Source organism: Ambystoma mexicanum, chromosome 8, assembly GCF_040938575.1.
Source record: "Ambystoma mexicanum isolate Mex_15411 chromosome 8, UKY_AmexF1_1, whole genome shotgun sequence".
Taxonomy (NCBI): domain Eukaryota; kingdom Metazoa; phylum Chordata; class Amphibia; order Caudata; family Ambystomatidae; genus Ambystoma; species Ambystoma mexicanum.
The window spans coordinates 772001410-772073498 of record NC_090929.1 but is presented as its reverse complement, the minus strand read 5'-3'; positions in this window follow the sequence as shown (position 1 = coordinate 772073498).

Below are 72089 nucleotides of genomic sequence, written 5' to 3'. Positions count from 1 at the left end.
CATTTACAAACTCTTGAACCTCACATGCATACTCAAATGCATTCAACCAATCCATAATGTAATTCTTCACATCATACACAGTGAGCAGATCCTTAGGAAACCTTGGATGAGAGGAGGACCCAGACCCATGTCCAGATCCCTTGTATCCAGTGGAAACCCAAAGCTTGGCAGGTTGCAACTGATGATCCCTGGCCTTCTCTTTTTCTGCCTGCTCTATCGTCATCTTAGCCTTGCGAAATGCAAGCTCCTTCTGCTTAAACAGCAGCTCTTGCTTCTTGAATTCCAACATGGCCTCAGCATCAGAGCTGGTAGAGAAAACATGGGACATTGCATCATCCCTGTCATCATGGGCACCATGGATGAGAGCAGTGACAGAACTGTCAATTCTGTGAGTGAGAGCAGCCCACCTCATTCTGCACTGTCATCAGATGCAATGGCTTCGAGTTGGGACTCTTGCCTTTGGATCATTTCCTTTGGATCATTTCAACCTTTGTGCCAAAGTAAACACTAACTCAAGGTTTCTTGGTAAAAGAATGTACATTTATTAACACAGTTATTGAGACAAAATTACACTAGCAAGAGCAGCTCAATATCACAACCTATGCTCCAATACACAACCAATAAGTTACTGAACAAGTTCAGCTCCCCTGAAGTGGGAGCAAAATGGCACTTCAGTTACTTTTAAAAGGGGTAAAAAGACAAGGTTAAACGAATCATAGCCCAAAACCTTGCAAAGGTAGGGCAAATAGTTTCAGTTCACTACAACCAGCAATTCAATTCAATAGGCCTGGGCCAAAGTCAATGGTTCAGATTCTTTTATAGGATAGCACAGTTCTGATAGTAAACGGTTAAGTCTTTGCCACGGTTTTTAGAAGAATTTGGTCAGACGAAAAGTTAGATGAAAATTTAGGGAAGGACAAGCCTTTGAAGAGGGGAAAGTTTCACAAACTTTCACAGCAGCCGAAAAGATTTCCTGACTACATTTGCACAGTACCTTTAAAGTGAAGAAGAGCTGTAGCTGAGGCAGTTGTTCCAGGCAGTTCGAGCAGATCTCACTGTTCCTGAGCTTCATTTATGGGGACAAGAAGGAGGACGTTGGGAGGTTCCTGCACTGCCCACGGAAGAGGCCACAAGCTCGGCAAAACGACGGTTTAAGGTGTGAGTGCCTTAAAGACCACAAACTGGTATCCTTCCCACTGGCTATCCGGTTTTCCACAGCACTCTGCAGAAAATTCGACCAGGATGGGGACGGTGTCCAGGCGGCTTACGAGTTGATTTGTTCCCACCATACTCAAGGGAAGAAGTTAACCTTGAAGGACTTCTCTGTCGATGGAGTTTCAGGCAATTCGGACCTGCAGCAGGGCTTCACCAGTCGGCCAGGAGTTGCAGCAGTCATCTTCCTTCAGCTCGTCTTCGATTCTTTCGTTCCAGTGGTGGACTCTGCTTTCCAAGTCCCAGAAGACTGCTTTTGAACAGTTTTCCTCCATTCATTCCAGCCTGGCTGTCTCTCACATAGCACAGTGGCTGTCCTTGCCGGACAGCCAGCCAGCCAATCACGCCAGAGTTCATTCAGGTCTCCTAGGAGACTAAGCACAGGGAGTTTTGGGCACATCCCTCACATCCTGTCCACCCAAGACACTCAGGCACCAACGGAGGGCTTCAGCACTGAAGCCCGCCAAAGGCCAATGAACAAAGGGACCAAACCTGGTTTGGCGTGTAGAGTTAAAACAGAAGAAGGACCTTTCCTAAAAGAAATGGCGAAAAAAGTAAACCAGAGTCTGTTTTTACAGATAGGTCTTGGGCGCCATATTGAAAAACATGGCTGTCCTGATTTTTAGCTACCGTTTTTCGCGGTCGGGAAAAATCATGGTAGTTTGATCTAAACCACTGCCACCAGCCATTTAAAGTAGGAAAGGGTAACATTTGACTTTTACATGAGTGTTTTGACTCAGCAGATGCTAGGCAACCCCGCCTCCAGCACTCTATAGGAAGATAGTGTGTGCTGGGTCTGTAAATCTAAAGAGACTAGTAAAGTCAATTTAACTTTACATGCTCTGGGAGACAGTAGTCAGTCCCAGAGAAGGTATTTAAACCTTGGGGAGTCTGAAAGACACCGCTGTGCCACTACACTAAAGGTGCTGTGTGACACACAAGAAAAAGATGATGCCTATGGAATTGTTTTAAAACCCCATTAACCAAAGATCACAAAAGTAAAATACACCAAAAATACATGAAGGAGTGGAAAAAAGGCTCACACTCTTTCCAGGTAACAATTAAAATCCTAGAAATCCAGCAAAATTGCTGGGGGTCTCAAAAGGTAAGGGAAATTAGCACATTCTTGAGAATGCTCCCTAACAGTCTTTGACAGATCTGCTCAGCTGTCAGCATGCACAGCCGAGACATCGCACTCACACAATCTATCTATAAACCTACAGTAAACAAATGACAGAACCCAGGTACCGTGAATAATGTATCAAGACACACGGTCACTTTTAGAATGTGCATTTATAATTGAATTTACCGATTGAAAAACAGCAACATTGGATAGCGACACAAATATTCACAGGAATACAATTCAGCAAAAATAAACAGCAAGAGAGAAATTTCAACATGAACTCAGCTCATTGACACATTGTAAGTTTCACCCACTTGGACCTTGGGTCGTGAATATTTGGCAAGAGCCACGTTTAGTATGAAATACAATTTCCCCAAATGACATTTGAAAGGTGCTGAAATCTTTTACATAAAAATAGCACTTTCCTGACTATCTCAGAATCCATTCGCACACGTGCGCCTCAATTATCACAAATATACCGACATCAAATATGAGCAAGGTTCTTTATTGTCCTGTCAGCATACAGCAGTGCTGCAACTCCCACACTCAGACAACTCAGATAGAAGGCCACGACCTCCCTCCGACCCGTCTTCTCAGTCTGCTGCCTGGCAGAATCTTGCTTCTCTGCACTGCATGGCTCTGCTCCCCAGCTGCTGACGGCCAGCCACCCTCCTGTTCTCCTCTGAACAGAAAGACCAACCCACCTCTTCTGCCTCCTAAATTTATAGGTTAGCTGTGTCACTCAAACTAATTCCTGCCCTTTCTCCTGAGGTCTACATATCATCATAGCTGATTTCTCTAGAAGCCTGGCTTCATAAAAATGATTGCAACAACACTTCCTCTGGGCAATGAGACTGTTCAGAGCACGTATCTCCTTTCATAATTTGTGCACTGAATCACAGGCAGCAAATTGCCTCACGTTAAAACAGCACATTATTTTGACATTTCATCGGCCGCATTTTGCACTGTTTGGTTAAGGGTAATTTATCAGTTACTGGGCAGTGTTAGTTGATTGTTAATTATGTTAATAGGTGTACACAGTGCAAGCTGGACAGATGATCTATTCACCCTGAAGTGAATCGTTTTAAACATGCTTAATGTGCATTCCCATTTGCTGTCTGCATTTTGCATTCAGTTTACTACCTCCACTGAAAGTAATGTCATGTTCCACTTACTTCCTTACATATATAGGGTCACTACATCTCTACTATCTCTCCCTACACATCTCATTCTACATCTCGCTCCTTTTTTATCATGCTGGGATCGCCTGAGATATCACTGCAGGAGAATCAAAACAACCTTTTCAGAATAGAACAAAAAAGAAAAATGTGTACTCCCAATTGAAGTGTCATACTTGAAATAAATGACATGTCCATATTTAAAATAAATACCATATGCAGTAAATGACAGGCTCATCACTTAGTACATATTCCAGCTTCATGGAACAAGCAACATTTCCAACCATATATTCATTAAGGATGTTTCAACACCAATAAATAGCATGCATTTTTCAACAATTTGTTTAAAAAAAAACCTAAAAAATCTCATAATCCTTTGTCAATAGTCCAATCTCCATTTTGGTAGAGCACAGCACCTCCATATGCAATAAATGGAAAATAAAAGTGAAGATTATGTCATTTCTAGTTCCTGGTACTCAGAATATACAGGACCATGTCTCCGGAATGTCCTGTCCATTCGTTTTTTCAATCGCAGTGCACACAATGCTGTCATCAGCAGAACCCCTCCAGTCCGGCACTCCATGGAATCTCCTCCACAGGCGTCATCTCTATGGCATTTCAGGCTCCTTGTCTTCACCCGCTTCTCTCGATCCGGGCCTTTCCTGGGGCCTCCAATCCTGTGGCATCCTCCAAGGTTCCAGCACCCCAAGGATCCAGCCCTGCGTGGACAAGAATTTAGTCATCTAAAGTAAAAGAAAAAAAACAAATTAAGTACCTATTATAACACTATTTCTATCCCTCGACTACTGCTACGTATGAACATGAAATTAGAATTATTATTATTTTTTTGTTGGTGGGCTGATAAAATCAACCTTTCAAATGTTTGATTCAATACAAAACAACACACTACATGTAAAAAATATATAACAAATATAAAATTACGACAACAAATTATATCAAGCTTTATTTTAAAATAAGTATTATATTCATGCAGGTCCTTTGATCATGTGGGCCGACAGAATTAGTCTTACAGGATGAATTTATTTCCATCTCAATCAATCTATCTATGGCATTATTTACATTCCATACTCTACATTTGTCCGCGGTAGAACCGAATCCAAAAATTGTAACAATGCAATTCTAACTACAACTTTTGTGCTTGAGAAAATAATATGCCATTTTTGATCAGAGTCTAACGGACAGTATGAAATAATTACATTTTTTAAATGTATTTCTCATCGCAGATTTAGGGCAGGACAATCAACAATTATGTGCTGTAGGGTCGCTTTTTGTAATCCATTTGAAGAGAATCGACAGAAATTCTGTTTATGAGTTATTGGTTGTCTCCTCGTCAGCACATCCTTGGTGTGCCACAAATTAAGCTTGAAGCGCAGATACTGGTTTCTAATGTATGGGAAAGGACACTTTACCAAGTAATTGGCCATTGTCTGATATGTCTTTGTACCCAAAAGATGTACATTAAAGTCTTTATAGGTGTTACATTTGGTTTGATTACAAATCCAATCATACTGAAAAAGTGGAATCTTTGCTTGCCCTGGTTTCTCTAGTAGAAGTTCAAGAGTAATAGATGCATCAGCCAATGCGTTTGTTATGAAGGTATGCCAATTACAGGGAAAAGAGTGATCAGAGCTAAGTAAATAATGGGCAACCACGCTTAGAATGTTATTTGCGTCAGTGCCCAATAAACATTTCCTCAGTAAAGAACACATTTTCCACAAAACTTGAGAATATAATGACAATAGGCCTAGTTCGTGGTGTACAATAGGCAAAGGTTTGCATATCGGAAGTTTCAGAACTTGTTTCCAAAATCTAGACTCTAATACATCCCAGCATTTTCGATTTCTCGGGAGCTTCGTTTCTGACCCATAGATCAAAATAGGGGTCACTTTTTGCTGATAAAACAACATAACATGACTGTAAGAAAATGTTCCATATTTATACACCAACATTTTTGCTTGTGATGTCAAAGTTTGCAATTTAGTGTTTAAAGTATGAATATAGATATCATCAGAGTTTGAATTATTAACAATCATGCCCAAGTATTTTTACTGTGATGCAGTCGTCAATTCAGCATTTCCTAGTTTGAACTTATTGCGCTGCACTTTGGATTTACCTGCTGTACTGCAGGCCATAATCTGCGTTTTTAACTAGATTGTGTTCATGTGCATATATCACCAGTTTGTTCAACAGATGCTGTAAACCAATTGGTGTTTTGGACAAAAGGACGAGATCGTCTGCGTATAATAGCCACATTAGTTTCTGGATGCCAAGATTTGGAGCATCTCTTATTGTATCCATAAATATCTCTCCCTTATCAAGTATAAACAAGTAAAAAAAACAAGTTAAAAAGAGTCGAGGGCAAAATACATTCCTGTTTTAAGCCTCGTTCTGTCGCAATGATAGTGGATTGTCAGCCTTCTAAAGACATCCTAACCTGCATAGTGGTATTTGTGTGCAAGTACATAATCAGAGAGAGTAGTGAGGGTGGACATTTATAATGCATTAGCTTTTTGTACAACAAGGTCCGATCTATCGAATCAAATGCCACCTGGAAATCCACAAAAGCCATGTATAGTGGTTGTTTCCAGGTGGCACAATGTGACTTAAACATGTTGAGCGCGATGATGTTAAGGGAAGTGCCAAGACCAGTAACAAAGCCTGATTGAAACGGATCTCGCATATGAGCCGCAAGTGTATATTCATTCAGGTCTCTGAGGATGATGCGGGTGAAGATCTTCCCAGGAGCGTCAAAGAGAGCGATTGGTCTGTAGCTAGATGCTTTTTCACGATTGCCCTTTTTGAACACTGGAAGTACAATGGAATGCTTCCACGACTGGAGTAGAGATTGAGTGAAGTTAATGTGAGTAAAAATGTTATACAATATGGTCACCCATTGCTCCGGATGTTGTTTGAAGGTCTGATTTGACAGGCCATCAGGGCCAGGAGCTCTGGATTGACTTATTTTATTTATGTAATATAAAATATCCTCTTTACTGAATCTGAGAAACAAATTCTTCTTAATTTCCAAATAGTTAATGGTAACTGGACTATTCGAGCTGAACAAAGCTATGTAAAATGAGCTACCCAGTTTTGCTCTGTGAAAGCATTAGATTGAATTGCAATTTGTGTGCCATTAATGACTTGATTTAAAATTGACCAAATTCTAGCCGTGTTTTTGTTCTGTACAACACTTAACATGGCAGCTCCATCTCTTTGGTAGATTAAAGATCTACGACATCTTAACCAATTTCTATACCTAGTTTTGATTTGAATTAAAGCGGGATATCTTGCTTCGAATGGTAATTTCGAAGCTTCTCGCTTCTGTGATCTAAACAGAGCTTTTCTTAGTCTGATGTCATGATCATAAACATGCAGCTTTACTTTCTTTTTGAGATGGGTACGACTATTAGTTTGGAATAGTTGCATTAGATCATAGTAGACTATGTCGCAATTTATGGCACCTAAGGTACATTTCTGTATTTTACTATCTAGGTACTTAATGAATAACTGTAGGGAGCTCTAAGACCATCATGGGCTGTTTTGACAGGGGTTAAGTACCACAAATCCTGAATCATGCTTAATTACTTCAGTCACCTGCAGTTTCTCAGTTACCCATTTCATTTTATGCATGTCATGATCATTGAAGTCAGTCCTCAGTATGCAAAATTGGGTTACAGATGAAGCAAAACCAATATCTACAGATATATAGTCAATTGTAGACTGACCAGATCCTCTACACCAAGTGGGCAGAGGAGGCATGTCATCTTTGTAAGCTTCATTTAACATTTGTAAATTGCAAAATTTGGTAAAATTATTCCATTTGAGTATTCTGCCCTTCGCTGAAAGACATCATTATGTAAACAATTGAGATTCAAATCTCCTGCAAGAATGACATTAGTAATGGCTTTACCAACAACAATAAGATCAAGATTGGGCGCGCACCCAAGCAAGTCCCCTCAAGTCCCGCTTCTCCGCAGACTCTACTGTGCAGCTCCTGGAGACACTGGGAAATTCGCTGGGAAATTCTCTTGGAAAGACGCTTTGGTGCTTTTTTGTGTGTTTGGACTTCATTATCCACAAGGCTTTGCATACGTGGAGGCGGACCCTATTTAACCTGGGACCCGCGCGCACCGCGCGCGCACCCAAGCAAGTCCCCTCAAGTCCCGCTTTGCCGCAGACTCTACTGTGCAGCTCCTGGAGACGCTGGGAATTTCGCTGGGAAATTCGCTTGGAAAGACGCTTTGGTGCTTTTTTGTGTGTTTGGACTTCATTATCCACAAGGTGAAACGTGAGCTGGAACATTAAGATAGTATTTTACTATCAAACTAATGTCTAAACATTGTTGTTTAATTTTTGTTTAGGCTTTGCATACGTGGAGGCGGACCCTATTTAACCTGGGACCCGCGCGCGCGCACCCAAGCAAGTCCCCTCAAGTCCTGCTTTGCCGCAGACTCTACTGTGCAGCTCCTGGAGACGCTGGGAAATTCGCTGGGAAATTCGCTTGGAAAGACGCTTTGGTGCTTTTTTGTGTGTTTGGACTTTATTATCCACAAGGTGAAACGTGAGCTGGAACATTAAGATAGTATTTTACTATCGAACTAATGTCTAAACATTGTTGTTTCATTTTTGTTTAGGCTTTGCATACGTGGAGGCGGACCCTATTTAACCTGGGACCCGCGCGCACCACGCGCGCGCACCCAAGCAAGTCCCCTCAAGTCCCGCTTTGCCGCTTAGCCGCGGAGCTGTGGTGCTGAGGTGAGAATTTTTTTTTTTTTAAATTTTTTTTTTAATTTTAATTTTAATTTTATTATATGGTTTTAGCATTGCTATCCTCAGACGGAGATTACACTTGAGGTGCTAAATTTTTTTCTTCTTCATTTTTATTAAGTCGAGTTACTAAGATGCTCATATAACTGTATTGGTTACTGTTATTTGTTATTTTATTTCTTATTAGTAAGAGTTACAAAGAAGGAAATAACAAGGAAGGGTCTTTTGTTGGAAGTCATGCAAACTTACACCCTTAAATCAAACATGCCGAACACAAATATGCAGGTAGGCACTCCACTACGCCCTCCTGTAAGTAAATCAAAAGACAAAACACCTAGGGTGTCTTCTGGTAAATTGACTTCCCCCACATCTCGGCCGAAAATTCGAGTGAAAACACCAGTATTGACTAAAGATATAAGGCAATTCTGTCCCCTTTTGGAAAACATGACAACAGATAGCACGGTCATGGACTTACGACCAAATGGCATTCCTCTTGCCATGATAGATCAGGAGGATGGCCGAGAACCATCAACTCTTCCGCATTAATGTTAGTTGCATCGAATGCGACCTTAATAAATCATGGAAATTCTGCAATACCAATAATTACAAAATCTCATGAGGGCCTGGTCGCTAGTTCAACTGAACCTTGTGCTTTTCAAAGCCTACCTGTAGCGCACGAGGATCTACAAAATAAAGAGGCTCTTCCTCTGTCTGATGACACAATGCTACAGGTAACTAAAATGACAGAAAAAGACAAAACTACTAAACAACAGTTGGACCAAATTGAAGAAATTTCAGACGATGAAGAAAATCAAGACGATAATCAAGAAGTCTTTTTAAAAACTTTGCTACATACAAGTAATCAAGAAATTAATGTATCTCTGCAGTCAATTTCACCTGACTATCTTAAAAGATGCTCAATGGATTCAACTGTCTCCTTGGCGGCTTCGTACATTTTACCAACTCCCCGACATCGAACTTCCTCTAGAGAGAAAACGATTACCTCCTCAAATCCAGGTCTAATTGAAATTACACTAGTGGCAGTAAATTCAACAATTCAAAGCTTACTTAAACTTTTCGAGTCACTTGAATCAAAAATCAATATACAGTCTGAAAAGATTGACCAGATCATGTTATGGATGAAATCTCATCCGCACCAGAAATTGTTATCCTTACGCCAAGAATTGGATGAAAGAGAAATTACTACAGTGGTACCGATTTCATCAGTATCCGCAGATTAATCTTCTAATACAACACAAGCCGTACCATTATTTGAACACATTATCCGCCCAATTGAAGCTGACTCACCAACATTAGCCTTTACTAATTCTTCGTGGATAAGTGTAGATAACTTCGATTCAGCTGGAAAGTGTCAAGTAAAAAAAGTGGCTGCAGATGCTGTAAATAAACGTTCTCGTGCTAAAGGTAAAGCATGACACCTCATGACCAAACCTTATGTAACAGCCAGAAAAACAACGAAAGCTGACTTCTTTGGACCATGTACTAATGCAATTGACTTAACTAAACTTGCTAAAGCTCCTGACAATCAAATTACAGTGGTTGACGAATTGCCTGAAGATCAACTCTTAATAACACAAACCCAAAACCCAGGCTGTCCACACATAAGTCACTCACCACTGACCCAACTTGTCATTGCTTTAGATGAGAATGCACAGTCTTCTTCGGCCCATCTAATTTCACAGGTCCCATGTGTGAAACCCTATTTGCCATCAAAATGTGCACCCCAACTGAAAGCTCCGCAACAGGCTCCAACTCTGAATGAATCTACTCAGAGAGACATCATTAAAGCAGCGGTTGATGCGTACCTTCTACAACGTTCCGATAAAGGTAACATGGTGGAACTTTTAAAGCATTCTGCCCCAAAGACAACAATTGAATCTAACCTGAACCCGAAAATCACTGTCACTCAGTCAAAACCGAATCAACAAGAAAATTTAGATCTAATGAGACAAGTGACCTTTGCTAATTTACCACCAGATTCTGTTAAAGAAATAAAGCAAGCTCTGGTAAGGAATGAGCAGAAGGAGAATATTAAATCAGCGGTGGAAGCATACTTCAAACAGTATGCGCTGGCACCAAACTGTAGCTCTCAATCACCAATCACAGAGCCAAGCTCTTTACATTCAAACAGTGATACCTTGATGAATGAATCGACACCATGGTATAAGATTCCTAAATCAGTAAAAAAAAATTCAATAAAAGATCAACAAACTACGGAGGGCTTAAAATCTCGATCACAAAAATCAGATATTAAAACAAAAAAAAATAGTTTTAACAACTATCATACGCTCATATTGAAATGTCGAGCCGAACCACACCCTCAATATGATCTTTCCAGAACCAGTGTGCTTAACATCTTTAATGATATTCCAGCACTAGAAGATCTAACATCGGCCGACATCGATCAGGTGGAATTCATTTGCGATGTGAACCTATCAATAGTGCGATTATGGATGAAGTCTGGCCTGGTTCTAAATACTCTATGGCGAGCAAAGATGATTTTTATTCGAAATGGGTTTTCTCTTGGCTCAAGATCCGGAAAGAAAGAACTTTGAAGCCTCCGTGTGAAACACAGATACCAAAAAACCTAAGTGAAAGTAAATGCAAATGCTCTTTCTGCTCTTTAGAACGGAAAATGTCCACCGAACGGCCCTCTCATGATCAAGCATAACCACCATTGCTATATGATCCTCCGAAAAAACATGCGAACTCTATCACACTTATAAGTTGGAATACGAGAGGTCATAGTCATTTGCAGCGAAACCAAAACAGCAAACTCTTGTTGGTGGATATTGTGATTTTGCAAGAAACTTGGATGACCACTCTACCAATATGGGACGATCATGAGATAGATTTTATTCCAGCAATTACGGCCCAAAAGGGTCGCCCAATGGCAGGTCTATTGGTAGCGGTTAAAGTGAGCTCAACCATCGAATTACATCAATGGGCTAGCCCCAATCCCTATATGCAATTAGTCAAAATGAAAATTGATGGCCAGACCTTAGCAGTAATCAACTTATATAGAAACCCGGTAGCAATAACAGATGGCCTATTTTACAGAGACCTGACGTCATTATTCGAATTGATTGCAAAATCGAATGAAAGCGCAGCGATTATTCTTACTGGAGATCTTAATCTTGACTGCATCAAAACAACTAAAGGGAGGAAAAGTGAAGAAGTAAACAAATGGAACGAGTATATGACCCACCTTGGCATGCGAATGGCCAATGGTTCACTGCCAGGTGATATTCCATCTCACTTCACCTGGCAGGGAGGTGCATCTACTAGCACAATCGATTATATCTATCTGTCAAATACACTTTTTATGCAAGCAACAAGCCTGGAAATAATAACACAATCAGTAAGCGATCATCATATGCTAATGCTTAGCTGGCCGAGAACTGATCTGGAAAACCAACGAAAACGCTCTTGGATGCAACAGGAGCTAAATATAAATAATGCCAAGACACGCTTCAGGTGGACTCCAAAGTCCTTAATGGCATACAATACGATATTGTGTGAACGACCGATATTATCCCAATCGCAATCATATGTAGACTCCTTGTCAATATTCAAGAAGTTTCAAATACCAACTAAGAAGAAACATAATCATGCATTTAACCAACAGATGCAACAGGCAAAAAAACTCTATCGCCAAGACCTCCGAGCTACCAATAGGTTACCCTTGATGGAGAAGATTAAAGCTCGTCAGACCATTAAATCTCGCTTTAGAACGTGGGCTAGATCGTTTAAAGGTAAACTTTACCAACAGGATGGAGAAGCGTTTTTGGTGGCTACATCAAATAAAAACTCAGCTCAAATTTGGCAATTATTGAACTTAAACACAACTGATAACCAACTTATCTCACAAGCAAATGGAGTATCTGAGATCAAGTGGACTGCCCATTTTACAGCCCTATATGCGGATAAGTCTTTCGACTCATTTAAATATGACATACAAGCTACCTCATCATGGAACTTGGAGTGCTCGGAGGAAATTATTGAAGAATTAATCTTGAAATCATCATCATCAAGAGCAGCAGGACCCGATGGGATTAACAACTATATGCTAAAACAGTATCCCAAATACTGGGCAGTCATCTTGAATAACATCTTTCAACGTATCCTTCTCACAAAGAAAATACCGGATTCTTGGCGCACATCGCTTATAGTACTAATTTTCAAAAAGGGGGATTGTGGTACACCATCGAATTATCGACCGATCGCCCTTTTGGATTGCCCGGGCAAAATTTTTAACCGTCTAGTCCTAAGAGATTTTAATAAATGGTCGCAACTGTTTAATCTACGCGATCGAAATCAAACAGGTTTTGTGCCAGGCCTTGGGACATCAGTCAACTTAATGATAATCAATGCCCTAAAAGAGCAAGCAAAGAATACAAATACTTCACTGTTCTTTGCGTTTATCGATCTAAATGCAGCTTTCGACTCTGTCTCAAGAGTTAAAATAATTGAGAAATTGACTAAAGCTTGTTGCCCCCAGGATCTGATAGACATCATCTACTCGTTACACTCCTCGACCTCCATACAAGTTCGGTTAACCTTCACGGGTCTACTGTCAGCTGTTATAAAAACTGCGAGAGGTCTGAAACAGGGCTGTATTTTGGCCGCGGCCCTATTTAACTTTTTTATTCATGATGCTAGAGATATTTTCAATGATATTTGTTCAGATTCACCAAAGTTAAACACCACCCCAATTCAGGCACTATGGTATGCAGATGATTTGGTCCTCATCTCTAAGACCCCTATAGGCCTACAAAAACTTTTATCGGCCATAACTACATATTTTGATGAAAATGAACTAACAATGAATGTCAAGAAATCACAAATTGTAGTATGTTCTAAAAGTCTGACTTGCAGAAATCGATTTGTTTGGAGAGTAAAGGACATTATTTTAGATGTTGTACCTTACTATAGATACTTAGGTCTACCCTCTAGAAAAAAATAATTCTGCACTAGTTCATACACAGATACTACAAGAGAAATTAACATCAGCTATATCGCAAACCAAACTAATATTATATAAGTATGGTAAATTCACTCCAGCAATTCTCTTCTGGCAACAAAAAGTGTCCCCTGTTCTATTGCATGGGTTAGAATCAAGACCAATAATGTCAACTAATGCCCTAGACAAACTAGAAGTCAAGTTTTGGAGAAAGATTCTTGGGGTACCTCAGTCAATGCCTGGGGCTTGTTTGCGATATGAGCTGGGCCTGATATCCTTGGGTGCTAAATACCATTGGCAACTATGTGCCCTATTTCGCAAATGCCTTGTCAACACTAATGCATTATCAATCCTTGCAATATTAGCATCCTATGTATTTACGTCAAATCATGCTTTTATTCAGAAATGGACTAAATGTGTGTATCAAGTATTGGCAATGGCAGATGTGGACCTGGAAACGCTAATAATGAATCCAGATAGAGCTAAACAGAAAATCTATCTTTACGATTGGATTCTCACGCGTTCACTATGCCTACAGTATAAACACTTTAAAGGTTATGTTGACAAGAGAATGGGAGCTGTTGCCCCGTATCTGATTAAATCTCCGTCACCACATATACGTATGGCTATGGTAAGAACGCGATTCAATTTGTGGCCTACTCACGTTGTTTTGGCCCAACGAAAACAAATCCCTGTGTCAGAAAGCTTTTGTAGATTCTGTGTTGATCGAATACAAAAGGAAACATTAGAACATCTAATAATTGAGTGCTCAGGGTTGATTTCCCTGAGAAACAAAATGTTTATGAAATATATGTTCCTTGTCGCTAATGTGCAGCCTGAACATAGATGGGCTTTTCTTCTCAATACTAACAATATGAGTCTGATTATAGCCTTGGCAAATTTCTTCAATGTACTATTTCAAGAAAATGATAGAGTAATATGTACATTGTAAGGTCTTGCTAAATCAACTTTGCTGATGATTTGATTTATAAGTGAGTAGACTTGCCCTTGGTTTTCTTTTTTCTTTTTTTACTGCTGTAAACGATAAAGATTTTGTAAAAGTTTTGTAAATTCTGTTAAAAAACTAAAATTTTTAAAAAAGTAGATTTATTTCTGCTAAATTTCAATAAAAAAAAAAGAAGTGAACATCAGATAACCCCAAATGGTTCCAATATAAATTGATCAAAGCACAAGCAAAGGATTGACTATACAGTTTAACCATCTGCATATAAGCAATTGATGAAGACCAAAATTCTGATTTAAGCCCCAAGGTTGTTTTAATGGCTATAATAAAGCCAGAGGAGGGTCTCCCACATGCAGCTTTAATTGCTGGATTCAAGTGGATATCATAATTATCCCAAATGGGAAGAGAAGTAAGCCATGTTTCTTGTAAAAGCAGCACGTCAAATTTTCTAATGTGATTTGCATTGTTCAGAAGATGTTTAAACTCTCTAGTATTCCAACTAAGTAAAGCTATTGCTGACCATGTCACTGGCAAAACTAGTTAGCTTTGGTTGGTATCACAGTTGCAGACACATTTAGAATTATTTTGGCCATGTTTCACATTTTGATTTAAAGAGCCAGCTTGATTTCTGGGGCTTAAATGAGAAATTGGTTGTACAAAGGATGGATCTGATGTTTTGGAGGACTCTGAAAAGAGTAACTAACTGAACTCATGTTTTTTTTCGTTGATGAATTCCAATAACTCAATATCTGTGGAATTGATGTCCTCCAAAATAGGAATGTCAGAGAAAATTGCCATTATTGAATGTCTATTTAAGTCATATTGAGTAAAAAGAGCCGGTCTGCAGGCTATTATTAAAGAGAACGAAGCTGCTCACTTTTTCAAAAGGTTGATTGATTTTTTGTATCAAGAAAATGAACCGGATTCTTTGCAGGTTTAAATCGGCGTCTTTTGGGACTTCAGTGATTTTTAAGGCCGTTCCCAAAAGCCACAATAACTCAGGTGCAATCGAATTTATCGAGGCATCATTAGCTGGCATAATGGTGTTTAATTCAGAGGATGCTGTGGGCAGTTTGGGATCGAAATCCACTGCACTTGAGGATGTTGTTCTTGGCATAGCATGCAATTCTGTAAGTAGGTTGTTATGATTTGCCAAAGAAAGATTGCTTGATTGGTGTGGCTGATTTTGATCTAACGCTTGATTTTTGTTCTGGTTAGTTCTATTTAAATGTGAGGGCTTCAGGTTCATTGGGCGAGATTCAAAAGATTTTTGCGTTGGATGAGCAGACATATAAGCATCCACGGCTTTCCTGATTTCTTTACGGTATACGTCAACGGAATACTGCTCCTCAGTTGTCACAGATTTTATGGCTTCCTGAGACTTTCTTTTTTAATACTTACTTTGGGATCAGTCTTAACTGATTTCAAAGATGTGACTGCTTCAACTAATTTGTCGAGAGGGGCATAAGGAGGCACTTTGTCTGTTTTATTGGTATTTGTACATGTTTTTCCTGCTTGTGTCTGCACTAGATATTTTTTGACACTGCATTTGATGTTAATATTGTACTCTTTTTTGGTTGAGTAATAGACTTACAGCCGATTCATGGAATTAATGTGCGCTGAAAATTCCCACGCAAGCGTGCGAAACCGTGCGAATCGCAGTCCAAGTGCGAAAATCGCAGTGCAAGTGCAAAAATCGCAGCAAAACCCGCGCACATCGATTCATGGAAGTCCGTGCGCGAGTAAAATCTGGGATGTGCGCTGAAAATCTGCGTGGCGCACGCCGGCGCACAGGTCATCTAACGGCGTGCGCTACGGCCACAGCGAAAGTGCACATAGCACGGCTCACATAACAAAAGTAGGCGTAACACGGGGCGTGACACGCGGAATGGGGAACAACGTGTGAAAATGTGGGGGTCACAGGGGAAGTACAGGAGGCAAGTGCGCGGAATGCCCACAAGCTCGCCTACAACACGTATTCATGGAGTCGAATAGGGCAAACCAGTGCACGGGCGAAGACGCGCACAGGCCTAAACACGTCCGCCACACGAAGGCAGGCGGTAGCGTCCCTGCGCATGAAGAAAATGTGTGCCAAAATGTGCGCTAACAAAAAGCAAGTATATACAGCTCTGATGAATGTCCCATACTGTGGTCCTCTAGGACAAATGACGTGCAAAGGGGTACGCGACAAACACGGACACCCGCTGTGTCAAAAACAGTGTGTGCGTGTATTTCGGGGGTGCGCAGGAAGTTTCACACATGATTGGCCTTGGGCGAGCGGGGTACGTGTAAATCTGGGGTTCGCGGGAAGTTTCACACGTGATAGGCCCTATGCGAGTGGGGTGCGTGTATTCCTGGGGTTTGCGTGAAGTTTCACACGCGATTTCAGCAAGGTACGTGTATTTCGGGGGTGCCGTGGAGTCCTACACGTCAATTGGCAGTGTGGCTCCTCCCAGGTGTTCCCTCTCCACCCTCCACGGCCCCTGCAGGCAACCCATACCACAGGGGACTACCCTGCACCCTGGTCATGTCCCGCAGGAAGCCCATCCACCATGGGCATGCCCCCCAGGCAAGCCACATGTCAGCTTGCACTACTGATCACCAACGCATGACCCCATCCACCCCCACCTCCCCAGCACTGAGGGGCACCTGCCAGCAGGCCCCCACTCATGTCCCCCAGCACCACTACCCCCAGCACTGAGGGGCACCTGCCAGCAGGCTCCCACTCATGTCCCACTCATGTCCCCTTGCACCCCCACCCCCCAGCAGTGCAGGGCACCTGCCAGCAGGCCTCCACTCATGTCCCCCAGCACCCCCAGCACTAAGGGGCACCTGCCAGCAGGACCCCACTCATGTCCCCCAGCACCCCCACCCCCAGCAGTACAGGGCACCTGCCAGCAGGCCCCCACTCATGTCCCACGCATGTCCCCTTGCACCCCCATCCCCCAGCAGTGCAGGGGACCTGCCAGCAGGCCCCCACTCATGTCGCACTCATGTCCCCCAGCACCCCACCTCCCAGCAGTGCAGGGCACCTGCCAGCAGGCCCCCACTCATGTCCCCCAGCACCCCCAACCCCCAGCAGTGCAGGGCATCTGCCAGCAGGCCCCCACTCATGTCCCCCAGCACCCCCACCCCCCAGCAGTGCAGGGCACCTGCCAGCAGGCCCCCACTCATGTCCCCCAGCACCCCCACCTCCCAGCAGTGCAGGGCACATGCCAGCAGGCCCCCACTCATGTCCCCTTGCACCCCCAACCCCCAGCAGTGCAGGGCACCTGCCAGCAGGCCCCCACTCATGTCCCCCAGCACCCCCACCCCCCAGCAGTGCAGGGCACCTGCCAGCAGGCCCTCACTCATGTCCCCCAGCACCCCCACCTCCCAGCAGTGCAGGGCACCTGCCAGCAGGCCCCCACTCATGTCCCACTAATGTCCCCTTGTACCCCCACCCCCCAGCAGTGCAGGGCACCTGCCAGCAGGCCCCCACTCATGTCCCCCAGCACCCCCACTCCCCAGAAGTGCAGGGTACCTGGCAGCAGGCCCCCACTCATGTCCCCCAGCACCCCTACCCCCCAGCAGTGCAGGGCACCTGCCAGCAGGCCCCCACTCATGTCCCACTCATGTCCCCTTGCACCCCCACCCCCCAGCAGTGCAGGGCACCTGCCAGCAGGCCCCACTCATGTCCCCCAGCACCTCCACCTCCCAGCAGTGCAGGGCACCTGCCAGCAGGCCCCCACTCATATCCCACTCATGTCCCCTTGCACCCCACCCCCCAGCAGTGCAGGGCACCTGCCAGCAGGCCCCCACTCATGTCCCACTCATGTCCCCCAGCACCCCCACTCCCCAGAAGTGCAGGGCACCTGCTAGCAGGCCCCCACTCATGTCGCCCAGCACCCCCACCCCCCAGCAGTGCAGGGCACCTGCCAGCAGGCCCCCACTCATGTGCCACTCATGTCCCCTTGCACCCCCACCCCCCAGCAGTGCAGGGCACCTGCCAGCAGGCCCCCACTCATGTCCCAATCATGTCCCCCAGCAGCCCCACCCCCCAGAAGTGCAGGGCACCTGCCAGCAGGCCCCCACTCATGTCCCCCAGCACCCCCACCCACCAGCAGTGCAGGGCACCTGCCAGCAGGCCCCCACTCATGTCCAACTCATGTCCCCCAGCACCCCCACCCCCCAACAGTGCAGGGCACCTGCCAGCAGGCCCCCACTCATGTCCCCCAGCACCCCCACCCCCCAGCAGTGCAGGGCACCTGCCAGCAGGCCCCCACTCATGTCCCCAAGCACCCCCACCCCCCAGCAGTGCAGGGCACCTGCCAGCAGGCCCCCACTCATGTCCCCCAGCACCCCCAACCCCCAGCAGTGCAGGGCACCTGCCAGCAGGCCCCCACTCATGTCCCCCAGCACCCCCACCCCCCAGCAGTGCAGGGCACCTGCCAGCAGGCCCCCACTCATGTCCCCCAGCACCCCCACCTCCCAGCAGTGCAGGGCACCTGCTAGCAGGCCCCCACTCATGTCCCCCAGCACCCCCACCTCCCAGCAGTACAGGGCACCTGCCAGCAGGCCCCCACTCATGTCCCACTCATGTCCCCTTGCAGCCCCACCCCCCAGCAGTGCAGGGCACCTGCCAGCAGGCCCCCACTCATGTCCCACTCATGTCCCCTTGAAGCCCCACCCCCCAGCAGTGCAGGGCACCTGCCAGCAGGCCCCCACTCATGTCCCACTCATGTCCCCCAGCACCCCGACTCCCCAGAAGTGCAGGGCAGCTGCCAGCAGGCCCCCACTCATGTCCCCCAGCACCCCCACCCCCCAGCAGTGCGGGGCACCTGCCAGCAGGCCCCCACTCATATCCCACCCATGTCCCCTTGCACCCCCATCCCCCAGCAGTGCAGGGCACCTGCCAGCAGGCCCCCACTGATGTCCCACTCATGTCCCCCAGCACCCCCACTCCCCAGAAGTGCAGGGCACCTGCCAGCAGGCCCCCACTCATTTCCCCCAACACCCCCACCCCCCAGCAGTGCAGGGCACCTGCCATCAGGCCCCCACTCATGTCCCACTCATGTCCCCTTGCATCCCCACCCCCTAGCAGTGCAGGGCACCTGCCAGAAGGCCCCCACTTATGTCCCACTCATGTCCCCCAGCACCCCCACCCCCCAGAAGTGCAGGGCACCTGCCAGCAGGCCCCCACTCATGTCCCCCAGCACCCCCGCCCCCCAGCAGTGCAGGGCACCTGCCAGCAGGCCCCCACTCATGTCCAACTCATGTCCCCCAGCACCCCCACCCCCCAGCAGTGCAGGGCACCTGCCAGCAGGCCCCCACTCATGTCCCCCAGCACCCCCACCCCCTAGCAGTGCAGGGCACCTGCCAGCAGGCCCACACTCATGTCCCCAAGCACCCCACCCCCCAGCAGTGCAGGGCACCTGCCAGCAGGCCCCCACTCATGTCCCACTCATGTCCCCTTGCACCCCCACCCCCCAGCAGTGAAATGGCGATCTCATGTCACAAACCAAAAGTCAACTATGTACATCAACACATGTCCGCCACACGAAGGCAGGCGGTAGCGTCGCTGCGCATTAAAAAAAGTGCGCTAACAAAAAGCACGTATATACAGCTCTGATGAATGTCCCATACTGTGGCCCTCTAGGTACAGGTTTCCAGCTCACATAATACTCGACCTGGTCAGTGAGTGGGAGGATGACCTCACATCACCCACCCTCTACTCCCAAGCACTCAGCCCCCTGGAGAAGGTCCTCAATGTACTGCACTTTTTGGCCACCGGATCATTTCAGCGGACAAGTGCCATAGTGGGGGAGGTGTCACAGGCCACGCAGTCACGCTGCCTACACCAGGTCTTGGCCATCATGACTGCACGCCCATCAGTCCGCAGGCACATATACCTGCCCAGAACACCTGCAGAAAGGCAGGTTGCCGTCCAGGATTTCTACGGGGTGGCACAATTCACCAAAGTCCTAGTTGCCATTGATTGCACCCATGTGGCTCTACGTCCCCCCAGGGCATCAGAGCACATCTATAGAAACCGCAAGCACTGGCATTCCATCAACGTGCAGGTAGTATGTGATGCCAAGGGAATCATCACCTCAGTATATGCCAACTATCCAGGGTCCACCCACGACAGTTTCATTTACAGAATGTCAACCCTAAACCGGGACCTAGAAGGTGGGCGGCATGGCGATACATGGCTGCTTGGTGAGTATAAATGCCACAGCACATGCATGCATGCCAGATACTGAGTAATGTCACAACCCTAATAATGATACCCATCACCACCTCCCCAGGGGACAGTGCCTACCCTCTGAGCACCCACATGATGACGCCAATTCGGAACCCCACCACGCCACCCGAGGTAAGATACAACACAGCCCATATTGCAACCCGGGGCATAGTGGAGCGCACATTCGGAGTGCTCAAGTCACGCTTTCGCTCCCTTGACCGTTCTGGCAGGCAGCTGTTATACGCTCCCCCAGTAGTGTGCAGGATCATAGTGGCAGCATGTGTCCTGCACAACGTTGCAACACGCCGGGGCCTGCCGGTGGACATGGTGGTGCCCCCACATCCCCAACCACATGCATGCCCGCTGCGCATGGGAGGGGAAAGGGCACGGGGTGAGGCAGCCCGAACGCAGCTGGTGGCTAATTACTTCACTTAGAATCACACCCCTGTGGTGTGCACAGAGCCCTGCCTCATACCAGCTGACAATCAATGATGATGACATAATGGACAGTCAACTATCACAACCATACCAGCCTGAGATTGGTCACCTGGAAGTGTCACAATGTGTGCATCCCTACCTACAGAAACACCACCAATGCTGTGTCATCAAAAGACACATATGCTGCTAAATGCATTACCCCCTTGCAAAATACAACATGAGAACAGTGCCATGTCACCCAACCCCTCCCCAGCGCCGCCACCCAACACACCATGGCATGTCATGCTATGTGAGAGCAAACAAAGCAATCCCGAAAACCTGACACAAGTGTCACAAAGTACAGTGTCCCTAATGGAAACTGGCCACACACAATATGCTCCCAGTAATGTTGAACTAACAACACACATGACCAAATACTTACCAACAATACAATGCAGCTACACAAGTTCAAACATAAATAAACATTACAGTACTAAGTTATAGTAGTCGTAGTCTTACAACCTGAATATGCCACCACATCGCCCCCTTCCAACTGTAGTCTTGCAGGCTTCAAAACTTGTCTGTGTACTGCATACAACATGAACTCCATCTCAAAGTTGACGGCCTTGTGCAGACATGAGGAATGAACCTGCAAATTTAGAGGGAGACATGGAAGCAGAAGCATACATAATTACAACATGCAGTGTACAATACAACAACAATATACACAAGGAATGTCTACACAGTATTGACTACAGACTGCCCACACAGCTCATGGGAGCCCACCATCACTGTGTACATCACTGTCACTTGGTCACACCCTTTGCAAGCCCATGGAAACGGGAAGCAGGAGGGGTGTGCGTCTCATGAACCCAAGCATCGAAACCAAACTCAGGACAAGCCTGCATGTGCCCAGCCGGAATACAGTGGATGCCCACGGGAGCCACACAAGGCAACACACTGTCGAAAAATAATAAAAAATAAAAAATAAAAAATAAAAAATAAAAAATAAAAAAATAAAAAATAAAAAATGGCCATGTGGGGAACGGGGGGGGGGGTTGGGGAGGCCACCCAGCAGGTCCGAGGACAGGGTGCACACCAACAGCCGCCTGTGTGGATTATGGAAAAAAAAAAACACCTCCATGGGCTCATGGCCTGCACGGCTATGTCAATGTGGGAGAACTGCTGCTGTCGCTCTGAACACCATCTGCTGCTGCCACAGGAGGTGGTGGTGCTATGGGAGGCAACCCACGCAAATCCCTGGTATGGTCCTCCATGGCAACAAGCATGCGGGGGTGGAAGGTCTCGTTCTGGAGGATTATAGTGCAGAGATCACCATGCAGCACCTGACGTGATGCCCGGATCTCCTCCCGAGTTGCCTGTGTTAGGGAGAATTCTCTGTTTAGGCTGAATTTCCTAACCTAGTGAGTCCCCCAGCAGCTTTTCTGGATTTCTGGAGTTTGTTTTTTTCCATCCTGCCAAGAGTGAGACTCTTTTCTCCCACTCTTGGACATGAATGTAGTTAATTCCTTTGAATGTCAATGTGTTCTATGGGCTATGGGGTCTTTTACTCCATAGGGTCTCATGTGTTTTACTATGTGTGTTACACCGCACCCTCCGTGCCGTAACACTGGGGTGCCCTAGAGGATCCCCACCATAGACTCCATACCCTGGGACTGACTACTGTCTCCCAGGGCATGTAAAGTCACCATTGGCTTTACTAGACCTAAATTTACTAACAGAACTAGTGCAAACCTTCCTATTGTGGACGTACTAGTAGGGGTAATTCGATTAACCCTGGGTCTGTTGTTCGAGGGGGCACTGTCCCGTTCCCCCTCGTCGAGTTTTGGCTGGTGGCAGTGGAAACTACTTGTTATATAATTCTATGGGATTCTTCCCATTGTTGGAGGCTAATACTTTTCACTTTAGTCTCTAACATACCGTCGGTTTATTTATCGTAAATAAATCTACCGGTTGGTATTTTCTGCCAGAACTCGGTTTTGAAAATGGCGTATGTGTTCGCCTCTGTAACTCCAAACCAAAGGTTGAGCCCTTTGTTCCACTTTTGGCGGGCTTTTGCACAGAGGCCCTCCAAAGTGGTGCCATTCTGTCTGGGTACCACAGGGGGTGTGGGAGGGGGTTTAGGCACCCTGGACTGAGTTGCCTTGCCAACTCAAGTCGCACTCTGGTGTGATTGGCCCAAGTGGTGAGCCACCCCGCTCACCACTTAGCGTGTTTTGATTGACAGCTAGGCTGAATGAATGGAGGTTTTCTGCATAAAAGCAGGGCTTTTGGGACTGGATCTTCAGAAGTCGCCACAGGACCTAAGAATCCGACCAGGGTAAAGCTGAGCCGACCTGCAACGACGACACCTCCGGTGGAGCCCTGCTGAACCAACTCACCACTTCCCAACGACAGAGGAGATCTCCCTGCTGGAGAGTCTTCTTCCCCTGACTGGTGGGAACAACCAGTCCCTTTGCTTTTGTTTCGCTTCCAAGGCGTAGTGGTCGAATTGCCCGTGCTGAGCACCCCGGCAACCGGATAGCCACTAGCCCGTACCGCGACCAAAAGGTGGTGCCTTGTGACGGAGCACTCCGCGGCTGGTCTCTTCACTGGTGGTGCAACGATCTTCAACTTTCCTTCGACAACGAGACCATCTCATCTCTTGGCAAAGCCGCGACTTGCATCCACCACCAGGAACAACTGCCCCTGCAGTACTTACGAGGTACTGTGTCCACCTGGCTTCCTTGTGACAGATAGCGTGAGGTGTCTTAAATCCTTACTTTCCACTGGGTCACCTCCAGACCGTCTTAACTTTCTGTTCTAAACTGGTCCAACCTTTCTGTGACAATTTGCTACAAAGACTCGAAGTGCATTTCCACTGTGATACTTTTTGGGACATATCGCCTTGCCTCTCTCCGAGGGGGCCTGGCCTCTGAACTGTGTGATCTACAGTAGACCCTGCCTTACTTGCCTTTCATTTGCTTCGTAAAAGTGTTGGTACTGAGTTGGTTTCATACCCTGCCTTTTCTCTCCCGTTCTAACGAATATTAGAGTGCCATCTAGGTTAAAGAATTCACCTCTGTATGCTAATAAGTGGTGCCGTTGAACCTAGACTTGTCGAAATATTTTTAGGGGATTGATATACTTATTGTAATTGTAATTGAAGTTGTTTGCCGTATTAGTGCCAGAGTGTTTTTCATAGATGTGTTGTTAAAATAAATAATTATATATCTTTACACCAAAGCTCCGTTCCGTGTCTGCTTTTTCTACTGTGTAAATTGCCCTATCTTGTATACTCCACATACTGCCTAACTCTTCTTGAGGGAAGTCTGACTGCTCAGCCACAGCTAGCAAATGAATCTGTGTGGTACAGACTGCTACCAAGTGGGTTTACTGCCAAACACCTGTAGGCCTAAATCTTTTGCAGTGGTCCCAGAGGGAACTGCACAGGTTTCTGCTTAACAGCCTTCATCTCAGCTGAGAGTGAACATGTGAGCCGCTCCAGCTGCTGTTCTGTCCTCAAGTCAGTGGAAGTCTCAAGGTCAACAAGAGTCTCCCTGAGGTGATGGAGTTCTACCCTCAGGGCTTCCCTGTGGCCCTGGGACTCTATTGATATCGATTGGCGTAGAGTCTCCAGTGCCGCCCGTCTGTCCCTGTTGGACGCCAACATGTCCTCCCTGTGTGATTGGCAAATGGAGTCTGTTGCATGCTGTAGTTGCTCCATCTGCCTTTCAGGGGGGACAATGGAAGTGGCCATCCTCTCCATTGCTTGGGCCATCATCTCAACTGAGGCTGCCTGTTGGGTTGCCATACCGTACATGGATTGTTCCCATGCGGTATTGCCTGGTGGCGTATGGCCACCACGTCGGCGGGCACCACACCTGTTTGGGGCAAGGCGATCTGCGCCTTGCTGTGTCGGCACTGCCTGAGGCTGCAGGACTGCATTCCCCCTCTGATCTGCTGGCCCAGGAACAGGATCAGATGTTGTGGAGTGTGACCCTGCACCCGTAACCGCCAAAGGTTGACTAACCAACACTGACATCCCCAAAGAGGGTTCTACCCCTGGTGCAGGTGGGTTGGACAGAACAGAACCCCTTCCAGAAACACTTACCTGCGACGCCACATAGGTCTCATCATCCGAATCAGCACCTGAATAGAGGTCTGGGGAGGTGCAGCCAGAGACACCCCTTGACAGAATCGTCTGCAGCAAGAGTGGGTTCTCAGCCACCACCACACCACGTCCCCCACTGGTGGCCGGTTGTACCTCAGGTTCCTCCTGGGTCTGCACCATCTCCTCAACCTCAACAGCATCAAGTGCGTCATCCCCTGCAAAAACATGAAATACAAAAAATGGAAACAGGCATTAGCACCATAGCACACAAATAGGCCTGACAAGCTACAGAACCAGTACATGATTTACACATGTCCCACATGACTATAACCCTCCCATGCATGCACTGTCACAGAGTTGGAAGGGGAGGCAAAAGTCAGACACTGATGACACCAAGATGGAAGAGCAACACATTTGCTGCATGCTGGGTAGCACTGCCATCATACATTGGCCTGTGAGTGGCATGTCCTATACACATAAATGACACATACATTCCACAAGTACATCCATATGTCAGTGAATGAGTACTGTCACCCATCCATGTGAGATGGACATGAAGAGATGAAAAATGCCACATAGTGTGAAAAGATACGCCATGTGCCACACACTGCAACACATCCAGTGTACAAAAATACAGTGATTGCAGGGCCATGTACACATCAATGGTTGTGCACTTCAACATGACAGGAAACAACTAGCATGTTCCACATTCAAACAGGCCCAAAAACATCATGTGATCAGGACAATACTCATTCAGCCTGAATGGTCAAATCATTCAACTATCAAGGTGACACATGTGGGCCAATATGGGGTTCTTCAATGACAGAAGCATGTCACATATGTCACAATAGGGCTGTGAATGTGTTGCAAAAGTGGGAGAATTGAAACAATCAGCCTGAAAGAACACTGAAAAATACAAACAATGTTGTTGCATGATGCCACCTCAAGGGCAACTGCCGTAATGTTGCGCTAAATTACTACTGTGGGCAGAAGGGATACTGTCACACCCAAATTCAAGGCCGCAGAATGTTTTGGATGAAGCACATGGGTGACCCATACTACTCAGTCACACACACCCTCACCTGCCACTCAATCAGAACCTGTCACCCAAACAACAAACACATGCATTACACACACACGCATTGGCACTCACCGGACGATGTGTCATAATCGGGTAGTTCTCCCACACCTCGGATCTGTTCCTCTGTGACGAAGGTCCCAGCAACAGACTCATGTTCAGTGAGTTTGTTGTCTTCTTGTGGAGACCCACCGCCAGTCATCAGAGTAGCGGCATGATTTGAGGCCAGCTTGTTCTTTGCTCTGCGTTTCAGGTCATTCCACCGCTTGTAGAAATCATCAGCTGAGCGCCTCACAAATCCAAGGGCACTTATGTGGTTGGCGATGGTCTGCCAGTGTGCCTTACGTTGACCAGGTGTGGTCTTGGACCCTGCAGTCACCACCATTTCGTGGCTATGTTCCAACACACAGCTCACAAGTGCATCAAGTTCCGAATCATTGAAGCAAGGCTTCCTTGAGGTACCGGAGTGTGTAGCCGTGCCTGGGGTGCCAGAGCACCCTTCTTCCTCTTCTTTAAAGGTGGAGCAGAGCCAGAGTGGCTTACGCCGCTCAGGTCAGTAGGGGCAGAATCACTGGTGGACTGGGTAGTAGGAGTGTGGGAATGCACAATGACCATAGTCCTTGATGCAAGCATTGGTTGCAGGGTAATGTTGGCAGGGGGAACGTCAGTTTGATGGACTGGGACTGACACTGTCCTGGCTGGGAGCGTCAGAGCTGGGGCGGATGGAGCTGCAGCTGCCCCTGCAGCCTCCCCACCCTGCATACTTGGGGCAGCAGATGACATAGCTGCCCCACATACACGTGGATTGGTGACAACAACTTGCACCACCACTCGTGGCCTCGACTTGCTGACCTGGAAGTCAGCCAGAGAATCATCCTGTGCCAGGTCAGGTGCCACAATGGGCTGGTCAACAGGGGCTGAGCTTGGATGGTGTCAGCCACGTGTCCCTCAACTATGGGCGGGGGGGCATGGCTGTCCCTGATTGTTCCTCCACACATGGGGGCACCCTGAAAATCCCGGCCACGTCCCTTACCGTGCCCACCACGCCCACCTTTTGAGGGTCGGCCACCTTTGACTCCCTTACTGCTTGCTCGCCTCCCAGCCATGGCACTATTGTTGTTGTGCGTATGGGAGTTGCAGTAAACTATTGTCCTGGGCAATTGGGGGTCAAAGGGGTAGGATACCAGATGGAATTCGTACCCTAGTGCTCTAACAAGGCTGTCTGTGACCCCTGGCGGAATATGACGGGTCACGCAACGCACAGGCAGGCCAAAATCAAAAATAAACGTGCACGCACCCCTCGTAGACCACGTGCGTGAAAAAATGAACCCGCACTACGCTGTGGCACCCAGAAACACTAAAATAAGCGTACACATAATACACGCAGCCTACAATGACCTCTGAAGGGGAAGGCGACACACGGGGCAAGCACAGTTGCTAAGTACATGCAGAACTCACCGTCTGCCTGGAAAAAGAATGTGAAAAATACGCGCGTGTGCGCGTTGGCAACACCCCCGCCAAAAGAAGAATTGTACGCTGTCTGAGGAGACAGGACAAAAGGAGAAGTGAACTCTGTTTGAGGAAACAGGCCCAAGAAAAAAACAGAAAATAGCTGTCAGAGGTAACAGGGAGTACAAACTAGAAACGCTGTGAAGTAATCGCGTGTGAACTGACAAGAAGTACAGATTTCACCCACTCGCTCTCCACGAAAAGCACGTACAAGGAAATGGCGTCCTACACGCAGCTTTTAAACTGGCCCACACGTACACGTCAGAGACGCGTGTACGCGGCGCTTTCATCCAATTACACGCGATGACACTCGGAGGTGCAGTTTTTCCACGTGTGCTCCGTCATCACGTGCTATGAGTGAAACGCCTGCGCGCGTAATGTAATTTACGCGCCTACGCGCTAAGGGCCTTTCGTCCAATGATATCGCGTACGTGTGCTGACGCGCTTACGCGCTAAGGGCCTTTCCTCGAATTACACGCTGACGTGCAAGATTTTCACGTGCCAAATCACTCCGTATCAAGCTGGCCATGCGTACACACACGGAAGACCACGCTCCTGCCCTGAAGGCCATTTTCCTGCCCCCAAGAGCCCCGAGCACGCTCCCACCAGCCATCTGCTGCTGCCTGCCTGCCTGCTGCCCACGTGCCCTGCTATTTGGTGCCTGCATGTCAGCCATCTGCAGGGGTCCAGTTGCTGTGTCCACCCCTGCTGGAACAGAAGACTCCCGACTGGGATTCCATCGCTCCACAGCCCAGCCCCAGGACCCAGTTGCCCACCCACTCCTGCCTCTGGGGTTGCCATGTCGGGCACATCTCCATCTGGCACCACTGGCAACCCCCAGCCAGAGAGGCAGAGGGCCACCAACTTCACTGCCACTGAAGTTGGTGTCCTGGTGGAGCATGTCCTGGGGCATTATGATGCCCTCTTCGGAACAAGACGCGCCAAGGAAGGACGGGAGAGGATCTGGGATGACGCAGTGGTTGCCATCAACGCGGAGGGGGTGGCAACCCTCAACTACCAACATGTTAAGAAGCGCTGGAGGACTTGAGGTCCAGGACCATCAACAAGGCCCGGCGCCTCGTGGAGGGGGGCCGGGGCAGCATGAGTACCATCCAGATGAGGGTCCTGGAACGCGTAGGCCCACTGCTCCACGCCCAGATCCTTCGGAGGCAGACCCATCCGGAGTTGAGCGGTAAGTGGCCAAGCATTGCTGTGTGAGACAGGGCAGGTTGCAGGGTGCTGGTTGTCTGATACTTGCCTGTATGTGTGACATAGACCATGTACGTATGTGTGTGTGCAGGGACATCATGGTCATGCATGTGAGACCAGTAATGTGTGAACCACATGGTTGATGCATGTGTTACAATGCAACATGCGGAGCAGCATGGGGAATGCACACATTAATGCATGCCTGTCTCTGTTATTGGACATGGATGGGGTGTGAGAGATGGGTGCTGCTGTCATGGACATGTATGGTGTCCATGTCTATGTGTCTGACTTGTGTGTCTGTGTCTTGGAAATGCCATGGATGCATGACACATGTCTGTGACAATGTTCAGATTCACTGATGCAGCCTACTCATCCTTCTATCCACTGTGTCTGGGGTGTACGAGGCCAGATGGATTAAACTAGGGTGCAGTGTGTGCATGTGATGGGCATGACCCATGATGCACGTGAGTTTCAAACCAGCATTGTATGTTTCAAGAGTCCCTTGGCCATGTATGCTAATGTTCATAGCATGCGCCATGCCTGTTACTGCATGTGTTTTGCCTGCACTGACCCATGTGTTGTGGCGGGACATGATTGAAGTGATGTTTGACAGTGCCACTCATCTGCTATTGCTTCCTGTCTAGGGGACCATTGTTCAGTACCCTGATGCTTGTGTTCTATGTCTCCCTCTACAAAGCGGCAAGTGATGAAGAGGGCAGAGACGGCACTGTGGAGCTAAGCGTCGGGGATGCCCCCACCGGCCGGCGACGCAAGGCCCAGTCACCCTCCCAGAATTTACCATTGTCCGGGAGTGAGGGGACTGGTGCTGCGTCTGCCACTACGGCTGCAGCAGAAGGGGTGGGTGAACCCCACAGGGGCTTGCAACGGCAGAAGACGGTGTGGAGCCATCCAGGTTGGTGGTTTCCACAGAGGAGGAGGAGGCCTCTACTGAGCCGCACATGGGGCCTGGTGGGGGTGGTGCCACTGGTGTAAGTGGTGCAGTCCAGGGCCAGGGGCAGGAGGCAGCACAGGTCACCGCGAAGGGACCTGTGCATGTCGCTGTCCCTGACCCTGTGACTGCACCACCATGCACCAGCAGGGATGCCCCATCCCAGGCCCGCCCGCAGGTAGGGGGGATGTCCATGTCATCTGACACTCCTCTACCTGTGGACGAGGGGACCCCTGGCCATATGGAGAAGGTCCTGATTGGTGTTGCGTTGCGCACGCGTGACATTCGTGATGACGTGCGTGCTTCCCGGGGGGAGCACGCACGTCATCACGAAGAGCAGCGTGCCAACGTGGCCCAGTTGGGAGTGTGCATGGTCGGGGGTTTTGTACATGTGTCGGCCACTCTGGCGGCCCTCTCCTCCTCTGTGGAGACTATGCGCCAGTCGTTCTCCATGCCGTCTTCCGGCCCAGATGCCACCAGGGCCCCCTGTGGACCTGCCCTGACCAACTCAGCTAGCTTGGTGGGGATCCCATCCCTGCCACAGTCGGGAGTCGGCGGTCCAGCAGGGGTGGACACCACAGCAACTGGACCCCAGCAGATGGAGGATGTGCCGGCATCATCGAGCAGGGCACGTGCACGACAGCGTCGGTGGATTCCATCAGCCTGGATGCCGTCGTGCTGGCAGAGGCAGTTGCGTCGGAGGCAGCGGCAGGCTCAACGTGGGAGGCATCATGGCTCGGGGCAATCTACATCAGAGGGGCAGGCATCGGCCGGAGGGCAGGAGGACCCTGGAATGGGAGTGTCTTCCGTGTGGCAGCGGTTGGGCCAGCAGATAGGTGCGGAGCGGCGGCGGGCGGAGGAGGCACGGCTCACAATATTCAGGGTGGAGAACTCCATGCGCAGGGCGCTGAGGCGGGCTGAGTGCCTCGAGGGAATTCGCAGGGAGTTGGAGGTGGACATGGCGTTATCCCTGCGAGACCTCGGGCCAGAGAACAGGCCCACCTCCAAGACATTGAACAGGAGTTCGATGATGCCCTGGCTCATGACATCAACAAGTGAGCTGTTGGACTTGCCCGCCGCCATTGTATATAGTTCATTAGTGTTAAGTTTCATTTCTTTTTTCTTTCATTTGGGGTGCATGGACTATGCCCCACATTTTTGTATATAGTTAGTAATTAGGTAGGTTTCATTGTAGGTTTCATTTATGTCGTTGGGCTCATGGACCCTGGATTTGCTATTTGTAAATAGTTTTACAGTGGATTTTTCTCCTTCATCTTTATTTTTCTTCACCATGGAGCAATGGATATTACGCTTTTCTTTCCTTTTGGATTTGCTTTGTTGGACGGTGACTTTGGACACATTTTCATTTGGATTAATTTGGATTCTCATTTTTTTTATTTATCATTTTTTGGGACATGCTGCATTTTCATTATTATTGGCATTATTGTGTGTTTTTATTTAATTCCCTTCATTTTGACTTGATTACATTTTTGTTTCTTACTTCAATGTGTGGTCTTCTCTCATTGGTTTCATGCATGTCACAATGTGGGTTTTCTCAGTCATGTGTTGCCATTGTGTGGGTCGGACATACTTGTACGCATGCGCATACTGCTTATTTGTGATCTATCATGTAATGGGGATTTCAATTTGGAGTGGATGTAAAGCTTGGTTGGGTGTTTGGACTGGGGTGCTGTGGGGTGGGATTTGTGTGGTCATAAGAGCCAGGGATCTGGATTGTGATGACGTTTTGGCTAGGGGACATGTGTCAAGGCCTGCTGGCAGGTGCCTGTAAATGATGGGGGGTGGGGGTGCAGGGGGACATGTGAGGGACATGTGTGGGGGCCTGCTGGCAGGTGCCCCTGACTGCTGGGGGGTGGGGGTGCTAGGGGACATGAGTGGGGGCCTGCTGGCAGGTGCCCTGCACTGCTGGGGGATGGGGGTGCTGGGGGACATGTGTGGGGGCCTGCTGGCAGGTGCCCCTGACTGCTGGGGGGTAGGGGTGCTGGGGGACATGAGTGGGACATGAGTGGGGGCCTGCTGGCAGGTGCCCTGCAATGCTGGGGGGTGGGGGTGCTGGGGGACATGTGTGGGGGCCTGCTGACAGGTGCCCCTGACTGCTGGGGGGTGGGGGTGCAGGGAGACACATGTGGGGGCCTGCTGGCAGGTGCCCCTGACTGCTGGGGGACGGGGTGCTGGGGGACATGTGTGGGGGCCTGCTGGCAGGTGCCCCTGACTGCCGGGGGGTGGGGGTGCTGTGGGACATGAGTGGGGGCCTGCTGGCAGATGCCCTGCACTGCTGGGGGGTGGGGGTGCTGGGGGACATGTGTGGGGGCCTGCTGGCAGGTGCCCCTGACTGCTGGGGGGTGGGGGTGCAGGGGGATATGTGTGGGGGCCTGCTGGCAGGTGCCCCTGACTGCTGGGGGTGGGGGTGCAGGGGGACATGTGTGAGACATGTGTGGGGGCCTGCTGGCAGGTGCCCCTGACTGCTGGGGGGTGAGGGTGCAGGGGGACATGTGTGGGACATGAGTGGTGGCCTGCTGGCAGGAGCCCCTGACTGCTGGGGGGTGGGGGTGCTGGGGGACATGTGTGAGGGCCTGCTGGCAGATGCCCCTGACTGCTGGGGGGTGGGGGTGCAGGGGGACATGTGTGGGACATGAGTGGGGGCCTGCTGGCTGGTGCCCCTGTCTGCTGGGGGGTGGGGGTGCAGGGAGACATGTGTGGGGGCCTGCCAGCAGGTGCCCCTAACTGCTGGGGGGTGGGGTGCAGGGGGACATGTGTGGGACATGGGTGGGGGCCTGCTGGCAGGTGCCCCTGACTGCTGGGGGGTGGGGGTGCAGGGGCACATGTGTGGGGGCCTGCTGGCAGGTTCCCCTGACTACTGGGGTGTGGGGGTGCAGGGGGACATGTGTGGGGGCCTGCTGGCAGGTGCCCCTGACTGCTGGGGGTGGGAGTGCAGGGGGACATGTGTGGGACATGTGTGGGGGCCTGCTGGCAGGTGCCCCTGACTGCTGGGGGGTGGGGGTGCTGGGGGACATGTGTGGGGGCCTGCTGGCAGGTGCCCCTGACTGCTGGGGGGTGGGGGTGCTGGGAGACATGTGTTGGGGCCTGCTGGCAGGTGCCCTGCACTGCTGGGGGGTGGGGGTGCTGGGAGACATGAGTTGGTGATCATATTGCAACATGACATGTGGCTTGGCTGGGGGGCATGCCCATGGTGGATGGGCTGCCTGCGGGACATGACCAGGGGTGCAGGGTAGTGCCCTGTGGTTTGGGCTGCCTGCAGGGGCCATGGAGGGGGTAGAGAGGACACCTGGGAGGACCCACACTGCCAATTCATGTGTAGGACTCCCCGCGCACCCCCAAAATACGCGTTCCCCGCTCTGACAGCAAAATCGCGTGTGAAACTTCATGCGCAGCCCGGTAATACACGTACCCTACTCCAATCGCGTGTGAAATTTCCCACGCACCCCTGAAATACACATACCCAGGCCAATCACGTGTGAAACTTCCCGCGCACCCCTGAAATACACGTACCCAGGACAATCGCGTGTGAAATTTCCCGTGCACCCCTGAAATACACGTACCCAGGCCAATCGCATGTGAAACTTTCCGCGCACCCCTGAAATACACGTACCCAGCCCAATCACGTGTGAAACTTCCCGCACACCTCTGAAATACACTACCAATCCCAATCGCGTCTGAAACTTCCCGTGCACCCCTGAAATACACGTACCCAGGCCAATCACGTGTGAAACTTCCCGCGCACCCCTGAAATACACGTACCAAGCCCAATCGCGTCTGAAACTTCCCACGCACCCCTGAAATACACGTACCCAGGCCAAATCGCGTGTGAAAATTCCTGTGCACCCCCTGAAATACACATACCCAGGCCAATCGCGTGTGAAACTTCCCGCGCACCCCTGAAATACACGTACCCAAGCCAATCGCGCGTGAAACTTCCCGCACACCCCTGAAATACACGTACCCAGGCCAATCGTGTGTGAAACTTCCCACGCACCCCTGAAATACACGTACCCAGGCAAATCGCGTGTGAAACTTCCCGCGCATCCCTGAAATACACGTACCCAGCCCAATCACGTGTGAAACTTCCCGCGCACCCCTGAAATACACTACCAAGCCCAATCGCGTGTGAAACTTCCCGCGCACCCCCCGAAATACACGTACCCAGGCCAATCGCGTGTGAAACTTCCTGCGCACCCCTGAAATACACGTACCAAGCCCAATCGCGTGTGAAACTTCCCGCGCACCCCTGAAATACACGTACCCAGGCCCAATCGCACGTGAAACTTCCCACGCACCCCCAAAATACACGTACCCAGGCCAATCGCGTGTGAAACTTCCCACACACCCCTGAAATACACATACCAAGCCCAATCGCGTGTGAAACTTCCCGGGCACCCCTGAAATACTCGTACCCAGCCCAATCGCGTGTGAAACTTCCCGCGCACCCCCGAAATACACGTACCCAGGCCAATCGCGTGTGAAACTTCCCACGCACCCCTGAAATACACGTACACAGGCCAATTGCGTGTGACAGTTCCCGCGCACCCCTGAAATACATGTACCTAGGCCAATCGAGTGTGAAACTTCCCGCGCACCCCCGTAATACACGTACCCCACTTGCACAGGCCCTTTCGCGTGTGAAAGTTCCCGCAAACCCCATAATACACGTACCCTGCTGAAATCACATGTGAAACTTCCCGCGAACCCCAGTAATACACGTACCCCACTCGCACAGGCACTTTCGCGTGTGAAACTTCACGCGCACCCCAGTAATAAACGTTCCCCGCTTGGCGTTTGCTGTTTGGCAGCCCTGTAAACTGGTCCAGGGTTAGCGCAGCCCTTTGCGCTGAATTGGGAATTTTGATGGCTTTTCCTTGCGCGAGGGCGTTCTTGGGGGCGTAACTGGCGCTGCTGCAGGGTCGCTGCGCCTCTCTGCACCACGGCTGGTTTTGGAGGCTAAAATCCATGAATACGCTGTGTGCGGAAATCGATTTTAGCGCACGCGGCTGGAGCAGACATTCACACGCGCACACTGTGCGCCAGCCACGTGCGCCACTTTTGTGCGAAATTCTATGAATTACCCTGTTAATAAATTGACAGACTTAGCTTGTGCCGATGAAAAACTGGTGTAAGCAGCTTTTGAATCTGTAATGACTACCGAAGCATCACCCACAGGATCCATGCCCCTGGAGAACTCATTATTGTGATCTCGGTTTTGGTCATGAATAATCTTATCAATGAACGGCACCACACGACGATATCATCAACTGAAATAAATTCACTTCTGCTAGGGGGATTCCACAAATTAGAACATGGCATGGTTTGACAGGAAGTGGATATTAGAACTGGGCAGGATTTTATGGAATCAGTGACGGCACCCGTTTTATTAGCCAAAAAATTGGTTACATTGGTTTGCCAGATGAATATTTATTCCATTTGTGTGGCCTGATTAACCATTTTATCATTCATTGACCCAAAAAGTTTTCCCAGAGACTGTAATGCAAGATTAATTGCATTGTTATCTCAAGATGTTTATTACTGGTTTTCACATTGCCTGAAGTGTTATTTCCAGTCAGTGGAGCCAGCAATTTTGGCTACGTGGGCACTACGTAAGAGTCCACTAAATGAGAATTAGGGTGACTAATGTCAAGAAATAAATCTGGAGAGCCAGATAGGTTTTGCAATAATTCTCGGACCAAAAAACCAGAGCTGTTTTATTCCAGATCTATAATTGTCATGTCGTCAGGTTGGGTGCTTATATTGACATTTGTAACTGGTAATACTGGTGCTGTCAGGGCATTTTCCAATAGCATAGTGTCCGACAAAGATATATTGTTCGTGTTCACTGTTGAAATAGACAGTACAGCGCCAGAGGTCTTACCCTTTGGGTTCAAAGTGGGTAATAGTTTGCAGACGGCTCCAGGGTAGATGCTAGGATCACGGGTCGTCCTGGTGGATCTAGTGTTGAATTGACAGTCGTGGACTTTCTTTTCGTTCGAGGGTGAGTAGGAAGTTATGTTTAAGCTGAAAAAGAGATTCCCGACAGAATGTTCGTATGTCGGAGTTTCCGGCAGGCTTGAGTGAAGACTTTAGCAGGCAGTTGGTGTGGAACAGGATGGGGCAATTGAACGTTTACGTGAGATTTGAGGCGAAGAGGATCATCTGTTTGCCTGCATAGAGATACTGTCAGTGGCAGGCATGCCTGTCCTCAGCATAAATAGCGATCGCTGCATGTAAACAAACAAATCGTGAGCTCAAAGCACCCGACGAAGCAACCGGATTGCCGCGAGGCCACGACGCACGTGGCGAAGCAGCAAAGCAGTACTTTGCTGGTACAAAGCTTGAACGCGCGCTGGTGCACGAGCATTCCGGGTTTTGTAGGCTCACGCCCAAGGGGGTCGGGGCTTGCAGATTTAAAGAGCAAATATGCCTGAAATAGCCCTACATAAGGATCTAAATAACAAAGAGAGATGCAATAGTATTAGTTAAAGGTCAAAAAAATTAAGTTTGTGTGTCTTGAATAGTCTTATTGCAGCAAAGAATACCGTTTGATTTTGATTGTAGAAGTCATACTCCAAGGTCACAGAGGAACCGGCAGAGAGTGCGGCAAAGCGGTACTTCGCCGGTACTTCACTTTGATGTGCCAAATCGCGTGCAAACTCAGCGGGTACCCTGTCTGCACCCTATTCGCTCCAAACCAACATGCAATACCCGCACAAATCCACAGGAAGCAGACCCCTCCTGACGGAACACCCACACCCCAGTCCCCATCACCCCAACCTGCAGGTAACCCACAACACATGTGACACCCCAGCCCCCATCACCCGAGCCTGCAGGCAGCCCACAAAACCTGTGACACCCAGCCCCCTTCACCCGAGCCCACAGACAGCCCACAACATATGTGACACCCCAGCCTCCATCATCCCAGCCTGCAGGCAGTCCCCACTACATGGGATCCCCCAGCCCCCATCACCCCAGCCCGTAGGCAGCCCACAACACCTGTGACATCCCAGCCCCCATCACCCAAGCCCGCAGGCAGCCCCCACTACATGGGACCCCACAGCCCCCATCACCCAAGCCCGCAGCTAGCCCACAACACCTGTAACACCCCAGCATCCATCACCCCAGCCTGCAAGCAGCCCACAACACCTGTGACACCCAGCCCCCCTCACCCGAGCCCGCAGGCAGCCCACAACACCTGTGACACCCCAGCCCCCATCACCCGAGCCCGCAGGCAGCCCCCACTACATGGGACCCCACGGCCCCCATCACCCGAGCCGGCAGGCAGCCCACAACACCTGTGACACCCCAGCATCCATCACCCCAGCCCGCAGGCAGCCCCCACTACATGGGACCCCCAGCCCCGATCACCCCAGCCTGCAGCCAGCCCACAACATCCGTGACACCCAGCCCCCATCACCCCAGCCTTCAGGCAGCCCACAACACCTGTGACACCCCAGCCCCCATCACCCCAGCCCACAGAAAGCCCACAACACCTGTGACACCCCAGCCCCCATCACCCCAGCCTGCAGGCAGCCCACAACACCTGTGACACCCCAGCCCCCATCACCCTGTTAGGGAGAATTCTCTGTTTAGGCTGAATTTCCTAACCTAGTGAGTCCCCCAGCAGCTTTGCTGGATTTCTGGAGTTTGTTTTTTTCCCATCCTGCCAAGAGTGAGACTCTTTTTCTCCCACTCTTGGACATGAATGTCGTTAATTCCTTTAAATGTCAATGGGCCTCATTATGACCCTGGCGGAGTGGGTTTACGCCAGCGGTATTCGCGGCGGACCCGTCCGCCCTACTACGAGTTCCCGTAGCGCCATGGAGCGTTTTCCGCCTGGTTTTTCCGGGCGGAGAAATCCATGGCGCTACGGGACCTTGTTGTTAATTACGCCACCGTATTTTACGGTGGCGTAATTAACGCCTTCCCCACTCCCATTATACCCTATGGGGCAAAAATGGGAATGGGGAAGGGTAAAATGGGGAATGGGGATTTACCGCCCCGCCAAGGTCGGAATGGGGCGGTAAATCCGCCAACCCCCATGGCGCTATCGGCAGCTTTCCGCCGTGCTCCATGGTGCATTTGGCGCCACGATTTCCGCCAGGGTCGTAATGAGGCCCAATGTGTTCTATGGGCTATGGGGTCTTTTACTCCATAGGGTTTCATATGTTTTTCTATGTGTGTTACACCGCACCCTCCGTGCCGTAACACTGGGGCGTCCTAGAGGACCCCCACCATAGACTCCAGACCCTGGGACTGACTACTGCCTCCCAGGGCATGTAAAGTCACCATTGGCTTTACTAGACCTAAATTTACTAACAGAACCAGTACAAACCATCCTATTGTGGACGTACTAGTAGGGGTAATTCGATTGCCCCTGGGTCTGTTATTCGAAGGGGCACTGTCCCGTCCCCCCTCGTCGAGTTTTGGTTGGTGGCAGTGGAAACTACTTGCTATATTCAACCCCGAATATAACTCTATGGGATTCTTCCCATTGTTGGAGGTTAATACTTTTCTCGTTAGTCTCTAACATACCGCCGGTTTATTTGTCTTAAATAAATCTATCGGTTGCTATTTTCTGCCAGAACTCGGTTTTTAAAATGGCGTCTGTGTTCGTCTCTGTAACTCCGAATCAAAGGTTGAGCCCTTGGTTCCACTTTTGGCGGGCCTCTGCACAGAGGCCCTCCAAAGTGGTGCCATTCTGTCTGGGTACCCCAGGGGGTGTGGGAGGGGGTTTAGGCACCCTGGACTGAGTTGCCTTGCCAACTCAAGTCGCACTCTGGTGTGATTGGCCCAAGTAGTGAGCCACCCCGCTTACCACTTAGCGTGTTTTGATTGACAGCTAGGCTGAATTAATGGGGGTTTTCTGCATAAAAGCAGGGCTTTTGGGACTGGGTCTTCAGAAGTCGCCACAGGACCTAAGAATCCAACGAGGGTAAAGCTGAGCCGACCTGCAACGATGACACCTCCGGTGGAGCCCTGCTGAACCGACTCACCACTTCTCAACGACAGAGGAGATCTCCCGGCTGGAGAGTCTTCTTCCCCTGACTGGTGGGAACAACCAGTCCCTTTGCTTTTTCTTCGCTTCCAGGGCGTAGTGGTCGAATTGCCCGTGCTGAGCACCCCGGCAACCGGATAGCCACTAGCCCATACCGCGACCAAAAGGTGGTGCCTTGTGACGGAGCACTCCGCAGCTGGTCTTTTCCCTGGTGGTGCAACAATCTTCAACTTTCCTTCGACGACGAGATCATCTCTTCTCTTGGCAAAGCCCCGACTTGCATCCACCACAAGGAACAACTGCCCCCGCTGGAGCTGCCTCTCCACATACAAGGTACCGTGTCCGCCTGGCTTCCCTTGTGACGGTTAGCGTGAGGTGTCTTAATCCTTGCCTCTCCATTGGGTCGCCTCCAAGCTTTCTTAACTTTCTGTTCCGAACTGGTCCAATCTTCTGTGACAATTTGCGACAAAGACTCGAAGTGCATTTCCACAGTGATACTTTTTGGGACATATCGCCTTGCCTCTCTCCGAGTGGGCCAGGCCTCTGAACTTTGCGATCTACAGTAGACCCTGCCTTACTTGCCTTGCATTTGTTCGTAAAAAAGTGTTGGTACCGAGTTGATTTCATACCCTGCCTTTTCTCTCCCGTCCTAACGAATATTAGAGTGCCATCTAGGTTAAAGCATTCACCTCTGTCTGCAAATAAGTGGTGCCGGTGAAGCTAGACTTGTCGAAATATTGTTAGGGGATTGATACTTATAGTAATTGCGATTGAAGTTGTTTGCCGTATTAGTGCCAGTGTGTTTTTCATAGATGTGTTTTTATAAATAAATAATTATATATCTTTACACCGAAGCTCTGTTCCGTGTTTGCTTGTTCTACTGTGTAAATTGCCCTATTTTGTATACTCCACATACTGCCTAACTTTTCTTGAGGGAAGTCTGACTGCTCAGCCACAGCTACCAAGTGAATCTGTGTGGTACAGACTGCTACCAAGTGGGTTTACTGCCAAACAACTTTAGTACTAAATCTTTTGCAGTGGTCCCAGAGGGAATTGCACAGGTTTCCGCTTAACACTGGTGTACAGCGGTGGGATTTGTATCGAGTATACAGTATACAGTTTAGAGTGCTTTTCAACACTTTAGGATAACTAACCACAAAGCTTAGCACTAAAAAGCAACTTTCAAAAACATGTCTACTATGGACGTTTACAGCCAAGAGTCCTTGTCAGGTGAAAATACTGAGAGTTTGAGAGCTCTCTGTAGACAAGAGAATCTTTCTGTAAGAGGCAAGAAAGTAGAACTGATAGCGAGATTGCTGGAAAACCAAAGTCTGGGTACTGGTTCAGTGGAACCAACTTCTCCAGCAAATGTAGATAACAGTAATGGTGTTGATCTAAATCAAAGTTCTGATGATAGTGATGAAGAGGCTGAAGAGGAAGGAGAGGCTAACAAAACTGTCTCCCCTACTCCTCTGTCTGCCTTACCAGCTGTACCTACAGGGCCTATAACAGGTCCCACACTAAGTCCTCAAGTCCTTGAATTAGAAAAAATGAAAATAGACTTGGAATTCAGAAGGATTACTGCTCAAACTGTACAGAAACACCAAGAAATGCAACAAATTCTTAGGCTCAGAGAAATGGAGCTCAAGCATGAGTGAGAAATGAAAAGGTTGTCTGTCGAAACTGCTTCTGTCTCTGGCTCCTCTAGAAGTCCCAGTCCCAAAAGACCCCGGATGCTGAAGGAATTAATTGGTATGTATGAACCAAAGTTGGATGTGTTGGATTGGCTGAATTTGTTTTAGTACAATCATGGGCTCCAGAACATCACAGGTAATGAATTGCTTACCTGGTTGTTCTCTAGGCTCCCCCTGTTGCAACTGATGTGGTAATGGAGTTGGGGAGGAGAATAGGAAAGAGTACGAAAGTGTGAAACTAGCTTTGATAGCTAGATTTGGGAAGACCCCTTCCCAGTATCTTAAGAGGTTTAGAACCCTCAAAAAGCATGATGGTACCCCTTGGGCTACCTGGGTGAGGGAAGGGTTGAAAAACTTAGAGGGATGGATTAAGGGTTACAAGGTGAACACTTATGAGGGTATGAAGAATCTTTTTATGTTGGAGTCTATTTATGATGCCTGTTCTACTGAGCTCAGATAGCACTTGGCTGATTCGAAGGAATTGGATTCCAGGAAGCTAGCGAAGGCTGCTGACTTGTGGGTTGCCAACAGGGCTACTCATAAAGATTCTGGAGCAACTCAGAAAAAGGATGAGGGAAAACAGCCTAAAAAAGACTCAAAAGAGAATTCTAATAACTCAAATTCCAAAGAGGGCCCCAAACAAAACCAAAAGAGTAAGCCACAAGGAAAACCGCAGCAGAATAGTGTACCTTCTGGTGCCAAACCGGAGGGAGGCCAGAACAAGCCACCATTCCAGAAAGCATTCGGTAAATGCTTTGTTTGTGGCTCGACTGACCATGTGAAAGGAGATCCCAGATGTAAGGGTAAACCTTCAGGGGTCCAACTTGTCTCCTTAGCCTTCGCTCCAGAGGAGGAAGTCCAAATGGCAAGTGGAAACTTTCTACTGCTGGCTGATGAACCCATTGGAGTCTCAGCCAGTGTTTCTTTAGTGTCTCTGGGTTTGTGGGAACAACAGAATTTAGATGTCTATAATTCTATCCCAGATAATACTAAAGAGTATTATAAGGACAGTGTCCAGGTGAATGGTCAGGAGACTCCTGCCATTAGGGACACTAGGGCCAGCATAACTGTGGTGGATAAATCGTTTTTTCAGGCTGAGGACGTTGCTAACGCACCTAAACGCCTCACCAAGTTAGCTGGAGGGCCTGTGCAGATGCTTCCCCAATTACCAGTTCTCCTCCAGTGTAACGACATGACTGTGAAGATACCTGTCAGCATACAGAGTGAGGTACCAGGACGCGTTCTGTTGGGTAACGATTTGAAAACTCTCAGAGTTGTGTCACATACCCCCAGACCTCCTAGTAAATGGTTACAGGAGCTAACCAGACCTGCAAGGCAGAGAACCATGAGAGATACTTTCCAGGAGATGATGAAGAAAGATATCACTCCTGCTCCACTGGAATTGTCAGCTGCCGTCTCAAAGAAATCAGAAGCGAAAGGGAAACCTAAGACTTCTCTACCGAAACCAGCAGCCAGCACTTCAGTGCAGCCAAAACGGACTTCCCCGCGGTTGTCCAAAGTTACACCCGTAACTCCCCCTCCAGCTGAGGCTGAGAGGGAGGTACAACCCTGTGTGGTAGAATTAGACTCTGAAGAAGAGCTAATGGAAGGCCAGGAACTCGTTGGAGATCTGGATCCTGTTGACCATCCTGAGCTGCAGTCGTTACTGGCAGAAGGTGGACCCAGCAGGGCAGACTTCAGTAAGGGACAGAGAGAATGTCCAACTCTGGAAGGTCTTTGACACCAGGCAGAAGCTCAGGCTGAAGGGCAAGAGCCTGGGAAATATAGGTTGCACTGGGAAGATGGCCTCTTCTACAGTGAACCGACCGAGTCTGCACCTGGAGACTACAAACGACTTGTAGTACCCCAAGAGAACAGACCACAGTTCTTGCAGTTAGCCCACGAGATTCCTTTGGATGGTCACTTGAGTTTCAAGAAGACTAAGGAACGGCTTTCTCTCTACTTTTATTGGCCGAAGATGGGGGCCGAAGTAGAAAAACACTGCAGGAGCTGCCACACCTGCCAGACCTCTGGTAAGGTTGGCTCCAAGAATGTGGCACCTTTAGTGCCTCTCCCAGTTGTGGGAGTCCCATTTGAGAGAGTAGGGATTGACATTGTTGGTCCCCTTGATCCTCCAGCCTCCTCAGGCAACAGGTTTATACTTGTTGTAGTAGACCATGCTACTAGGTATCCTGAGGCAATTCCTATGAGGACTGTTAAAGCTCCGGCTGTGGCTAAGGCCCTCCTTGGTATTTTTACCAGGGTCGGGTTTCCTAAGGAAGTAATCTCTGACAGGGGGTCAAACTTTATGTCCCACTACATGAAAGCCATGTGGAAAACCTGTGGAGTTACTTACAAGTTCTCGACGACTTACCACCCACAAACCAATGGGTTGGTAGAACGGTTCAACTAAACCATGAAGAGCAGGATAGGTGCTTTAGATGAACCCCTTAAACGAAAGTGGGACCTTCTACTGCCATGCCTTCTCTTTGCTTATAGAGAAGTCCCTCAGGAGGGAGTCGGTTATTCTCCCTTTGAGCTTCTCTATGGTCATCCCGTCAGAGGTCCATTGGCCCTGATTAAGGAGGGGTTGGAGAGTGCTCCTTCCCCCAAGCCAGTCAGAGTGACTGACTACGTGATAGGTCTCCAGAGGAGAATGTCGCACATGATGACGGAAGCAAGCGATAACTTGAAAGCTGGACAAGCATTGGTCAAGCACTGGCATGATCAAAAGGCTAACATGGTTGAGTTCACTCAAGACCAGCTAGTTCTCGTTATGATCTCAACAAGGAAGAGGGCCTTACAAGACAAATGGATGGGACCCTTCAGAGTTGTGGGTAAACTCAGAGAGGTCAACTATCTGGTGGATTTGGGCAATCCCAAGGAGGCTCTGACAGTCTTCCACACCAACCACTCAAAGCGTATGTCTCAAGACCTGATGTAGGAGCGTTGCTTCTAGCATCATCAGAGGAAGAAGAAGAGAGTGAAGCTCTTCCGGATCTCCTCAGAGGCTTACCTTTTGACGTAAAAATTTGAAGGAATAAACCTCACTTCAAAACTGACACCTGAGCAACAGAAAGAGTGCAAATCTATGTTAAATCAGTTTGCCTCTCTGTTCTCACTTTCACCAGGCTTGACCCCTTGGGGCCAGCATGACATACTCACTGGTGACTGTCTGCCAGTCAAAAGCAGAGGATATCGAATGTCAGAAAACGTACGAACCCACATCAAAGGTGAGGTCAGCAAGATGCTTGATCTCGGGGTAATAGAACCCTCTACTAGTCCATGGTCTAGCCCAGTTGTGTTAGTACCAAAGGCCGGATCTAAAGAACTTAGATTCTGCGTGGATTATAGAGCTCTTAATGCAGTCACCACAACTGATGCCCACCCTTTGCCAAGAACAGATGAGTTGGAGGATAAACTTGGTTCAGCCAAGTTCCTCAGCAAATTTGACTTGACGTCAGGCTATTGGCAAATAGCCCTGACAGACCATGCCAAGGAGAAAACTGCATTTTCTACCCCCGTTGGCTTATACCAGTTTAAGGTAATGCCTTTCCGATTGAAAAATGCACCTGCTACATTTCAACGGATGGTAAACCTGTCAGAATCGAAATAATATTATACCTCCAATCGCATTGTTTTAATGTATGTTGGCCTACGCCAAGTTGTCTAAAAAAACATCGAGTAAATAGATTCCGCGCCAAGGTCTTGACCTTAATGTACTATGTAAATCGCCACCTTGGATTTAGCCGCCATTTTAGGTTCTCTTGCAATGTGGAAGTCACCCTGAACATCAAAATGGAGGCCGAATGACATTTCGAGTGGGATTCTGGCCGTTGTGACCTCCGCATACATGAATGAATAATATGCCTGCAGGCCACTTGTTGGGGTCGCGAACTGAGACCTTGTCCTGCCCCTGACCTATGTGTAAATGAACAACTGTATCAGCGAAACTGATCGAAATGCATACATTATGGGATCGACCTGGCGACGAACCCTAGGCCTGGTCCTAAGAATGGTTAACCCGTGAGGGGGTTGGCCAGAGCTGGATAAAAAAGTATAAAAGCATAAGCATCCCAATGTACGGTCTCTCACACTAACGCAGTGAACTACCGTTGAAAGTTTGTTCTGTTATTCTGAGAGCCGAATAGCTATTCGTTTGTCAATTGACTTTTGGTAATTGTTGTAGCTTTTGAATAAAGCACTTTGTATGTTCTTTGTAACCTGTGTTGGTGTGTTTCCTTTGGGCTTCCCAGCCTCATATCAATTTCTTTGTTTCCACAGTTGGCGCCCGAATACGGACCCTCAAGATTGATGCAGGATCATTGAAGGTTGACGCAGACTATCGAACCGGGATCGGACGGTGTGATTCTGCGGGCCCGACCGATCGAGACGCGATACCTCGGCAGCGCTGCAGGATCCGATCCTTGGACGATAGTCGTGTGGTCTGACACGGCATCTTGACGAGGGTCCAATTTTGAGGCAGGCAGATTTGCTGAAACCACCAAACACAAGGTAAAATTCGTTACGTAAGTTCTTTGATAAACCGTACGGTCCTCCTTAGGTTTGGTCAGGTGCAGTCGTGACCCGGCTCTTAATTTAACCCTGACAATTTGAATTTGGCGTATTGTATCTGCAGACACAATTATTGATCAGGTAAAACCAATTTTTTGTGATATGCCTGGGAAATTGTCTAGCTGCTTTAGGGCTCTGTTCCGCAGCGATCGACAATCCTTGGAATTTAGCCGCCCGGCACCACAGGAGGGGTTGCCGGCGTGTATTATGTACTGTAAGTATGGCATTGGAAGTATAGTATTTAATGATATTTGGCACAGACAGACCAGACATGCCTCCGAATTTCAGTGGCCAATCAACGGTAGTTTTGAGATCCCCCGTATTGAATACTTAGAATCGATCTTGTTAAAGAAAAAGGCCAGACCAGCAGCCTTTGATGTGTTACAGAATTGGAAGAAAGAAGCATTACAGCAGCTTAAAAGTAGGGATAAACATGCACATCGTCATAAAACAAACGCCGAAAAAGCATTATTATATGATAAAGAAAAGCGTTCAGAATCAGTTAAAAATATGGATAGAGCCTTTTCACTCGGGATCCAGAAAATTGACCCCTCTAAAGATTTCCATGTTTCTGAGGAATTTATTGAGAAGTTATTAAATGAACGCAGGCCTGATGCCTCAGCGCCACCTCCGTATGCTCCTATTTTGGGCGCTCTGCCCATTTCTGTTGTCGCTCCTGTTGTTATTTCTGTTCCCCCTGTACAGCCTATTGTTCCTTGTTCCTCTGCCTATCGCGCCGCCCCTTCCCTCTGCACCGATAGTTGCACCTTTATTAAATTTACCTATACCTCCGCTCCCGAGTGGCCCCGTATTGACTGAAGTCGATCCAGGTGCAGGATCAAAGATTGTGACTCGTAGTACTGTTTCTGCAGATAAGAAACAGGAATTGTTTGCATGGGCTAAGCATTGCATGGAGAAAGGTGATCAAGTTAATGTTTTCTCCACATTATCTAATTTGAATAGTTTTCCAGAGAAAAATGTTTTTATCGAAGGTCTGGGGACTCATTTGTGTGTGATGTGGGGTAGATTACAAAATTCAGATCTTCCACAAGGGGTGAGAGATTTGAATGCTTTGGCACTTTCGAGGGACACAGAGCAGAAAGTGTATGGACATGTTGAAAAATTGTTTGAGTTTAGGAAAGACTTTGAAGAGTCGCGAGATAAGGACGACGAAGACGATAGAATATATGTACAGACACGGTTCCTTCCGTGCCGTAGATCGGCACCTGAGGAAGTACGAATTTGTACTAAAGATGCGGTTCAATGGATCTCGGATTCATCGATACCGCCAGATGAAATATATGACACGTATAGTCAGTATACAGTAGAAATGCAAAGAAAGGTAATTCAGGTGATGGTACAGCACCTGCAAGAGGAATGTGTAAGGAAGAGGGTTAGTTGCCCCATAGAGTTATTGGGGATTTGTAAAAGGGCTTTTTCGCCCGATACTTCTACAGCTGCCTTAGCGCTCGACCTGGCTCTATTGCTTAGAAAGCGGCCAGAGGTACCTATATCTCAGTTGCCTATGAGAGAGGTTCCTCCGACCTTTGTCCCCAAAGTTGAGATCCCCGCCAACGCTGGGACTGGTGCCCCCGCTGTGGATATCCCTGCACATTATGTATCGCAATTTGTTCACGTCCCGTTTTCACGACAGGAAGTGAACACAATTAGACAATCAGTTCCTGATATTAGGAAAAACCCAACGGGGTTTTACAATGAAATAGAGTCCGTTTTACAGTCCTCTGTGTTCACCTTGAGTGACATTGACTTGTTATTCCCTGTACTCCTACCCGTAGATGTATGGAAACAGGTTCGGACAATAGACGATGTGCCGGGGTTGGGAGATACGTGGGCTAATATGATTAGAATTGATGGAGAAAGACCAGCTGGTGAGAAACCACAACAGGTAATACTTACTTTGCCTGATAGAATTATTGCTAAACTAAAAACTATCATTCCAGAGAAAAGGATTATTTGGGACAAGTTTACGGCCTGTGTCCAAGGGAAAACTGAAGGCGCCACCGAATTTTTTAATAGATTCAAGCAGGTATTTTCTGACTTCAGTGGACAGGATTTAGGTACAGAGTCGGGGAAGAGGTTGTTCGTGGACAAATTCGTACGTGGATTGTTACCTGACATCCATTCACAGATTATGTCCTCTGAGAGCGCTTGGCAGGCAAAGTCTCAATCTGAGGTTTTGCACATGGCTCAGTATTATGAGAACCGTGTTAATAATGAGAAGGAAAAAATTGAAAAGAGAAAGGGAGATTTGAAAACCAAAGTATTATTACAGCAAATTGTTAGAAACCCCAGAGGAGGCACGACACAGACTAGAGGTCAGTACGTCCCAAAAGGAAATGCTCCTTTGAGTCCTGTGAATATTAATCAATGTGCTTATTGCCGCCAGGAAGGTCATTGGCGAGCACAGTGCCCTGTCCTTCACCAGAGGTCAAACAGTGCGTTTGGGGGTATGGGTAGACGACCTAGGGGCCGCCCCGGAGCAGGGGGCCCTGACAGAGGTCAGCTTTTACAAGATCCCCAGCAACCTTTTTCACTGGAAAATCAGACCTCGAGTATGGACTCGAGAAACATATTTGATCACCCTTCTGCTGCCTACCTTTCTGAGGAGCTTCCTTCTGACGAGGCTCTGTTTCATTAGGATTGCCCGAAGCAGGGTTTGGAACCTTCGCCTATTCCCGTTAATCAGAAAGGCCCCTACATTGAATTATTAGTAGGGAATAGGAAACACCAGTTTTTGATTGACACTGGAGCACAGAAGTGCTCCATTGATCATTCTCGGGTTCCAAACATCCCACTGTCAGGGCAAACAAATGTTTCTGTAGGGTTTTCTGGTATACCAACTGTCTGTCCGGTTTCTGCGCCGGTATCCGTTTCTTTGGGTCCCTTTACGGACCATTGTCCTTTTCTTCTCACTTCAAATTGTGGCGAGAATTTGCTGGGGTTGAATTTGTTAAAGAAATTGAACGCAGTAATTCATTGTTATTCGGATGGAGTACGGCTGACGGTTTCACCACAGCAACTTCCTAATTCTCAGTTCTTGATTCGACTTTTACCTCCCGAGTTTAGCATTGTCCCGGAATGTTTGTGGGCGGTGGACGACAATGATGTCGGAGTGTTACAGATTGAGCCTGTTAAAATAGTTCTGAAACATGGAGTGAAACTGCCACGCATCCCGCAGTATAAAATATCAGTAGAAGGCGAACGTGCTTTGAAATGCATTGTCTCCGATTTTGTGCATCGTGGGGTGATCGAGGAGATTACAGGTAGTTTATGTAACAGTCCGATCTTGCCTGTTTATAAGAAAGGCGACAATGCAATTCCATACCGGTTCATAATCGATCTTCGTGCTATTAACAGAGTGGTCGCCCCACAATTTCCCATTGTGCCCGATGTGACGACGATATTGACAATGATGCCTGCTACGGCTACGCACTTCAGCGTTGTGGATCTAAAAAACGCCTTCTTTGGTATTCCTATACATAAAGAAAGCAGATATCTGTTTGCGTTCACCTTGGGGAGACGCTCATTTACATTTACAAGGGCACCCCAAGGTCAACTGAAAGTCTCAGATTTTATAGTTGAGCTTTGAAAGAGCAGCTCGACACCCTTGAATTGCCACCTACTTGCACGCTGCTTCAATATGTTGACGATTTGCTTTTGGCTGCAGACTCTGAGAGTGCCTGTAAAGAAGGCACTGTACTGTTGCTTGTTCATCTAGCTAAAAATGGTCACAAAGCTTCGCTTAAAAAATTTCAATATTGTTGTCAGGAGGTTGCCTATTTAGGCTACCTCCTGTCAAAGGAGGGGAGAAGATTGACACCTGAAAGAATAAAACACATTTCTGGCATGTCTGTTCCAAATACACAGAAGGAAGTCAGAGCCCTGATAGGTATGGCTTCTTACTGTAGGTTGTGGATCCCGAACTTCTCACTAGTGATAAAACCGATGTTGGCTCTGACGAAGAAGGGCATTTCTCTGCCACTGCCATGGGAATCGGAACATCAACGATCATTTGAGCTTCTCAAAACCGCGCTATGTTCGGCACCGGTTCTGGGTACTCCAAATTATGACAAGGCCTTTGTGTTGTTTGTGCATGAATGTGATGGATGTGCTTTGGCTGTGTTAACACAGGAACACGGAGGGAAGAATAGGCCGTGCGGCTACTACTCCTCCGCCCTTGATCCTGTCGCATGCGCTTTGCCAAGATGTTTGCGCGCTGTCGCTGCTGCTGCCGCATCTGTAAAACAGAGTGAGGGAATGGTCCTAGGCCATGATTTGATTTTGATGGTACCTCACTCTGTTGATATTCTATTGAACAAAACCCAAACGCAAAACCTCACCTCTGTGCGGTTAACAAGTTATGAACTAATTCTGTTTGCCCCTCATATCCAAATTAAGAGGTGTTGTGTTCTTAATCCGGCTGAACTCTTACCTTTCCCGCAAAGCACTGTTTACGGTGACGAAGAATTACATGACTGCCTGTATACCACTGAACAAGAAACGAAGGGCAGGATAGATCTCATAGATACTCCTTTGGATAATGCAGAAGGGGAGCTGTTTTGTGTTGGCTCCTGCTTCAAACTTTCAGATGGTAAATCTACAGCTGCTTATGCAGTTACTACATTGAGCAAAATTGTCGAAACTAAGAGAATTTCGCATAACTCCGCGCAGGCCGCAGAGATTATAGCGTTGACCCGAGCTTGTGAACCCTCCCAAGGGCGTAGAGTGAATATATATACTGATAGTCAGTACGCATTTGGGGTGGCTCACAACTTTGGAAAGCTCTGGTCGGAAAGAGGGTTCCTGACCTCACATGGGACCAAGATCCAGCATGGCCCCTTGATAGTGCAATTACTCTCGGCGCTCTCGCTCCCTAAACAGTTAGTGATCATGAAATGTGCAGCACATCGGAAAGTCATAGATGATGTGGGCAAAGGGAACGCTTTTGCGGATTTGATAGCCAGACAAACGGCCACAGACCTTAGCACGGACATGTATGCCTCGAGGGAAATGAGAGATGCTTGCAGAATGGATGAAGGTATTGGGTCTGTGCGAGATATTCAAACTAATGCCACGATAGAGGAATCTAAAAGGTGGGATGAAGGAATGGGGAAACTGGATGATGAAGGGTGTTGGGTGGATACATCCGAAGGGAAATGGTTGCTCCCTGATTCGTATGTACTGGCAATGGTTATGATGGCACACGGTCCTACGCATGTGTGTGCCCAGCAGGTCACGAAAATGCTAGAACAAGTTTGGGTAAATGACAAGATTCTGGAGACTGCAAAGAGGCACGTCCAGAACTGTATGATCTGCTTACAGCACAATGTGGGGAAGGGGACAGCGACTCCAAGGGGAAGCTTTGGGCCCCCTTATGTCCCCTTCGAAGTCATTCACTTTGATTTTATTGAGATGGAACGATGTAATAATCTAAAATATGTTCTTGTAATTATTTGTGCCTTCAGTAAGTCGGTCGAGGCTTACCCCGTCAAAGATGCTACCGCCATGATTACTGCAAAGATTATGGTAAAAGAATTCTTTCCTCGATTTGGGCTCCCGAGGATAATCTGGTCGGATAATGGCCCTCACTTTATTGCAGCAGTAATTTTGCAAATATGTACAGCCCTATGTATTGAGAAACGATTTCATTCAGCTAGACACCCTCAAAGCGCTGGGTTGGTGGAAAGACACAATGGTATTTTAAAGAATAAACTTGCAAAAACATGTGCTGATACCAAACTAAAATGGCCAGATGCCTTACCTATTGTGTTATTAGCTATGCGCACCACACCTCAGACTAGAACTGGGCTTTCTCCATTTGAAGTAGTGATGGGGAGACCTGCTAACATTTGGGGTCTCCCGAAACCTAAAGCCCTGAGAGAGGTGGAAAATGTATTGCTTGTAGACTACTGTAACCAGTTAACTAAAAACCTGTATTTCATTTATCATCAGGTTTACTCAGCTTTACCTGTACGGTTCACGGGCCCAGGACACGATATACAGCCTGGAAGTTGGGTCCTAGTGAAGGCCTACGAGAGGTCTTCCTGTCTCGCGCCTCGCTGGCGGGGACCCCATCAGGTGTTATTGGTCACCAGGACAGCAAAGAAAGAAGAACTGGATTCACGCGACGCACGTCAAGAAACTTCCTCACCCGACGCCACACGTTACAGAAGAAGCAGAACCCCTCGCTGACGCTACAGTCTCTGATCTTGGAGTAGCAAACAGCGCTGTGAGTGCGTCGGAGAAGTTCTCTGAGCCTGAGGAGCTTGGGGAACAGTCCATTTCTTCTCCGCACTCTCTTGAAAAATCACTTCCGGAAAACACTGTTTCGAGCTCTGCGACTTCCGTCGCCTCCGACACGTCGCTTCCCTCAGGAAGTGACGACACTTTACTTCCGGACCAGACAATTTTGGGTACCACCAGGTACAACCTTCGACCAAGGAAATAGAACTACGGCACGGGTTTTGCGTGCATTCGGAAAAAGGAAGTGATCGGAAATTCTCTTGTTAAAAGAAAGTTTTGTTGAACAAAAGGGATTCTGCTGGCTAGGGTTGGGAAGGACTAAGAAATCGCACGACCGTAGCGTCGCCAGCAACGAACATTGGGGTCGTCGATTGAGGAACTACGATGCCTGCCACCTCCGCTGCTGCCCCCCGCATTGGACTTGTGAATAAGGGGGTGACCAAATTGGACAATGAACAATGTGCCTGGGCCCCGAAAACGTACTGTTGTGTGTTGATAATGATAATTGTTATTTTTGCAACTGCTGCTGTAGGACTTTGGTATTTTGAAGAAATCTATCCTCTGAAACCTTTATTACCGACCGAGATTGTGCCAACTGTTTTGACTCCCTCTGTACACCTTCACACTCTGTCCCCTAGAGACTCTCAACATAGACAAAAGTATCATAATAACACTCTGATGATAGTAATGAATGCTACTCATGCCATTTTTAATAAGAGTAATTGTTGGATTTGTACTCATTTACCGCAACATGGGAACAAGGGACTGGGATGGTATATACACCCTCTACCTTTAACGATGCTTGCTATGCCTCTCTTAGAGCACTATTCTTTGGCCGATGGAATGATAGCATCTCAGGGAACTTTGATGGAACTAATTTGAATGATTTCGAGAAGCGTGAATTGACTCCCCTGGGATGCTCGCTTTTCGCAAATAGAAGTAAACCTAACGTCGCTTCTATTAGCCCGTCTGACAAACTATCTCTTCCTTTTCAAACTCTGATTTCCTTTAAAATGGCTCCGATAGGCAATAAGGACGCTGTACCTCCTTCTTATTCTATAAATCATAGTCCTGACTCGGTTCCCTTCTGTGTACAGAGAAATGGCACTAGGCCAATGGGAGATTTTGAAGCTTGTAAAAACGTTGTAAATTTGACTGGGGAAAACAGGCCTCTGTAAGTAGGGGGGCCTGTCTATTTTGTTTGTGGTAGTTTAGCATTTCCCTGGTTGCCCAAGGATTGGCAGGGAACATGTTATTTAGGAATATTGTTACCCGGGGTATTTGTAGCAAGTACATTAGAGATTTCTAAGGCTCGCCCGCGGCGAGACGACAACGGAGATACCCCAGGGCAAGTATTGGGGGACAAATAGCGAAATCAGTTGTGCCCTTTTGGGGACAAATAACAAACTCAGAGAACATTAGGGGACTAGCAAGGGTACTGGAGAGAACGATCAACCGGACCACGGACATACTCTACAATATGACCTTAGAGCAAAAGGCAATAAGATTGGTAGCACTTCAAAATCGGATGGCATTAGATGTCATTCTGGCAGAACGAGGTGGAGTGTGCAAATTAGTGGGGTCCGCTTCTTGTGTTTTTGTTCCAGACTCCTCGCCAACAATTTTTAAAGCAATACAGAACTTGCATGCTCTCAGTTCTGAAGTACATATCCCTGTAGGAGACTGGAACCTTAGTACTTGGTTCTGGGATTCTTTGCGATCTTGGGGTTGGAAGGTGCTTTCCGTTATTCTGGTTATTTTGGGGATCCGGTTATTCCTTTGTTGCTGTTTTCAATGCCTCCCAAGTATGTGTGGAATGTTAGGGGGGTGTTGTGCCCAAGCAGTGAGCGCAATAGGGCATAAAATATATGCCCCAGATACAGCATCTAAAGAATTCATGTTACAAGAGGTTTTTATGAACAACCTTATGGCTATAGACATTACAGACAATGATGCGGAATCTATGGATGATAGCACATGGAGATATTTTCAAAAGTATTAGGACTGATGTTTAGCACTTGGCATAGGCCAAAAGGAGGGTCTGTCGGAATCGAAATAATATTATACCTCCAATCGCTTTGTTTTAATATATGTTGGCCTACGCCAAGTTATCTAAAAAAACATCGAGTAAATAGATTCCGCGGCAAGGTCTTGACCTTAATGTACTATGTAAATCGCCATCTTGGATTTAGCCGCCATTTTAGGTTCTCTTGCAATGTGGAAGTCACCCTGAACATCAAAATGGAGGCCGAATGACATTTCGAGTGGGATTCTGGCCGTTGTGACCTCCGCATACATGAATGAATAATATGCCTGCAGGCCACTTGTTGGGGTCGCGAACTGAGACCTTATCCTGTCCCTGACCTATGTGTAAATGATCAACTGTATCAGCGAAACTGATCGAAATGCATACATTATGGGATCGACCTGGCGACGAACCCTAGGCCTGGTCCTAAGAATGGTTAACCCGCGAGGGGGTTGGCCAGAGCTGGATAAAAAAGTATAAAAGCATAAGCATCCCAATGTACGGTCTCTCACACTAACGCAGTGAACTACAGTTGAAAGTTTGTTCTGTTATTCTGAGAGCCGAATAGCTATCCGTTTTTCAATTGACTTTTGGTAATTGTTGTAGCTTTTGAATAAAGCACTTTGTATGTTCTTTGTAACCTGTGTTGGTGTGTTTCCTTTGGGCTTCCCGGCCTCATATCAATTTCTTTGTTTCCACAAACCAGGTTCTGACTGGGATGGAGGACTTCTGCATGGCATACTTGGATGACATAGCAGTGTTCAGCAATTCCTGGGAAGAACATGTAACCCACCTAAGAGATGTTTTGCAGGCTCTTGGACGAGCCAATCTGACCATAAAGGCGAGTAAATGCCAACCTGGTCAGAGTAAGGTAGTCTGTCTTGGACATGAGGTAGGAGGTGGAGAAAAAAGGCCTTTGCTCAGTAAGATTGAAGCTGTGCAAAATTGGACAACACCTACTACTCAGACCCAGGTGAGAGCCTTCTTAGGCCTCACTGGGTATTACAGGAATTTCATTGAGAACTATGGTACCATAGCTTCTCCTCTGAATGTCATCTCCTCTCCCAAATTTCCTAAAAAGGTTAGATGGAACGAGGAGTGCAATCAGGCTTTTGAAAACCTGAAAAAGGCTCTTTGCCAAGCCCCAGTTCTCAGAGCTCCTGATTACCACCAAACTTTCATTGTGCAGACAGATGCTTCAAATGTAGGAATAGGTGCAGTACTCAGTCATCTGGATGGGAAAGGTAGGGAGCACCCCGTTTGCTTCATCAGCCGCAAGCTGAAGGATCCTGAAACAAGGTGGGCAACAATCGAAAGAGAGTGCTTTGCTATCGTGTGGTCTCTGAAGAAGTTTAGGCCATACTTGTATGGTTCTACTTTTGTCATTCAGACTGACCACCAACCCTTGAGATGGTTAATGCAAATGAAAGGGGAAAACCCAAAACTACTGAGATGGTCGATCTGCCTGCAAGGGTTTGATTTTACCATTGAGCACAGGTCATGGTGTCACCACCAAAATGCTGATCGTCTCTCTAGGATGTATGTCATCGACTAGAGGTATGAGATTCATCCAGGAGTGGATTAAATCCTCCTGTCCCTTAGTCTGGGGGGGGGCGAGTGTTAGGGAGAATTCTCTTTTTAGGCTGAATTTCCTAACCTAGTGAGTCCCCCAGCAGCTTTTCTGGATTTCTGGAGTTTGTTTTTTTCCATCCTGCCAAGAGTGAGACTCTTTTTCTCCCACTCTTGGACATGAATATGGTTAATTCCTTTAAATGTCAATGGCCCTCATTACGACCCTGGCGGAAATCGAAAAACGATGGCGGAAATGCAATACCGCCATCGAATAGCGCTCGGTGCGACTATGACCCGTCACCGTAAAGTACGATGCCATTAGCGACACCGTAGTGAACGCCAACGCTAACTGCACCAAGTACGCGCGCGCGCGCCATGCCAAACCGTAATTAGCACCATGGCGCAAGGGTACGCGAATTCCGACCCTAGCGGACATGCACTTAACGCCATCAAGCCCGGCGGAAAGTACCATTCCGCCATGGTGAGAAGTACGGCATCGCGAATCAACCGTAAACGGCCCCACTGAGTGCCTGTACACCGCTCCCTGGCCACATAGTACAACTCCCCGTAGGTGCAACGAAGTCACAATGCAACCAGTGAAATGTACAAGTCACCCATGCATGCCAACGAACAAAAGAATCACAAGAGGGGCCAATGGGAGCTGCAGGGCACAGATGGCACGAATACAGAAGCTATACCAATGGACATGACCTCAGTCTCCCACCAAGAAACGCACGCAAACACAGGCACCTGTGACCAGCAATATTCCGATAATCACATCATTCCACCAATCCACCTGGCTGACCGGCATCTGTTACACAAAACCTAATCCCCCGCCCCTGAGCACGACATCATTCAAACAGTCATTTTGGCAGCCCTCACCCCTGACCTCACTGGGCTTCGTAGGCAAACGCGCCCAGCACAGTACCACGCAACTATACTCCGAAGCTGGAACCCAATGCAGATCTCCTCACAATACATCGCTCCCCAAATAGGAATATGCCACATCACTTGCAAAGAAGAACGCTACACGGCCCATATCAGAATAGAAATTTAATGCACAACAAATTCACCAAGCCCATACAGCCATTAGGCCATGAACTCCAAAACACATTTCACCATTGTGGGCTGCATCCGCAATAAATGACCAGCTACTTCTTGTGTGACGCCCTGTTCCTTCATGGTACACAGGGGCTACATTCTCGTACGAAAAGGCAACATGGAAGCGCCTAGAACCGCAGGGCCGTCCCAATAGGGAGGCACTAGTCCAGCTGAAAGGCCGAAATGTTGCTCCGAGCCACTAGTACTGCGTAAGGGCATGTGGCCCATTGGCGATCGTCCCATAAGATCGTAATGCTGCTCCACTGATTAACACGAAGCAGCAGGTGTCGGGAGTAAAACCCATCTGCAGGAGTGGCATACAGATGGCAGTGGCAAAAGGGGAGGAGATACCTGTCAACCAAAAGAAAAGAAAAAGAATAGAATGGCCATCAGAACTACATTCGAACAACTCACTTCAATGATCACACTAGATCCACAGCCATATGCATGCTAGCCCACTCCAAAGGATCATCACCACCCCAAAACCACTTGCGACTCATAACTATCCATATCGAGGTGAAAACACCATCACAAACGAGTGTACCTGTGCATGCGTCTGTGAAAACAGAATCCATCAGATGGGATTGGTAACGTGCATGGACACAAGTGTCTGAAGGCGCGTCGAGACAGGGAGGGCTCAACAAGGCCAGATAGACGATGGTCCCACTATGGCAGCCCTGCATCACATAGCGCAGGGGAGGCGGACAGATTCCAAGAAGCCCTGTACATGGCAAACACCGTATCAAATCATCTGTCCATGCATCCATTCATCATTCCCTCATCCCGTAATGATAACGCCTGTTTCCATACTCACATAACATGTGAGAATTCCATTGAGTCTGTGCGTTATGCAGCCTGCAAAATCCACTGTGCCCCAGCCCATAATTCCAGTGTTGTGAAGTAACATGTATTTGGGAACGTCCGGCCTCATCATCCACTTCGCTATTGCGCATCCCAAACTATTCATATCAATCATTGCATCCTCGCCATGGCCCCTGTCCCAAGGACACTGAACAATAGAACGTTATATTTGCAGTCAGACCTGTGGGCATTTCCTCGCCGCTAGCTGAAGACCGAAAGCGCCGCCCTTCGAATTCCTCATTTGCAACATCACGTCGAAAAGGCATCTGTGGCCGCTTGAAATCACAAATTAATCCATCTAGTGCGGCTGTGTGTGAAAATGGCAACTGCCTTCACTCACAAATGGGAGGCCCCGCCCGTCGGTGAACCTCGGTACAGTGATGCATGAGGGTCCACCGTTACTCGAGTACTACGTTCCACTGACCCTTCACAAGTCCGTTCGCGACTGCATAGAATGCATGTGAAACAACGGGACCATAGCCGAATGAACATATCAACCAATGTTACACGGCCATCGGGTACAAATACATGATTGCAATAGCAAGATGCCATTCCTCGAATTGCAGCGTTGTGTGCGGGACGTGCTCGCCCAAAGGGGAGAGCAGCTTGCACAGGTGGAATGAATCACCACAGGTGGAGGCCATACAGCCTGAAAACACATAAATTGCACACCCAGTCTCCTCCCACAACCACACCCACTCCGAAATGCTACCGGCAGGACTCGCGATGTTGGCCCTGGGGGACCTGATAGCACTGCAAGTACTCCAACTCCAAGAAGAAGACGAACACCAACTACAACCGGCCGCACGGAGGAGACGCAGGAGGAGGAGGAGGGCAAGGCAGGGCCAGCAAGGGCTGCCAGCACAGCCACTACCACCACGCAGGCAGCCCGCAATCCCACGCCTCCGAGCACATCCGTTCAACCTCACTGCTGAGCAGATCCACACCCTCTACCGTTTGGACCGGGACACCATAGCCGCCATTGTGGACATGACACAGGCTGACCTTGTCAGCATGATAGATAGCCCAACCGCCATCCCACCCCTACTGAAGGTGGTGTCTGTACTCCACTTCCTGGCCACAGGCACCTACCAGCACACAGTCGGACAGTTGCATGGCATTTCTCAGCCACTGTTCTCATGGACACTATTGCAAGTGCTCGATGCCCTCCTGCAGCACGCAGACGACTACATCTCTCTACCACGCTCGGAGCAGGAAATAACCAACACAAAAGTGGGATTCCATGCACTTGGCGGCATACCGGGTTGCATTGGTGCCATCGACTGCACCCATGTGGAATTGGTCGTCCCACATGCCATGGAGGCCCAGTACCGCAACCGAAAACAATTTCATTCACTGAATGTACAAATGGTGTGTGACTCCAACAGGATCATTACACATTGTTGTGCCCGATTCCCTGGATCAACCCATGATTCTATGGTCTTGAGGAACTCTACAATACCACGCTACATGGAGCGACACGCAGGGAACAGATCCTGGCTACTCGGTGAGTCTCATTTCATGCATGATGATGTGGGGTATGTGATGCGGCAATGACCTGGCAGGAAGGGGGGGGGTGCGTACGTAGCAATGGCATTCCACATAATTCGTTTATCGTCCACATACAGGTGATGCCGGATATCCACTGAAGAGATGGCTCCTCACACCAGTCCGGAACCCACGGGACCAGCATGAGGAGGACTACAACCATGCCCACTCACGTACCCGTGTAGTCATTGAACAGGCATTCGGCCTACTGAAGACTCGTTTCCGGTGCCTCAGCAGGTCTGGCGGGGCACTCCTGTACCGCCATGAGAAGGTTGCAAAGATGGTGATGGCATGTGTCATGCTACACAACATGTGCGTACGTAGAAATGTGCCCATGCCCCCTGACGCAGAACTGCAAGCACCTGAAGATGGTCATGATGAGGGTGGGGATGTGGCAGCACCTCAAGGAGTCTGCGAGGCACAGGAGGGCCGTGAAATTCGTCAGCATCTCATAGTTGCATGCTTCTAGCACTCACGCCTGGTGGCTGATACATGGACACGGGACTCGTGGCACTGTGTGTGTCTGGTACATGCACAATATGGACTGTACGCCTATGATGGCCTAGTACACAAAGATCATTGTCCACACATCTCATTGTTTGATCGTGCATTGTTTATGGCATATGTGATATCATGTTGAACACCCTATCGACCCGCCACCCAAGTGAGCCCAACACACCCCCTCCACCCTCCTACCTCCCCCCGAACACCAGTGTCCAAAGATGCTCATTGTCAGTGGGCAGTCGCTATTGCAAGCCCCCTCTGCGGGTATCAGGGGCACCCCTGCCTGTGGAGCGCAGGTTCCTCCCAGATCTACGTTGGGGGCTGCCCTGGACGGAACTTGCAACGGATGATGTCTCTGCCTGCTCACGTCCATGCATGTCCCTAAGGGTTTGTGAGAGCTCAGTGAGCACACGGCACACTGCAGCAAGTTCGGCACATACGTCTTTGGACGTCGCATGCAGTTCCCCCCTCAGGCTCTCGGTGCTTCTCTCCATTTGGACTCTCAGGCTCTCGGTGCTACTCTCCATTTGGACTCTCAGGCTCTCGGTGCTACTCTCCATTTGTGCCCTAAGTGTCTCAGTTGATGTTTCTATGTCTGCCTTAGTGCCCCCACATCCATCGGCATGGTCCTTGAGGAGCGTGGCCAGTTGCTGCTGTTGCACGATTAACTGGTCGAGGGACTGTTGCCTCTGCTGGGCCATGGCCATTTGCGGTGGTGTCACAGAGGGGCTGTTCGCCTCATGTTGCCCTGCCACAGGGCTTGTGGGGGATGGCCAGTCGTCGTCTTGTGGGTGCCCCTGCGTGGTATCCTCATGGTGTACGGGATGGAACAGACAGGGGGATTGGGACAGGTCATGGATGGATCTGACTTCGACATCCCCGTCTTCTGTGTCGGAGCATGCTGCCATTAATGGGGTGTCACCTATGGTGCTGCTGCCACCAGAGGCAGTACCTTCTGTGGCATCCATTGGGGGGACCTGTGGTGGTGCTGTTGTGGGCATGCTGGCTGCTGGGGTGCCTGTTGATGTTCCCTCCTGTGTGCTGCCACTTGATATGTGCTGCTGCCGTGTCTTGATGCGTGCAGCTGAGGTGGAGGGTCTTTGGCCGTCGGTCTTGGCCCTCTTTGCAGGTGTGCTGGTAGGGGTGTCCTGGAGCTCGTCGTTTGGATCGGACCCTGTGGTGGAGTAAAGGAGGGCGAGCGTTATTAATGGGTCTGTGGGAATTGGAATGGCAATGTATCACATGCATTGGGGTGGTACCTGAGGGTGATTTGGGTCGGGGCCTTGGAGGTGCTTTCATTTGTGTGTGGAGTGAGGGTGCAGTTGTTTGGCAGCCTGCAGTTAGGGTGTGCCTGCTGCACGTGTAGTGGGTGTTTTTGGGGTTTTTACTTATTTATGTATTTATTGTGAGTTTTAAAGTGCGCTATCAGGCCAATGTGTGTGGACGTTCTCCTGGCCATGTGTTGCTGTTGCGCTATGTGGACACATGTGAGTCACATGATTGGACATTGTGGATTTGGCATGGTTTTATTTGGGCCACCTACCTGATTCTCCGGATGTCTGCACTCCTTTCTCCATCCCTCCGACTTCCTCTATGCTCTCCATTCCAATGGTGGAGGCACAGATTTCTTCCCAGGGGGTCAACTTGATGGGTGATTCCGATCCTCCCCCGGTGGCTGTGGCAATGTTGCGGTTGGCAGAAAGTATGCTACGGACGCGTATCCGCAGGTCGTCCCACCGCTTCCTGCATTGCTGTGGGTTGCGGGGTGCGGTCCCCACCGCACTTACCCGCTGTGCCACCAGGGCCCATATGGCCTTCTTGTTCGCAAGTGCCGTCCTGGTCATTTGCGTGGAGAAGACGGCGGCGGCATTCTCCTGGAGGGTCTCTGTTAGCACGGTGAGTTCCTCACGGGAGAAGTGGACCTGCCGCTTGCGGTCGCACGCTTTCTTCGCTACTTTTCCCATTTTTCTTGGTTTCACTAGGGTGGATGACGGGTTGGGATGTGTCTCAGGGTGGTGTTTTTAGTGGTTGTGTGTATTTTGTGGTTTTATAGGTGTACGGGGTGTTGTTTCCCGTTCCGGGCCCATGTTTTTACTTCCGTTTCCGTATATTTACGGTCACCGTACTTTCCGGTTGGCGCTCACTGCGGTGTCCGCTATGATGGGTGGCGGTATTGCACCTAGGGCGCCGTACGGCGGCGGTGTGGGCCGTTTTGGGGTCATTTCCGCCATCGCGGACTTTGCACTTCCGCCATGGCGTGGTGCTCGTGCCCGATGGGTCGGAATGGGCCGCACATTGCTCCATCGTGCAATGGCGGAAACGCTATTTACGCTGTGGCGGTCCGGTCAGTCACTTTCCGCCAGGGTCGTAATGAGATGCCAATGTGTTCTATTGGCTATGGGGTCTTTTACTCCATAGGGTCCCATATGTTTTGATATGTGTGTTACACCGCACCCTCTGTGCAGTAACACTGGGGCGTCCTAGAGGACCCCCACCATAGACTCCATACCCTGGGACTGACTACTGTCTCCCAGGGCATATAAAGTCACCATTGGCTTTACTAGACCTACATTTACTAACAGAACTAGTACAAACCATCCTATTGTGGACGTACTAGTAGGGGTAATTCGATTGCCCCTGGGTCTGTTATTCGAGGGGGCACTGTCCCGCCCCCCCCTCGTCGAGTTTTGGCTGGTGGCAGTGGAAATTACTTGTTATATTCGACCCCGAATATAACTCTATGGGATTCTTCCCATTGTTGGAGGTTAATACTTTTCTCGTTAGTCTCTAACATACCGCCGGTTTATTTGTCTTAAATAAATCTATCAGTTGGTATTTTCTGCCAGAACTCGGTTTTTAAAATGGCGTCTGTGTTCGTCTCTGTAACTCCGAACCAAAGGTTGAGCCCTTTGTTCCACTCTTGGCGGGCCTCTGCACAGAGGCCCTCCAAAGTGGTGCAATTCTGTCTGGGTACCCCAGGGGGTGTGGGAGGGGGTTTAGGCACCCTGGACTGAGTTGCCTTGCCAACTCAAGTTGCACTCTGGTGTGATTGGCCCAAGTGGTGAGCCACCCCGCTCACCACTTAGCGTGTTTTGATTGACAGCTAGGCTGAATGAATGGGGGTTTTCTGCATAAAAGCAGGGCTTTTGGGACTGGATCTTCAGAAGTCGCCACAGGACCTAAGAATCCGACGAGGGTAAAGCTGAGCCGACCTGCAACGACGACACCTCCGGTGGTGCCCTGCTGAACCGACTCACACTTCCCAACAACAGAGGAGATCTCCCGGCTGGAGAGTCTTCTTCCCCTGACTGGTGGGAACAACCAGTCCCTTTGCTTTTTCTTCGCTTCCAGGGCGTAGTGGTCGAATTTCCCGTGCTGAGCACCCCGGCAACCGGATAGCCAGTAGCCCATACCGCGACCAAAAGGTGGCGCCTTGTGACGGAGCACTCCGCGGCTGGTCTCTTCCCTGGTGGTGCAACGATCTTCAACTTTCCTTCGACGACGAGATCATCTCTTCTCTTGGCAAAGCCCCGACTTGCATCCACCACCAGGAACAACTGCCCCAGCTGGAGCTGCCTCTCCACATACAAGGTACCGTGTCCGCCTGGCTTCCTTGTGACGGTTAGCGTGAGGTGTCTTAATCCTTGCCTCTCCATTGGGTCGCCTCCAAGCCTTCTTAACTTTCTATTCTGAACTGGTCCAATCTTCTGTGACAAGTTGCGACAAAGACTCGAAGTGCATTTCCACTGTGATACTTTTTGGGACATATCGCCTTGCCTCTCTCCGAGTGGGCCTGGCCTCTGAACTTTGCGATCTACAGTAGACCCTGCCTTACTTGCCTTGCATTTGTTCGTAAAAGTGTTGGTACCGAGTTGATTTCATACCCTGCCTTTTCTCTCCCGTCCTAACGAATATTAGAGTGCCATCTAGGTTAAAGCATTCACCTCTGTCTGCAAATAAGTGGTGCCGGTGAACCTAGACTTGTCGAAATATTGTTAGGGGATTGATACTTATAGTAATTGCGATTGAAGTTGTTTGCCGTATTAGTGCCAGTGTGTTTTTCATAGATGTGTTTTTATAAATAAATAATTATATATCTTTACACCGATGCTCTGTTCCGTATTTGCTTGTTCTACTGTGTAAATTGCCCTATTTTGTATACTCCACATACTGCCTAACTTTTCTTGAGGGAAGTCTGACTGCTCAGCCACAGCTATCAAGTGAATCTGTGTGGTAAAGACTGCTACCAAGTGGGTTTACTGCCAAACACCTGTAGTCCTAAATCTTTTGCAGTGGTCCCAGAGGGAACTGCACAGGTTTTTGCCTGCCCACAGCACCTGTGACACCCCAGCCCCCATCACCCCAGCCTGCAGGCAGCCCCCACTACATGGGACCCCCAACCCACATCACCCCAGTCTGCATGAAGCCCACAACACCTGTGACACCCCAGCCCCCATCACCCCAGCCCACAGGCAGCCCCCACTACATGGGACCCCCCGGTCCCCAACACCCCAGCCTTCATGCAGCCCACAACACCTGTGACACCCCAGCCCCCATGACCCCAGCCTGCAGGCAGCCCACAACACCTATGACACCCCAGCCCCCATCACCCCAGCCTGCAGGCAGCCCACAACACCTGTGACACCCCAGCCCCCATCACCCCAGCCCACAGGCAGCCCACAGCACCTGTGACACCCCAGCCCCCATCACCCCAGCCCACAGGCAGCCCCCACTAAATGGGACCCACAGCCCCCATCACCCCAGCCTGCAGCCTGCCCACAGCACCTGTGACACCCCAGCCCCCATCACCCCAGCCTGCAGGCAGCCTACAACACCTGTGACACCCCAGCCCCCATCACCCCAGCCTGCAGGCGGCCCACAACACCTGTGACACCCCAGCCCCCATCGCCCCAGCCTGCAGGCGGCCCACAACACCTGTGACACCCCAGCCCCCATCACCCCAGCCTGCAGGCAGCCCACAACACCTGTCCCACCTCAGCCCCCATCACCCCAGCCCGCAGGCAGACCCCACTACATGGGACCCCCAGCCCTCATCACCCCAGCCCGCAGGCAGCCACAACACCTGTGACACCCCAGGCCCCATCACCCCAGCCCGCAGGCAGCCCCCACTACATGGGACCCCCCAGCCCCCATCACCCCAGCCCGCAGGCAGCCCCCACTACATGGGACCCCCCAACCCCCATCACCCCAGCCCGCAGGCAGCCCCCACTACATGGGACCCCCCAGCCCACATCACCCCAGCCTGCATGCAGCCCAGAACACCTGTGACACCCCAGCCCCATCACCCCAGCCCGCAGGCAGCCCCCACTACATGGGACCCCCAACCCACATCACCCCAGTCTGCATGCAGCCCACAACACCTGTGACACCCCAGCCCCCATCACCCCAGCCCACAGGCAGCCCCCACTACATGGGACCCCCGGTCCCCATCACCCCAGCCTTCATGCAGCCCACAACACCTGTGACACCCCAGCCCCCATCACCCCAGCCTGCAGGCAGCCCACAACACCTATGACACCCCAGCCCCCATCACCCCAGCCCGCAAGTAGCCCACAGCATCTGTGACACCCCAGCCCCCATCACCCCAGCCTGCAGGCAGCCCACAACACCTGTGACACCCAAGCTCCCATCACCCCAGCCCACAGGCAGCCCACAGCACCTGTGACACCCCAGCCCCCATCACCCCAGCACACAGGCAGCCCCCACTAAATGGGACCCCCAGCCCCCATCACCCCAGCCTGCAGCCAGCCCACAACACCCTTGACACCCCCGCCCCCATCACCCCAGCCTGCAGGCAGCCTACAACACCTGTGACACCCCAGCCCCCATCACCCCAGCCCACAGGCAGCCCACAACACCTGTGACACCCCAGCCCCCATCACCCCAGCCTGCAGGCGGCCCACAACACCTGCGACACCCCAGCCCCCATCACCCCAGCCTGCAGGCAGCCCATAGCACCTGTGACACCCCAGCCCCCATCACCCCAGCCTGCAGGCAGCCCACAACACCTGTCCCACCTCAGCCCCCATCACCCCAGCCCGCAGGCAGACCCACTACATGGGACCCCCCAGCCCCCATCACCCCAGCCCGCAGGCAGCCCCCACTACATGGGAATCCCCAGCCCACATCCCCCCAGCCTGCATGCAGCCCAGAACACCTGTGACACTCCAGCCCCATCACCCCAGCCCGCAGGCAGCCCCCACTACAATGGACACCCAGCCAGCCCCCACTACATGGGACCCACAGCCCACATCACCCCAGCACACATCACCCCTGACTCCACCCTGCAGGCAGCCCCCTCCCAACCGGACATCACCTGCATGCTGGATGGTGACATTGTGACACATGTACATTCCATCAATTGCGTGTGAAGCACCTTGACTGCCGTGTAGTGACACCACCCCAAAGCTCCTGTTAAAAAAAATACCCTGACAACAGAAACAAATGCATACACCTAAACCACATCCTTAAGTGTGGCAGCTTTCAAACACAATTTCAGTCTGCAACCATCAACCAACATACACATCACATAAGTGAATGTTAAAGTCAGGCCCTGCAGTACATGTGACAAAGTATTATAAATAATACCCATGTTGAAATAGTCATGCAGTAACAGAGACAATGAACTTGATAGGGCATGTGACATTGAGATGGTGCCAGTGCATGGGAAGTGGGAAAGGAGAAAATGGGTTTGGGTCAGGGGGCAGTGCAGTAATTCTGAAGGACACCATAACAAATATAACAATGTAGAAAATATAGAAATTACGCGCAGCTGGTGTCAAGTCCAAGCCTGAGTGCAGACAGCAGGTGTAAAGTGCAGGTAGGTGGCTATTGCCATACATAAAAACAGTCCAAGTGTGGTGGAAGCCAGGGAGGCAGTCCAGGTGTGCAAGGGGACCTTTGCCCAAGTTCAGAGGGCAGCCACGTGACCATTGCAGATTCAGACAGGACTTCAGCAGGTCAGAGGAGTACCAAAAGCACAAGGAAAGAGGAGTGACTCAAGTTCTGAATGACTACATGGCAATCAGAAAGGCCGTTACCCACACAGGCTGCTGCATTAATCTGCCAAAATGTAAAAACAGAGAAATGGCAAAAGTGACTGCCAGTCCAAGATGCCCAACAACAGCACAGTCAATGAAAACAGGACAAACACATGCTGGAGAAGGTCAAAGCACGCCATTAGCGTTACACTGCATTAATCAATTCCTGGCAAAATATTGGGAACATTTCACACTCCAATCAGTCTCCCCACCCCAGCAAATGAGACTTCACTGTGCATACCGAAACTCACCCTTCACGCACATCCACTAGTCATGCACACGTGTAACTGCAACACGCAAATGGATTGCAAACATGACACATGCATGCAAGTGAGCACACGCACATGACAAACAAAGGTCCTTACCTGGGACACCAAACAGAGAAACATATCAGTACATTTTGGGGAAAAAAAGTCAGAGAAGCCATTACTGTGAGTAATCAAATCAAAATATATTAACCAGTTGTATTCATGTCATACAAACTGCAAACCAAAAATTAAAATATGTATATTGGAAAATCAAGAAAATGTTCAAATGTCCAAACTAAAAATCCAATTATGTACATTGAAAGAGTAAAAGTTTCAAAATAGGTCAATGTCCTTAAAAGTCTTACAAAAATAAGAATCGAAATGAGAAAAAAAATATATACATTCCAGCAATGTGATCAGAAAAAATATAAAACACCAATAAACTATGTACAAAAAAACATGGAGCAAAGACCAAATAGCACTCCAAATCATAAAAAAACAAAAGGTAAATCACACACAAACAACTATGTACAAAAAGTGGAGTTTAGTCCAAAAACTCCAAATCATGATAAAAGAATAAAGGAAACTTGTTACCAAAGAACTATTTAGATGGGCAGCGGGCTAGTCTTTCTCCTCACCATGCTCCCTCAGTATCTCCACCAGGGCATCATCGAACACTGCGTCCAATTCCCCTAGGTGGGCCTCCGCTCTCACCACGAGCGCTTGCAGGAACTCCAACATTCTGCTCTCCCACTCCCTGCTAGTCTCCTCGAGGACCTCAGCCACCCATTCTGCCCAACGCAGTGAAATCTCCACCCTGGCCATGGTGAGTCTTGCCTCCCGTGCCCGCTGCCACTCTGCCCCAATCTGCTGCCCCAAACACTCCAACACGAAAGACATCCTTTGGGTAAGGTCGACGTTTTCCTCCTGTCTGATGGCCGATACTGGCCTCCCTGAGATGTCATGCCCCAAAAACTGTTGCCTCCTACTCTGAGCCTGACGCTGCCAAATAGCCTGCTTGAATCAGTCCACTATGTACGCCAACCATCTTCAGGACACAAACATGAACAACAATAAAGTCCCTTTAGATCTAGTAGGGTGGATCAGAATGCTTTAGAAGCCACAGGTAAGTCCTCTCTCCGAGATTTTTATTCAGGTCCTCAGGGGAGCACCTTTTCTTTGTACACGACCTCCTTTGGAATGGACAAATATGTCTATCCTCTCCGGCTTATGGACCATGCTAGTATGATCCTTTTTTATATCATTTAGTGATGTAACGATCAGACCTCTTTCTATTTTGGGTGCTGTTTACTCCGCCCATTTGCATCCGGTTGCAAATGGACGGAGTAAACAGCACCCACGATGAGTAGTGAGAAGTGGGTGAAACCTGCAGGATTTGTTCTAACCTCATCAGAACCGCGTGAACAAAATAGAAAGAGGCCCGATGTTTGTGTCCTGAAGATGGTTGGCGTACATAGTGGACTGATTGAAGTCTATAAGATACAATATGAAACACGTGTCGACCTACTGCTTGAGTGAAGACAGGCAGTTAAACTTAAGACTGTATTGAGAGGATCTAAATTGTGTATTGATATATACAATTGTTAGAGTGTGACCTAAAAGATTAGGTTGTTTTGTATTTGTGTGACTGATGGTATGGTAAAGTGAAGTGAATGGGATGTAGGGATGAATGGTTTTGTGGATCTAAAATAAGCGCAAATTGTGTTTTATGTTCAAAACAATTTTATACCGTAATGGTGATACTTTATAAAAAATATTTAAAAATGTGTTTGAAAAGAACGTTTTGAATCATTTGTCAATATTTATAAAAAAAGATAAATGTATATAGTGTCATTCTCCATCTAAGGGTCCAATTCTGTTGTTTTGTTAGATATTTAGCCCATAGGACCCTAGATAGTTGGGCAATTCCATTTATTTTTTAAATTTACATGACCTGAAGTCCAGATGAACATGTGAGACATGGACGTAGCTAGAGGGGGGTGACTAAAATATGGATACCCAAACAGCCCTATAAAGGGGAGAGCAGAAGGAAGCGTGTGGTTCAGGATTCCGCCAGACGAGGGAATGTTGAGAGGCAGATGAATATGTCATCTATGGCTTCTGCCCCTACGCTGGCCCAATTCCGCACAGGTGAGGAACGTTACTCACTGAGGCAACCATACTGCCCTTATCCCAGGCAGGTGCAAGAGGACATAAGGGAAATTTAAGCTGAATATGGCAAAAGCAGTCAAACTAACACTGTAACAGTAACACGTGCCTGCATTAGACACAAAGCTGATATGCACTTCACATGAAGAGCAGATACAATAGCTCATATATGCATTTATACATGAAGAATATTAACATAGCATCCACACACATGAAAAGCTCTAACCTAACCAATGTATACGTTGAATACAACTTGCAAAATATGCGAATATAGCTCACTAACATAGAGACAAAGTGTAGTTAGGCAGCCATCTTCTTAAAAATTGAAGATGCAGAATGCTTCTAAATAAGAAAAGGCCTAAAGACTTTGAGATTACTCAAAATGCTGAATCCCCAGAAATACAAATCCATGCAGAGCTCAGGCAGTAGCTGTCAATTATTGCCAAGTTTAGAATGAAATAGGGAGGATAGACATGGCAGAACTAAGGCAGGAGATAGCAGTTCCCAAGACACAAGACAGACTTTAAAGTTCTATAAGAATGTAACCAGTCTTTGTTAGCTAGGTGTAGTAAAACAGTAATCCAAAAGACTCTATGAAGAGTAACTCAAGAGTGTCCCCAGTGGTAATAAAGAACATGACAAACATAGTAGCTAAAATCTCAATAAATAGTAACTAATTCCTTTTCATACACGGTCTAGTATCATGTGACCCATAATTGGAGAACACTGACTATCCATTAGAAGACAACATAGATAATACACCTGCAGTGCTCTCTAAATGCACACGTAGACACGAGATGCCGCACAAGGCCAGGTAAAACGGATTGCCTGGTCTCATGGCCTGACAACGAGGGACAGTAACTCTTTTAATTGAACAAAGGGCAGTCCATCTGCCTCTTTCCTCCTGCTATACATCTGGCTAATATCTTGATGATCAAGTGTCCAAGGTTGCCCATCAAGTAGTATGCCAAGCAATTTTTTGTTGCTGAGGTGATATAATTTTACTTTTGTCAATATGGGTGTTTCCTGGTGAAGTCATCAGATATGTCTAACCCAATCAAATGTTTAACCCCTATAGAATTCATATGCAGCCAAGCTCCCTAAACTTTCCCCAGTCCCCATAGGATTTTGTAAACTGACATTATGTTATGACACCACTGATGTATTTAAACTGGTGTTTTTAATTGGTACTTCAAAGGACACAAGATTTGAATGCTTGTATGCTGTCCCTGCTTTAGTCGGATGATGATAAAGCTGGGTTTTGCTACACACTTTATCTACTTCTTCATTTGAGTATGGTTTGGATTGACTCCAGTTCCTCTGTTTCTGTTTGGGGCTTTTTTTTTTTAACAATACAACCATCCCTCCTTACTCTCACCTAGTGCTATGTTCCACAGGCTACACTTCTGCAAGTAATTCAGGAAATCAGGCTCTTTCTGGTTGGTCTCCCTGTCCCCTGCTACCCACACAATGCTTCAACCTAGACATTTGGAAGAGGGCTATTTTCGGTATGTCTCTCTGTGCTCTTTAAATTGTATCAAAATGATACAAACTCTTAATCCCAAGACAACTCAAAACCTCCAACCCAACTTGAACAATCATCTTGAAGCTAAACAAAAGTCAATTCTTGCTAGCCCAAACTGCCTTTCTTTCCTTTGGAAACTGACTCAAGTCTCTGTCTCTTATAAACTTACCATATTCAGCCAACCAATTCCCCCCACAGGGCAATGATCTGCCAACAAATATGTCACACTAAATACGCCAATCAGTCCTTCAAAAGCCCCATGTGGGGTTTAATGACAGCCCCAGGTTCAAATGAACCGAATGGCCATTTTAGGCCTGAAATGTGCAGAAAACCCTCCTTGTAATGGGAAGGCACACTGGCAGACTGGAATGCCAGCATCAAACATTGCAACATTACTAATGTGCCTAGTGAATTCAATGTATGTACTTCTGCAGTTGAAACAAGGAATATGCGAATAATGAAACCAGGCTGCAGAAAGCTACATTGTAAGCTGACAGACCAAAGAAATGCTGCATTTCATTTATCGCTGCCACATTAAAAATAAAGTTTCAAATTAAAGAGAAATACACGTTCTGATTGGGCCTTGCATGTGATTGATAAAGCCAAGAAAAAAATCAAGGCTGATTCTACATGGAAAGCATGACTTTTGCAAACACAGAATCACCTTCAGAAATGTGAGTGTCTGTTGCTAGAGGCATGACTTTAGGTTTCTATTTCCTGAGAAGGGCCAGGTTTCTATTCAGAACACTCATGCAGGGATGAGCTGGAGTTTTATTGTGGCCTGTTTTCTGAGATAAGCAACTGGATACCCATTAACTTTGTGAGAAGAAAGACTGTATCATTTTAAAGCTTATTGGAAGCCTGTTATGTTGATGTCATCCTTACCAAAACTTTATGAAACCCAGTAACAATCTAAAATGGATTTCTAGCTACCCAAAAAAGGTCATGAGACCAAAACTCAGGGAGGTAGTAGAATAGTGAATTAAGTAGCTGTGCATATTATCTGTGAGTAAAGTGTGGAAAACTGCCAGTCAGACATTCAACTTCCTGCTGAGACTGGAGTCATCTTAATAAATCTGCCATGATTAGAGGAACAAAATTATATATATGTTGTTATGTTTATTTGTAAAACAAAGCCTTCAACACATAGAGCTTTTTGATTGCAAAACTGATAAGTAAAAGAAAAGTAAATGTTAGTAGGTGTGTTCCTTTTTCTCATCATTTCAACTTTATACTCCAGGGGCCTTTCCATACAGAAGGGCTGGATCTCGAGGGTGGAAAGGATGGTAAGTATCCAATTAAAATGTAGTAATAATAAGTTAAGACCTCCTCATTTCAATATTTTGGAGGTGTGGTTTGGAGTTTAAAAGGTGGCTGCACAAGCCAGAGGGGGAGAACTGCCTAAAAATCATCTGGATGATTAACTGAAAAATTGCTTCAGGATTAACCTTGCCTGGGAGATAGCAATTGGGAAAGATTAAGGGCTTGCTGGCCTTATGACAAAGGAGAGCCTATAGACAAGTACATTCTGGAGGGTGATGAATAAACCTGGAGAGGCTTTTTGACCAGATCCCTGTGCTCCCCTGTGCATGCAGTCTTGATGCCTTTCTTGAGCACCAAAAACCAAGATTTTTAATTTAAGTAGCTTGTCGAACTGAACCAAGTGCAGGGATTTGTTTGATTTAATACATTCCCATAAGCTAATGGGTGGCGGGTATGCAAGAAGACCCTTAGTATTTTTACAAAATAATAATTCAATGAATTCCCCTATAGCTAAATAACACTGGTAATTTTGCTAACATTAGAAATTAGCAAAATTAATTCCCAGTGAGAATAAAAACTATAGTCTGTTAATATAATTGGGAACTCCTATTTTCCTTGTCAGCTCCAGAATTCCCTAAAGAGAGGAGGTGTGCTTGTCCAAAAGCAACATTCCTAAATTACATAATTTCTCAGATCTGGCCTTTAAGCAGAGGGGTGCTGAATGCAACTGAAGATCTGGGTTTTTGGTGCTGGGTAGAGAAGTGCTTTGTTAAATGAAACAGAGTGTAGTACCTAATTGAAAAATTCACATTTTCTCCTGAGAGCCAGAAAGTTACCTGTAGATGAGAGCTCTTGTTTTGCTTCAGAGTGAAGAAGGAAGAAGGGTTCTATCAATCCAAAATATT